Source organism: Cheilinus undulatus, linkage group 2, assembly GCF_018320785.1.
Source record: "Cheilinus undulatus linkage group 2, ASM1832078v1, whole genome shotgun sequence".
Classification (NCBI taxonomy): domain Eukaryota; kingdom Metazoa; phylum Chordata; class Actinopteri; order Labriformes; family Labridae; genus Cheilinus; species Cheilinus undulatus.
In genome coordinates, this window is record NC_054866.1 from 9,939,013 (window position 1) to 9,999,960 (window position 60,948).

At 40.0% G+C, this 60,948-nt stretch overlaps 5 protein-coding genes and 1 pseudogene across 5 annotated transcripts; all 6 read left to right on the forward strand.

Moving 5' to 3' along the window:
* The first annotated feature begins 380 nt into the window (after nucleotides 1–380).
* On the forward strand, nucleotides 381–1,606 carry LOC121523418 (apolipoprotein A-I-like). The gene is made up of 2 exons (XM_041808318.1): nucleotides 381–527; nucleotides 672–1,606. Exons 1-2 carry the CDS (start codon nucleotides 406–408, stop codon nucleotides 1,285–1,287), a joined length of 738 nt encoding a protein of 245 aa, XP_041664252.1. The 5' UTR covers nucleotides 381–405; the 3' UTR covers nucleotides 1,288–1,606.
* Nucleotides 1,607–3,802: 2,196 nt separating this feature from the next.
* Nucleotides 3,803–12,406, forward strand: LOC121522191 (apolipoprotein A-I-like). The gene is made up of 5 exons (XM_041806335.1): nucleotides 3,803–3,925; nucleotides 4,762–4,833; nucleotides 9,903–9,954; nucleotides 11,247–11,394; nucleotides 11,572–12,406. The coding sequence occupies exons 1-5, from the start codon at nucleotides 3,803–3,805 to the stop codon at nucleotides 12,182–12,184; spliced, it is 1,008 nt and encodes a 335-aa protein (XP_041662269.1). The 3' UTR covers nucleotides 12,185–12,406.
* Nucleotides 12,407–21,061: 8,655 nt separating this feature from the next.
* On the forward strand, nucleotides 21,062–25,473 carry LOC121515277 (annotated as a pseudogene).
* A 10,055-nt stretch (nucleotides 25,474–35,528) lies between these two features.
* Nucleotides 35,529–36,254, forward strand: LOC121526126 (apolipoprotein A-I-like). Its single transcript, XM_041812510.1, has one exon. The coding sequence runs from the start codon at nucleotides 35,529–35,531 to the stop codon at nucleotides 36,030–36,032; it is 504 nt and encodes a 167-aa protein (XP_041668444.1). The 3' UTR covers nucleotides 36,033–36,254.
* An 8,662-nt stretch (nucleotides 36,255–44,916) lies between these two features.
* Nucleotides 44,917–49,317, forward strand: LOC121516277 (apolipoprotein A-I-like). The gene is made up of 4 exons (XM_041797488.1): nucleotides 44,917–45,020; nucleotides 45,456–45,507; nucleotides 48,109–48,247; nucleotides 48,392–49,317. Exons 2-4 carry the CDS (start codon nucleotides 45,465–45,467, stop codon nucleotides 48,996–48,998), a joined length of 789 nt encoding a protein of 262 aa, XP_041653422.1. The 5' UTR covers nucleotides 44,917–45,020; nucleotides 45,456–45,464; the 3' UTR covers nucleotides 48,999–49,317.
* Nucleotides 49,318–59,375: 10,058 nt separating this feature from the next.
* LOC121525590 (apolipoprotein A-I-like) lies at nucleotides 59,376–60,049 on the forward strand. The gene has a single exon (XM_041811654.1). It carries the CDS (start codon nucleotides 59,393–59,395, stop codon nucleotides 59,876–59,878), a length of 486 nt encoding a protein of 161 aa, XP_041667588.1. The 5' UTR covers nucleotides 59,376–59,392; the 3' UTR covers nucleotides 59,879–60,049.
* The last annotated feature ends 899 nt before the right edge of the window (nucleotides 60,050–60,948 follow it).

Below are 60,948 nucleotides of genomic sequence, written 5' to 3' on the forward strand. Positions count from 1 at the left end.
AAATATTCCTTTAAAGAGAAAGTGGTTGACTTACTTCACATCACTGTGGCTGCAGTGGCTTAACCAAAGTGTGCTGAGGGAAAATAAAGAATGTGATGTATTGGGAATTTGAAAAATGAATGCATGAATTTTCAGTGGTGTAACAGTTCACAGAGGTCATGGTTTGGTTTGTACCATGGTTTTTCACCATTTGGTTTATCAGTAAAAGACAAAAAAAGTCCCAAATGTATGGGATTAATTTTAGGTTTCCCTTATTTAGTACTTTTATCTTGACAGTAGTGAAGTTTGCAGTTTGAGCCTTTTAGTATGAAAACTGCTTGTAATAGTTGGTACCAGCAGGGGTGAATTAAACATGAAGAAAGTATTAAACATGTTATTTCCTCTACAGGCTCCCGGGCTGCGCCCATGTCTTTTGATGATGCACCCTCAGCATTAAACCATGCTAGGAGTGTTATGAATATGTACCTGGACATTGTCAAAGACAGTACCCTCAGAGCTCTGGAACAGATTGACCATGCTGAAACCAGGTAATGCCATGTCTTTTATTCTCCAGTCCCGCTGTGGTTAACATCTCTTTGCATGATATCCCTTCATATAGTCCTGTAGACTTCTGTTGCTCATGGAGGATTTTTTTACAGTATGCTTAAATAGTGTGGCATTTCCTCTTTCAGGGACATGCTGAAAAATCATGTGCAGAACACATACCAGAGGATCAAGGACACTCAGGAAACCGTCCAGCCTATGACTGACGGTGCTCTTGCCACTGCGATCGAAGCCACAAGAGACATGCGTCAATCTATCGCGCAAGAAATCGAAAGCCTGAAAACTGATCTTGAGCCCAAACGTGAACACCTGCGCCAAGTTGTCCAGCAGCACATGGACCAGTACCGTGCCATGATCGAGCCCATTGCCCAGGAGTACCAGAAAAGGCACGAAGCTGAAATGGAAACCCTGAGGGCCAGGCTGGAGCCAGTCATGGGAGAGCTTAAAGAAAAAATAACAACCAACTGGGAGGAGACCAAGGGTGCCCTGATGCCCATCATCGAGTCTGTGAGGGCCAAGGGTCAAACATGGTTGCAGGCCGCAAAGGAGAGTGCTGGCCCTTACGTCCAAGAATACAAGGAGCAAATCAAGAACTACATGACAGGTGCAATGGAGCAGGCTCGTAACATCAACGCTGAAGACTTGGCTGCCCTGCGCGGGAAGGTTGCACCAAAGGCCCAGGAAGTAGCTGGAAAACTCAAGGAAATCATGGAAGACATTGTTGCTGCCATCAACAAGGCCTAAATCTTCTACCTTGGTTCCTTTTCCCCATCTGTCCAAAATCCATTCCACCTTCCTTTCCATTCCAGCTTCCCCGACAAAAGCCTCCCAAAATGAAGCTAACTCCTGTCTCATGAAGCACAACGGCGAGACTCTAATGCTTTCTCCCATGCAAACATCTTACTTTGTTTGACATGCAGGCATTAATACACTCACACACTCACATGCTTCACTATTCATGTCATGGCATATTGCTCTCATGTGTGTGAATTCACCATCAAGTGTCTGAACCTCTGTGTGATGATTGAAAAACAGATCAATAAACATCTGACTGTTTTTACAACTATGATCTCTGACTATGATTTGAACAGTTTATTACTTAGATGTAGAATAATTAACCTTGTTCTCCATTCATGTGTTATCTACACAGAAGCACAAGATGTCCTTCTGCATACCTGCATATCACTTTGTTTCAGTAAAATATCTCCCATGCAAGATTAACACTGAAAAACTACGAGTTATTCAAACTGTTGAAGGGCAGGATCAAATTTACCAAAATAAAACACAGGTAAAGCTAAGTCTTTATGGTTTAAGAATGCAGTTGTCAAAAAGCAGAAGTGGCTGTTACTTGTTGAAGCCAATATAAGATACTTATTTTCTATCAGTGATATGTGAGTGGACACCTTAAAAACAGCCTTACAACAGTGAAAGTTCCACATACTTCCTGTTATGCAATTCTTCCTTAAAGCCCCTTTAAAGTAAACTTCAGATGAAACACTGCCACATCTCTGCAGCCACAGTAATGTACAGTTTGACTTTAAATCATGAAAAAGAAGGAAAAGATACAGAATCAAACACAATGCAATACATGCAGACAATAATAATTTAAAAGTCAGATAATGAAGAAATGTGCAGGTTAAACCAAATAAACCCATATGGCAGGGGTTACCAGGTACATTTGCACAAGGGCCAGCTTTAGTCTGGACAGAAACTCTGGGGGCCGGACTTTCAAATACACCAAAATTAAATAAATATTTTGGTCTGAAAGAAATGTAATTGTAGTAGTATTAGATTTTCTTTCAAAACGCAGGGTGTTTTAGGAATTACTAGTGTGTTCTGTCCCCATTACTGTATCTATAATTCACCAGGCCACAAGGAGACAGGCTTGACAACAGAGTCGGCTGGGCCCCTGAAAATCCCAGAGAATGGGCCCTCCCCAATTGTGATTTAGTACTAGTATTAACTGATTTTTGAAACTTTTAACCCCTTTTTGATACTTATTGCCCCTTTTTGCCTCTTTAAACCAATTTTGCAAGATTTTAACACCTTTAAAACACTTTTCCTGCATGTTTTATCCCCTTTGTGCCACTCTTATCCATTTCCTCTTACTCCTCTTCATTACCTTTTCTGTCATTTGTAACCAATTGTTGATACTTTTTGCCCCTTTTTTTCTGTTTTACCAATTTTGCCACATTTTAACCTCTTTTCACAACTTTTTCTGCCAATTTTTGTCCTTTTTGCCACTCCATAACCCATTTTGCCACTTATCACCCATTTTTTCTACTCTCTAACCCCTTTTAGCCACTTTATCCAGTCATTTTTGCAGCACTTCTGCCAACCTTAACCCTTTTTTAAAATATCTACTAATCATTAAAGTAAATTTCAGTAAAAACAGATCAAATCCAAGTCTTTCTAAAACTATTTCAATATTATTTGTTTGTGGGATGGATTGAACAGCTGCAGACATTTAAAGCCAAAAGGATACTCTTAAAACCACATCTTCTTTTCTGAATTTAATGATCTTTCAGGGGCCAGACAGGAAGCTTTGGGGGGCCTGATATGGCTAAATCTAGTACCAAATCATGGTGCTGTGTTCTCTGGGGTCCCTGCTTTCTACAGCTGAGAGGCAGAATAGCTACAGATGCATTGTATTTAGACAGATTTACCCACAGTGGAGAAATATCATGGATTTTGAATGTCTGACAAAAACTAAATTACATTTTAGTCTAATTTTAGTCATCTTGATGAAAACTAAACTTACTTTTTGTCAGTTTTAGTCATCACAGATCTATTTTTTGTTAGTCTTAGTCTAGTTTTTGTCATGGAAAAAAAGGCTGTCGATTTAATAGTTTTAGTCGACGAAATTAACACTGGCTCAGCTTCTGTTCCCTTTGTGCTCCATATATGATCAGTCTTGCCTTAAGACTCCTCCGTGCCTCTTCAAAGACCAGCAGGTGTATGTCCCTGCTAACCTGACATGCAGGGGGCATCAAGGCATTTGGGAAAGACAGGGCTTTTAAAAATAATCTTGAAAGGTGATTGGATGAACGTTCTGTCTGTCACATTCATCAATCAAAGTTACAAAATGTAATGTAGCAGCACGCAGCTCTGCAACAAACCTACCAGTAAACACTACTGTAGTTTAGGAGCTGTGGATTATGATGTGTAACAAACAAAACAGCCTCTCTGCCAAGAGGAGCTTACAGTGTGGCTTTTTGCTCTTGTTTGAATAAATAAATGTGGTCCAGTTCTGATTAAAATGCCGATTTACCAATGCTACAGCCAAGCTAACCGCTCCACCAGCTCCCATTGTATACACAGACCCACACTACACCTCCTGCCCCTCTTCCCCTGTAACTCTTGCAAACTCATGCTAAAGCAGGTAAGCAGAAGAGCAGAAACATCTCTGTCATGAAAAGCTTCCAAAGCTGTTTGTTGCTCTTTTGTGTGTAAAGAAATGTGATAAAACTGCAGCTACTCCCAGAGCTAACACAGAGTCTGGCCAATCAGTCGGCGTTGCAAGGTCATGTCCCTGCATGAACCTGGGTAAATGAGGGGGAGGCACAGACAGTCCTTGTCGAGGTCCCCCCTGAACTCTGTCACCACTGCCCAATAAAAAATATTCACAATCATGGCCTGTATAGTTTCACAGTTTCAAGATCCCCTAAAACCAATTTTTTTTTTTTTTCAATTTAACCCACACTGGTAGATCTAAAATCTGTCTCAGTAGATATGGGTCAAATTTGACCTGAAAAGGCCTCAGTGGGCAAACATTTGTAGCACCTGTACAAAAGTGTTGAATTTTTCTGTATTTTATTTTTGCGTGTTCTGGATTATTTTTGGAAAAGTCATCAAATTTCAGGCTAAAAGAATGAGGTTTATGGTATTTTTACTTCTGTTAGATGTCAAAATGAGGCAAATTTGTCCCAAAACTTCAACCCCCTAATCAAAAGGAAAACTGGCCAATTTGTGGAGACACTTTGGAATAAATTGAAGGAAAACCACTTTTCTTTTTTTTCAGAAGAAGTGACAACATAAGACCAAACTTGGGCCTTCAAATACAATCCTGAGACAAAGTGGCAGTCAGTGCATTGGATAACACCATCGTCACCTAGGATGAAGAAAGCACCACAAAGCAAGTCCAAATTCAAGACGAGGTTTGCTGTTTTCTGTGTGATTAATAAGCCACTTTCTCTAAACTGCATGTGTTTTTGTTAGGTAACAGCAGAAACTCAGCCAAGAAGGAGTAAAGGCACATGGGGAGAGTCAAAAGCAGAGCCAGGTTCGGAGGTAGACAAAACACACCTGAGCCCACTTGTCAAATATTTGTATGTACTGATCATTTCTTGCCATCAAAATACACAAAACCTGGTGACAAAGCCCTCTGGTGATAGGCAAACATACAGCATCACACACTATTTTGTTTAAACTAGCCTATGGATCAACACACACTCACCAACCTTTGTTACTGGAAACTGCATCAAAACTCTGCCTTTTCAAGATAACTCTGTTTATTTGGTATAACGAGTAAAAATTTGGTGAATTCATAGCGCTAAATCACTGTCTTCTGTTTGTCCTATCAGAGCCGTCGCCAACGCTGCAAAACTTTAAACTGTGGCTTTGCTCTCCCACACACTGTTATAAATTGTAGCTGAAGAAAACTTCAGTACCCTGCCCTTCAAGAATTGCGTCATTGTCTAAAATTTCTTTACTGAATGACGGAAAACTGCTGTTGCCTGTGGGCACATCCAGTGCATTCAGACTTCCATTACTTTCTGTCAATTTTGCTATGATGCAGCTTGATGCCAATGTCAAAAAATGTTTTTATATCATTCTACATTCAGTACTGAATCATGATAAAGTGAAAACTGAATTTTAGAAATGTATTGTGACAAAAAAATGAAATTTCTAAATGACAAATATTTGGACCTTTGCAAAAACACTTGAAACCTAGTTCAGGTTCCTTTAATTTCTCTGGATCTTTTGTGAGATGTTTCTACACCATGACTGGAGTCTACCTATGGTAGATCAAATTGATTAGACATGATTTGGAAAGGCACGTTCCTATATATCAGAACAAAAACCAAGCCATGAGGTCAAAGGAACTGCCTGGAGAGCTCAGAGACAGGATTGTTGCACAGATCCAGGGAAGGCTACAAAAGAGAGTTTGTTGCCTTGAAGGTTCTCAGGGGCACAGTAGCCTCCATAATTCTCAAATGGAAGAAGTTTGGTACAACCAGGACTCTTCCAAGAGCCACCCAAACTGAACAATTAGGAGAAAGGGCCTTAATCAGAGAGGTGACCAAGAACCTGATGGTCCCTCTGAGAGTGCTTTCAGACAGACACGGATCTGGTTCTGGCTCTCGTTCTGTTCTGGAGTCTCAGAACCTTGGTTCTTTTTGGTGAACCAGACCGCATTCACACCATTTAAGCAGAAGTAAAGTGGGAGGACATGACAGACTTGTTTCACCACCTCCAGCTCCACTTTTGCCCAAGTCTTTCCTGCTGTCCTATTCCTTCTTCAGTTTCTTGAGTTAATTATTTGGTCTGGTGTTCAGGTGAATCCAACCTTCGCTATCTCTTCCACAAGTTCGGCATACAACTTGTCCCTCCTTGTACAACTCTCCAGCTCCACCTGGAATTCTGCCAATGCCCAGACTGCAAATTAAACATTTTTTCTACCCAGCAGACCACTTTTTCCCCATTTTCTGTTCAACTTCACAACCTAGAAAGTGACACGCCCACTGATGATGTCACCGTTCCCAAGAAAGAAACAGTTTTTTTTGGTTCCAGCTGAGAACAAACTTTTCAGGTTCAGAAACAATTTTTTCTTGGTTTGAACACGCCGGCCGGTTCAAAATTAGGTTCAGGAACTGGAACCGGCACATAGCCCTGCCAGTCTGAAATACCTATGACTGAGCTCCAGAGATCCTATGTGGAGATGGGACAAAGTTCCAAAAGGACAACCATCACTGCAGCCCTCTGCTGATCTGAGCTTATGGCAGAGCAGTTAGATAGAAGCCTCTCCTTAGTGCAAAACACATGACACCCTACTTGGAGTTTGCAAACACCCCCATGTGAAAGCCAAGCAGCCTTTTTTCCTTAGCCCCTGCTCCACACTTGTATCTAAGAAAAGCGAAAGCCCTCATAAAGATCCACTAGGGACTCTGGGAGGGTTTTTACCAGATGCCTTCCTGAAAAATAATATGATAAAATTATTTCAAATCATATATTTTACCAATTTTTAGAAGAATACATGCATGGACTTATATAAATGTAAAATAAGAACATGGTCACTTGGTGAAATTTATGCTAAAATCAGAATAATGTCCTGAAAATGTGGGTCTGTACCTAATTATTTTATTTAGTGATGTGTATTTACGGTCCAACAACGTGTCAAACATTTTCAGGAACAGTGTGGGTCCCTGTTCTCTGGCACCTTTTTTTGGGGATTGTGGGCTAAAAAGTTTGGGAAAAGAGTATACGCAAAGTTTTTTGTCGTATTGGCGTTTCATCCACATGGAAACAGTGTTTTGGGTGACTGTAAATGATACTTTTTGGAAATGGGTCCCAGAGCGCACAAATCCATAAATGACTTCCATTTTGTCTCTGTGGGGACAGCCAGCCGCATCTTTCTTGGAACAATTACGTCACACGTTGCGTAGCTCTCTTAAGACGCCTGTGGGGGTCTGGCCAAAACAACGATGGCAGGTAACACGGTTGTGTTTGTGCTGCAGAAGCTACTGAGCTTGTTATGGCTTTTACAGCAAAATCTGATGCTCCTTTATCACCACCGCAAAATGCACACACCATATGTTCTTAAATCCAACACGGGGAACAACCAGAAGGGCAACTAGAAGAAAGTTTGTGCCAGTTTTCTGTGATCTTCTTCTCTTTTGGTGCATTTCCGTGGCAGCAACACAGCGCCATGGACAGGCTTGGCATGTGCACTACAGCGCTTTCAGTTGTTTTCAGTGGTTCCGTGCTTTTCCGGATATTTCCTGAAACAATCCCATCTTTACAGAAAACTTTTTCAAAACGAAATGGCAATATATCGTTTTCGTCGCTGTGTGGACGGGGCCTGAACAACACAAGCTGATGACTTCAGCACTGCAGAACAGCAGCAGCTCATTGATGTCTCCTCAGATTCAACAATGCCATTGAGAGCCTTGGCCACTCTCTCTTCTTGTATCCTACACGTATGACGTTGTTTTTTTTTCTGCTGTTGCTGCAATTAAAACAAATCAAAGCTGGACATTGGAAATTGCCTGAGATTGTTAGTCTCACAGCTGCATTCAAGACTCAGGAGATCTGTAGCACCAAATAGCCCACAGTAGTCACTCAAACTATGGCAGGACTTACAAATCTTGTAAGTGTTTGTTAAGTTTGTATTTTCAGAGAACTGTTAATCTTCAGGGAGTTAGAATTTTAAAACTCAAAACCTCACTGAAACCTGTTGCTTTCATATTTTGTCTTTGCATACCTGCTAGATGGGGCAAATTTTTGCATTAACCCAGCGACAGAGGAGGAGGACTGGAGGGGTTTGTTGGTATGATTTTTGGCATAAGCAGAGGAAAATGACTGACTTACTTTAAGGGACCTGAGATGAAAATTAGAAAGGCCTTCTCCCCTCTAAAAAGTCGGCAAAAGCACTGCTGCTTAAACACTAATAATGAAGCAAAAAACCTTGGAGGTAATATTGGACAGAAATTTAAATTTCAAAAGCCACATCAATCAAATCACAAAATCTGCATTTTATCATCTTAAGAACATACCAAAAATTAGAGACTTTCTGTCAGCATCCGATGCAGAAAAAATAGTTCATGCATTTGTTTCAAGTAGACTGGACTACTGTAATAGTTTATTTACTGGCCTCCCAAAATCTTCTGTTCAATGGTTACAGCTTATTCAGAATACTGCTGCTAGAGTTCTGACCAGAACGAAAAAGTTTGAGCACATCAGTCCTGTCCTAAAATCCCTCCACAAAGCACTGAATGGCCTTGCTCCTTAGTACATCAGAGACATGCTGATAAGTTATACAACAGTTAGAAGTGGTCTGCAGGTAGCGGCCTTTTGACTGTTCCACATATAAGTTCCATGGCAGGAGAGGCTGCTTTCAGTTTTTATGCCCCTAGTAAATGGAACGCCCTGCCTGCAGACCTGAGAGGGGCTCCAACACTAAATACTTTAAAAAGCAGATTGAAAACGTTACTTTTTGCATCAATTTACAGTTAGATTTCACTGCCTGCTTTCAGTATGTGTGTTAGTGTGCATGTTGTGTAATCTAATCTGTGTGGATCATTTTGGTGTACATGTTGAGCTTTTACCTCTGCTCGGAATCTGTATATCTTGTTCCTAATTTGCAATACAATGATTGTTGCCATCACTTGTTTTTGACTGTGAAGCACATTGTGTAGCCCTGTGTATGAAATGTGCTATATAAATAAAGTTTGATTTGATTTGATGCTTCCATGACTGTTTTTACACATAACTAGCAGCATTTATGTCTACACGCAAGAGAAACTTTGGCATGGAGTCAAATGAAAAAGTTCTTTGACAGCACAAAACATGCCAAAGTCTTCAGGAGGTAGATTACTACAATTGCTTCATAACAAGGTCAAATTAAATCAAAGTCCTGATTCATGCACAGTCCTGATAAGAGTTATTGGTGTTGAAGGTAACCATTGACCTCCTAACCTGTTCTCCATGAGGGTGTCGCTTTGAGGCTAAGATCCACTGCCATGGATAGATGCTGCCTCCCCATACGTAGACCCATCCCTCCATCGGTCATTATAAAAACTCGGCTCGTGTTGGAGTTTTCCAGTCTCGTTATGAGCTCCACCAGGTAAGAAGAGCAGCTGCTGGATTTTTGAGGAGGAAGAGTTTCTTTTCCTTGTATCTTATATGTTTGATTGTTTATAGTTATAACTTTGGGATGATGATATTCCCCTTGTAGTCAGATTTTAACATTTATGAGTATTTGGATCATTCCTTCTTCCAGGTTGTCAGTAGAATCAGAGATACAGGTTGTTAGTTCTTTGACTGCGACTGACTTTACAGCCTGGATCAGGATTATGCAGCAGTTCAGAACAAATCTCCTTGAGCCCTCTTTCTTATTGTAACTAAGCCTAATCTGCACAGATTACAGGCTCTTTTAACAGGCAGCCATATGCTGAGTGAGATCTTACCTGGACAAATGCAAGGATAAGCGTACACGCTCAATAGCAGTGCACTTCAGCTACAAGATCTATTAGACGCACACTTCCATGATTTATCTGAGTTTGGTAAATTTCTTTGCATTGTAAAGACTTCTTTGAAATGTCATGTGTTATAACTGTTGCCCCCTTTCTCTGCTCCAGACCCCCATCATGAACTACCTGGCTCTCACTTTGGCCCTTCTGCTGGCCGTCGGTGAGTTCTGAATTCTTTGGTTCTGGAGAGTAAATGGGGCAGGGTGGTGTGGCGCTCTGCAGGAGTGCAGAAGGAGAGCAGAGTGGGCAGAGGAGGAAGATGCTGCGAGAGCACGGACAGCAGTTTGTTTGTCTGGGCTACTGTGCTAAAAGAAGCGGCCACCAGAGTACTGGGTGGAGTGGGGAAGGACAGGAGGCACGCACACTTTATCACAACTCTCTGCTGCAAAAATCAGGACATGGTGGGGGTGAAAAGGCTTCACCCCTCCCCCACTGCAGGCCTGACCAAACCGCTGGGCCATGGGACTAACATCAGGAGGCTACTGGACTGTTTACTGCTGACTGGACACAAGGCTGAGGCATTTTAGGGACCCCTACCAGTTTTTAGCTGTTTTCATTGCTCTAGCCTTTCTTTCTCCACACTTGTGTCATTATCCCTCATGTCAAACTTAAAACCAAAGGTGTTTGTGCCTTTGAGATTGTGGCAGTGATCTGTGGAGGCTTTTCAAAAGTGGCTCAAAACCATCTCTTTAAATTGGCCTCTGACCTCTTGATGTGATTTTGCACAGTCTGACTATTTCTGCTTTATCGTAGCTCTTTGTATGAATTTTTGTTGTCCTGCTCTTTAATGGCATTGTTGTGTAAAGAACTTTATGACTTGCTTTGTGAAAGGTGCAATATCAGACTAAATTAGGGTTGCCACCTTGGATTTGTTAAAAAAAGGGACACTTGACCAAATGTTTGGGATGGAGGGCTCGGGCATTATTACCAGTTCAGACTGACCAAATTAACATAAAATTTGGCTTGTTTTTTTCCGTGCTGGTGGCTTGCATGTATTTGCTCCATCTCCTTCCTCGTCAGTCGTCTCTCCTCCCATTTCAAATGAAGATGCTAAAACTTGGTGAAAAGAAGACCTCAGTGTGGACGTCTGCTAATTCAGCTTGCTGTCTCTCTTCGGTCAACTTTCCCTCCCTGCTTGCGTGAGCCGCTTTGAGCGCTGGGGCGCGTGCGTGTGACACACACATAGACGGGAAGAAAACAGAGACAATTTTAAATAGCCATAGAAGCACGGGGGACCTTTCTACACTACAGAACGAAGGAAATCAAATGAGGTTTTTGCATTTTCCCCAAAAAGCGGGACAAATTGTGTCCTGGGAGAGATTTTTTTTTTCCCGGGACAGCTGGTAAAGAAAGAGAACAATTCTGGGAAAAACGGGACAACTCTAGACTAAATACTTAATTTGTACCTGGCATCTTTTTAAGAGTTGACTGTTTTACCTTTTCCCTCCTCAGGCTCACAGGCTGCTCACATCCCTTCCATGACTGCTGAAGACATACCCGTATACATGCAACAGTTGAGGGAGGCTGTGGATCACCACTTGGCCCATGGTAAACAACGTATTGGCACAGCCCTGGAGGGGGTGATAAATCCTGAAATCAGGTAAAGTCAGGACAATTTTCCTGTGTAGTTTCACTTTCTATTATTCATACTTGCAGAAAAAAATTGTTTGCTGTATTGTTGTCATGAGGTGCCTTTTTAAAGCCTTTAGTTGCTCATTGTTGGTTTTATTTACAGTGTGCTTATATGGTGTTGCACCCCCTTTTGTTTTTCTCTCAGTGCTCAGGTCAAATCCCTTTTGCAAATGGTACAGGCAAACATCCAAGACAAGATCCAGGGAACTCAAGAAACTGTCCGAACCGTTTCTGATGCTGTCCGCACCACCGTAATGGAAGCCACAGCAGAAATGCGAGAATCCATTATGGCGGAAATTGATAACCTTAAATTACAGCTTGATCCCCACCGTGAAAAAGCACAAGAAGTTTTCAGCAGCCACCTGGAGCAGTACCAGACCATAGTTGGACCCATCGCTGAGGAATACCAAAGAAGGAGTGAAGCTGAAATGGCTGCCCTCAAGGCCAAGCTGGAGCCAATCGGGGAAAATCTGAGAGAACTAGTACCACGTAATGTGGAGGAAACCAAGAACGCCCTAATGCCTATTTTGGGATTTTTGAAGTCAAGGGGGGAAACATGGTTGCAGACAGCAAAGGAGCATGTTGGCCCCTACATCCAAGCATACAAGACTGAGATCAAGAACTTTGTAAGAAATACAAAGGAGAGGGCAGGACGGATCACAGATGAAGAGTGGACATCCCTGCGTGAGAAGGTCACAGCACACGGCCAAAAAATTGCTGAAAATCTCATGGAAATTAAGAGGGATATCTTTGGTTAGTCATCCCTAAATCCGCTCTACTCTGTTCTTTTAACCCCACCTTTCTATATCCAAAATCCATTCCACCTTCATCTCCATGACAACTTTCAACAAACCTTTGAATACACTCACACAACCACATGCTTCACTCTCTACATGTCAGGCCGAGCTTCTCTCATGTATGTGAATTTACCATCATGTGTCCGAATGATTCTATTGTGATGAGGAATAGATCAATAAACATCTGACTGTTATTACAACCATGATCTCTGGCTATGATTTGAATGGATGTATCACTTAGATCAGGGGTGTCAAACTCAATCACAGCAAGGGCCAGAGTCTGGATTCAGGACCACCCTTAGGGCCTAACAGGGTCACACTTTTAACCATAAACTGTCAACCTTGCTTCACCGGTAATAAAATATGAAAATCCCCCCAAAAAACAACTTAGTGCTGATGATAAATGATTTTGACATTTAAAAAGTTAAAAAGATAAGTTTAAAGGCTCCTACTCTGAGAAAAGAAAATGTATTAGTTCAAAAAGGTCAAAACATGAAATCAAAAAATTATGTTTTTTTTAATGGCAAATACTTTAGGAATAAGTCAATCATAAGCTTTAAAGGTCAAAATATGAAATAAAATCTGTAATCATTAAATTAAAAGTCAAAATATGATTCAAAATGTTAAATTGTGAGTCTAAAAGGCTTATGAAGTCAAAGTTTACTGTTGAAAATATGAGGTAAAATACAAAATAATTGTTTAAAAAGGTCAAAATATACTTCAAAAAGAACCCTGCATGATCAGACAAGTTTGTCTTGTTGGATAGATATTTGTATGTCTCAGATGTTTATTTAACTAAAATCCTCACTAAAAATCCCACATATCTACATCTTGAGTTCATATCAGCTCATAAACTCACCAGGAGACCGCCATGTTTTGATCCACATCACATTAGTGTGACATTACGGTTCCGCAGCGCTCCTCTCCTCGCTAAGCAGTGACTGTTTTTCAGACGGTTTTGTTGCTTGCAGCTGTTGCTGCCATGAGTTTGCTGCGCGTTGGTTTTGTCTCCTGCTGTCAAAGCTCTGTCATTCTTCTAAGTTTTACCTCAATAAAACTCCCTACAAGTGAGGAATTCACTATATAGTGGAGGTGTGCTTGGAGATTTTCAAAATAAAAGTATTATGTACATACGAACGAAGCTTCTCCAAAGAAATGCTGAAGTGGACTTTTAATTTGAAAGGCGCAATCAGGAAGTCCTTTCAGTTATCTTTACCTGAACCGTGTGGAAACAGAAAGCTTCATAAAGTAGTGATGTGCGATACCACTGATTTCCTTTCCGATCCGATACCAAGTAAAATTCAGGCTGGTATCGTCGATACTGATCCGATACCAATACTTTCCGTGAATTCTTAATCTTATTTTGATTCAGCCATGTGTGTAGACTCTTAAAACAGCCTACACTAAAACTAAAGAATTAATAGTTTTCATACACTTGCCATTATATATGAAAAGTTATGTGACTCATTGAAATTGCAAGTAAAATACATAATTTAATGAAAATAAAATAAATGTCATAATAACTGCGTAAGTTTGTCAATACCTGCATTTTAAAATATTCCATTAACCATCAGTCAAAAGAAATCAGACTGAAAATAGCACAAGTATTTTATAGATACAAAGTTATTATCAGTCTTATTTATAAAATGTTTTTCAATGTTACAATGTTACAATGTCATTTAGCAGACGCTTTTCTCCAAAGCGACGTACATTTGAGAGCGAGCAGTTGTATCTTTGTTTTTTAAAGCCCACAATGGCTGTTTTATTGCAAGAATTATGCATATTTTAGTAAGACCTAGCCTATGTCATGTGTTATAACAATAGTGTAATGTTTTTAGTATCTGTATCCCCTTTTGGTTATTTAAGGTAATTGAATTTCTGTAGTGTAGTTTGCCATCAGATCTGATTGGTTCATTTGGTCACATGACTTAGCTGAGTCACAGTAGGAGCTGTGGTTGGGAGACATTGCCATGCGGTCAGCCTGCTTCATCAGCTGCCTTTCTTTCCTTCCCCGTTCCTGAAAGCATCGCTTGTAAGTTTGTTTTTCACTTGTGGCTTATTATATTGATTCATCTCTGTTGTTTATGTTTCATATTGCCATAAATCAAAATTTAGAAGTGAGCTAATGATGCTGAGAGATAGCCGTACATGATGCTAGTTTTTTCCTATGCTAGTTTTGATAGCTTTAATTTGCATGTAGCACGGCTACTGATTTATGTTGAATTTATGACTGTTTGTAGTGTTTCAGTTATATATGAACCTAATTTCTGATTGATATTCTTGTACAGTAGATTTATGCAGCAGCTGTTTTGTATGCATGTATGATGTGTATTTAATTGCATCATATAACTGATACAGAATTATTTGTATTTTTCAGTTTTACAAAATGTAAACGAAAGAGAATGACAGCAACAGTAAAGACCTTGCAACTTTACTCCAGCTTCTGACGTCTCTTCAGTCTGTTAGCTATCTGTCGATTTGTGTACGGACAATCACACACATTGAGGACAGAATAGCCTATGTAATCCCCTTTAAATGTTTTACTTTACAGGTAACCTTACCTGACTAAATTTAGGCCTACTGAATGGATGTGAGGTGATCTCAGGGACAAAGATTTTACTCCAAGCTGAACTCATGCAGTTGTTTATTGTGGCATTTCTTAATTTCATTACTGATTTAATGACCATATTTATTAATGAACATTTGAATAGAATGGGATTCCGTAGCTTTAAGAATGCAGGGAACTCATGTTGTTTGACCATTAAAACAAAACCCAAGTCTAGTAGTCAGACGTATATATCACTTTCCCAAAATTCAGGGGCAGTGCTACACATCTCCAACAGCTCCTTATATATTATTATTTTATCCTATATATTATATCCTTATATTATTATTATATATTATTCTCTCTGTCTGCACCTGGATAGTGTCTGCCCGCAGCACTAAAGGACTCGAGTGACGTCTGTCTCGCCCTGGCAGCACCTGTCTCTCTCCTCTCCTGCTCTCTGGATCGCCTCATCATATTCTGTTTTATGATTCTCAGGTGTTTAACGGGGTTTGTGGTGTTGCCACAATACTTAACTGTCTTCTTACACACATCACGTGCCATATCGTTGCTGTTTGTGGTTCTGAAATGTCCACGTGCGACTGCGTTTTTAGCTAGCAGCATTGCGCTGTGAATCTGTGACGCTCTTACAGAGCCGTATACGCATGTGACTGACAGGCGAAAGAAGAAGTGGTTCCTACCAACTGGGAATGATACAACAAGTTCGTGATAGTTTTACTTTCCATTGTGTTCCTGATAATGGTAAACTATATATTTGTTCACAGTTGTTAAAATATCGATATTTTCACATGAGAATCGATTCTAGAACATAAATCTCTGGTATTGGAAGGATCGATATTTCAGTATCGATCCGCACATCACTTTCATAAAGAAGAGAAGTTCGGGGAACAACTTTATTAAACAGACGCATTTTAGCTCGTGGCCTTCATCTGGTTCATCACAAAAACAGATTTCAAACATTTTCTACCCATGTGGACATAAATACTTGCTACAACAAGGTAAATATGGCTCTGTATTTATCATTTTCCTGTCGAGATGGACAGATAACCGCTCATGGTGCAAATATAAAATAGAAGAGACCTCTAATTTTAGGGTCCTCCATGTGTGAGACGTGCTGCGTTTCTGAGATGTAGCCCTAACACTGGCTACCGCTCTGAAACAGGTTACTGCACAGGAGCAGTGAGGATCACACCACTGAACTGTGACGTCACCGTGCCAGCGCAGACCAAAACATGGCGGTCTCCTGGTTAATTTACAAAGTCAAATGACTCAAAATGCAGATATCTTGTGAGTTTTTTAGTTCAATAACTATATGAGAGATACAAATATCTATCCAACAAGATGAACTTGTCTGATCATGCAGAGTTCTTTGTAAAAATTAGAATTCTGAATCTTAAAGCACAAAGTTTTATACCAGAAGTCAAAATTAGGAGTTAAAATGCTCAAAGTAAGACATTTTTGTGACTTAATAAGAATATCTTAAATTCTCAAGGATAAGTTCACATTTTATACTTCTGCAGACCTCATAGTGATGGGCCAGTTAGCACAGTAACATGAGATCATGTTGCGGGTGGGATTTTACCGTTCCACGGGCTGGATTTGGACCCCGGGCCTTGAGTTTGACATCTGTGACTTGGATGTAGAGTAGTTTACCTTTTTACCCATTCATTAGTTTTCTACGCTGAAGCCCACCTAAGCCCGATGATGGCTTTTTAACCTTTATGCTGTCCTCGAGTTTGGCTCGTTTTCAAGCGTTTTTACTGAATAAATTTGGGATTCATTGATGTAGTTGCCTAAGAATAACATGGATGTTTCCTACAACACATAGTCCAAAAAGGTTCATTATGTCTGTGCTTAATGATATACTTTTACTTTCGTCTATAACAGACAAAAAAAGTTTTGAGTTCATACCTTTACACGTTCGACCTTTCCGTTTCCATCAGAAGTGTCACCTGATGGTAGTGTGACGTGTCCTTATCAGCTGAGGGTGTGAACTAAAAGCTTTTTTGTCTGTTATAGATGAAAGTATAAGTATTTCCTACAACACACTTTGAAAACACCCTGGATCAGCTTTTCATAAACTTCAGTATTCTATGACAACAACACTGAGACAACAGATTACTTTGACTTTCAAAGGTTTATTTGCTGTTGTGCATTTATGTAAACAATAAAATAAATACTTTAAAAATGAGCAGTTATCACATACAGAGCAGAGCAGAGTCGAGTGGTGCTTCTGACATGCACCATGAACGGATCACAGTACAATCTGAGGAAAGCAGAGCATTGACTAAAGAGTTCAAGAGTAGAGTTGGACTGCAAAGACGTGGAAACTGCAGGTAAGAAAAAGAGAAAGTGTTGTGAAGTTTTTGTAACGTGTCATTGATTTAATACGTGGGTTCATCTGCAACTCTGTTACTACCAACAATAATCAGTCCTGGCTTTTGTAAAGTAGTTGCTGTTTGCACCGATGCCTATTTGCATGTGAGGAGAACATTACATTTACATTTACATTACATACATTTTTTTTTACATGCTCACAAATAGGATACAAACACCCAGGGTGCTATTGCTTTGCAAATCAATCTGCTTGATTTACCCTGTGCACATGTGCCATGGATTAGCTATCTTTTCCTGTCATTTGCACAGGTTTAGGGAGTGCAAAAAGCAGTGCAATTCTTTTGTGTTTTTGACTCTATATATTTATCTTTTTTTCTTAGGCTTGGCTCTTTTGCTCTTCCATTGTTTACTTAACTTCAATATATGACTATATGAGCAGAAATGACAGAAAAATAAAAAATCGACGTTTTCTTAATCATATTTTTGTTTCATAAACATGGAATTTCAGTGCAAATGCTTTCAGATAAATTAACATGCACTGAAAGTGTTTGTGGGGTCACAAAGTACAGTTAATGAGCTGCTGTCATTTATTTATATCAATCAGGTATCTGCAAAATCACTCACATTTTTGGGTTCCCTGTCTGCTCTGACACTAACGGCTCCACTAAAAGGTCAGTTCTAAAGGGGGCTTATAACTCTGACCTGGTAGTTTTTGGTTTCAGTGAAATAATTTTGTTTCTGTGTGTAAATTAAAATAATATAAGCATCCAATATAAAACTAGGATGTTTGGAAAAGCTGTGTTAAAAACTCTCCACTCTGTTTAACAGCGCTTGGGAAATACTCAAGATAAAGTAGGGAGGCTAATAATTATGTCCTTATGTGTGTTGTCATTTTTGGAAGTGTTATATTTTTCCAATATGACAGAGCTCCAGTTACTCTTGAAGATCTATGAAGAATATACACTATACATCCTTAAGGAACACCTAAAGTTACAGGTGGACACTCTAACTCAGTGGATAACTTCCCTCATGGTGTAAATGTGTCTAACAAAAAAACAACAATCCATTGGAAACATAATCAAAAGAGCCCCAACAGGGATCACTGTACAACAGGCCATATGCAAACACATCTAAACACTTTTCCCAGGGGCATGATGGGGAACTTCCCCCTAACATCCACCCAGATTTTAAAATGCAGTTTAAAATTACACTTAAGGGGTTCAAATCAGCTCAGAAATGTTAAACCCTGAGATATCAACACTCCAGTTTTGCTGTTTGTGGATCTGATGAGGAATCACTTCGTGCTTCTGTGCAGTCAACAGAGGTGGAAAAAGTACAACAGTATTGTTCTCAAGTAAAAAGTACAGTTATTCTGGTTAAAACTTAAGTTAAAGTAAAAGTACCGATTTAAAAATGTACTCCAAAAGGTACAAGTACCCCCCAAAACATACCGAGTTACAATATTTTTTTTCGGAGGAGTCTTATTTTTTCAAGTAAGAATTAACAGAGTTACAAGTCATCTCAAAAGAGCCACATGTGAATGCTGATTTACGTAAGTATGTCCAGAATGCTGCTGCTAGCGCTAAAAAGTGTAGCACATCCATTTTAAAAGTCCTAAAATTTTAAAACTTGTTTTTAAAATACTCCATCGCTTGCTTACTACTCGCTTCCTATTTATCTGAACTTTTAATCCTCTACAATCCAACACTCTCATCACTCTCATCACCCTTTTTCAGTTTGTAGTGGACATTCTGAGCAGTAATAATCACATTCAAGATGACGGAATCAGTTGCCCCCTCACATTAGATCTGCCAACTCACCAGGTTTGTTTGAATCAGTTTAAAGTGCTATTTTTCTTTCCTTGACCTATGACTCAAATTAGACTGTTCTCTTATACCTCTTTCTATTAACACAACATTCCCAGTGTTAACATCTTCTCACAGTCTCTGTTTATTGAGCTGTTTTGTATGTACATGTTTATTTGTATCGAGCCTTTCTCTATAAAGCACTTTGGTTGGCTCATGCTGTTTTTAAATGTGCTATATAACAAATTTGATTCTGACTGGTTCTGTATATTCATAGGAAGAAAGAAAATGTTGCCTTCTCTGTATCAGGTTAATGATTGTCATTAATACGTGGAAATCACTTGATGCCAAGTGGTTTGTGTTCCTTGCGTAACATTTGTTCCAGCCGCCCACATACAAACTCATGTCATCAATGTGTAACAAAAGCTGGAAAAACATCGAAAGCGTCAATAGAAATGCTTCCTAAAAGCACTGTTGATTTCTGTAAAAATAGGTGTCATTAAAAAATATCTCAACAGAATCCTTTTATAACATTGCACCACCTCAGCCTGTACACAGTTAACAGTCGAAAAAACACAGTGTTTCACAGATAGAAATGACGAGTTGAGGGGGGTTTCTTTTCATCTACCAAGGAGGAGGATGGATAGTTTTAAGTTAGGGGTGTCAAACTCAAGGCCCATGGGCAAAATCAAGCCTGTGGACACTTATACCGGGCCAGCAAAATTATGTCATATTATCATTAAAAAAGATATATTTATAGGTCATTATTTTGAATTTTATCTCAGGTTTTAACCTTTTTAACTCCTAACTTTGACTTGCAATCCCGTATTTTGACCTTTTAGTCATCTTGCTCTCTGTCCCTGCTCTTCACCTCCATCATCCTCACCTTGCTCTGTATCCCTGCTTTCTTCACCTCTCTTATCCTCACCTTGACCTCCATCCCTGCCTCGTTCACCTCCATCATACTCACTTTTTCTATGTCCCTGCTTTCTTTACCTCCATCATTCTCTTCTTGCTCTTTGTCCTTGCCATCTTCTCCTCTATCTTCTCTTCCTGCTCTCTGTCCCTGCTTTCTTCACCTCCATTGTTCTCTTTTTTCTTTGTATTGCTGCTTTCTTCTCCTCCATCATCCTCTTCTGCTTTCTTCACCTCCATCACCCTCATTTTGCTCTCTGTCCCTGTTTTCCTCACCGCCATCATCCTCATCTTGTTCTTTGTCCTTTTCATTTTTCTCCTCCATCATCCTCTTCTTGCTCTCTGTCCTGGCTTTCTTCACATCCATCATCCTCAACTTGCTTTCCATTGCCGCTTTCTTCTCCTCCGTTGTCTTCTTCTGGCTCACTGCTTTCTTCTCCTCCATCATCCTCTCCTTGCTTTCTGTCCACTGTCAATATATATTCAGAAAAGTCTACAGTACTATAAATGTATTTCTTTACTTCTGTATTTGATGCAAACTTCAGTCTGTTGACCATGTCATGTAGTCACTTTTGATTCAATAGTGATCCTTATTATTAAAAAAGTCAAATTTATAGAACACACAGGCTTCTCAAGCACCCTCCCACCATCACCTACATGGGCCCGGATCTCCTTTTTGCTCCTTGTGCTACACCTACACTTCTACCTACTCCTCTTCAGACACACTCAATTTTGTTTATTTTTGTATGTTGTTTTAGATTTTTATATTGTTCAAAATACGGTTATTCATTCAAATAAACTACAAGTTAAAAATAGTTACATAAGTTTTAATCAGGCGCTTGTTGTCTCAGGCCACTTTGTAATCTAAAGTCGGTTTCATTGTCATTTTATCAGCCTGTGACACAACTATAATGGTTTAGATTATTGCAGAAAAATCATTGTCAGAAGTATGTCCAAAACAAAATGAGACAAGTTAGAAATTTCTTTAAAAGCACAAAAAATGTTCAAACCTTCTTGATACGTATTACTCATAGATAGAGGCAGATTGAACCACCGATTTTAATACATAAACCTCTACTAAAGTCCTGATTCATGTTTGGTGCTGATAAGGACTGTTGGTGTTTGTGCTCTGGTTGATTGTTTGCCCTGTAGGTGACCATTGAACTCCCAACCCACTCTCCATGAGGGTGAGGGTTTGAGGCTGAGGTCCACTGCCATGGGGACACGCTGTCTCCACATCCGTAGACCCATCCCTCCATCGGTCACCATAAAAACTCTGCTGATGCTGAAGTTCTCCAGTCCTGTCACAAGCTCCACCAGGTAAGAAGAGCAGCTGTTGTTACTGTTACTGTGTTTTTGAGGAGGAAGGAAAAATACTTCAGAACAGCTTTATTTCTGTCTCTCCATTAGCTTGTGAAATATTAACCCCTGTGTCACTGATGGATTTGATTGTATGTAGCTGTAACTTTGATAATGTTCATCTTGCAGTTGAATTTTAGCACTATTTCAATGATTCCTGCTTCCAGATGATGAGTAGGATCAGAGATACAGGCTGTTAATTATTTGACTGTGATTGAACTTTACAGCCTGGATCAGGATGAAGCATTTTGAGCTCTGTCTCTCATTGTAACCGGGCCTTTTAGACACACACACTTCCATTATTTATCTGAGTGTTGCTCATTTCTTTGCATTGTAAAAACTTCTTTGTGTTTGCTGAATTTTACAATAACCATTTTCCCTTTTTCTCCTCTCCAGACCGCCATCATGAAGTACCTGTCTCTTGCTCTCGCCCTCCTGCTGGCTGTCGGTGAGTTCTGAATTCTTTGGTTCTGGAGCGTAAACAAAGAGTCTTTACCTGTATGAACATCTTAGTTCATCATAACATGATAGTTCAAATAATTCTACCTGGAACCTTCTTTACAGAAGAGGATAAGTTAAACCCGTGAAGGAAAAAACATTAAAGGGCAAATCAAGAATAAAATAAAAATTTCTAGACTAAAGTTGAAATGCAATTTCAAGAAAAAAGTCGAAACTTGCTAGTACAAACAGTGGATTAGTGAGTGTATAAGAGCTAAATAGACAGAATGTCTATGTTATATCCAATTGTGAACTATAGCTTCACATGTTAATCAATATAAGGCATTTTTTAGAGAAAATTATAATTCTCTGCTGCTGTCTTAAACACTTGAACATTAACAGGAGATAACCTGTAGTGATGCAGGGGTGACAGACTGAACCTCAACACCTAATTGGAGAGCAAAAGAAGATTGATCACTAGTTTATTGATCATGGACAGTACGTGTGGTTCTTTGGAAACTCTAGTTAAAAGTATGCGTACATGAAGCCATAGAGCACTATGTTACATTTTTGTATGGAATTTAGAAAATAAACATGTTTTTATTGCTGCTGTCATGCAGCAGCTTCATGCCTACCTTCAGAAATGTCTGCATTTGTTTAAACTGATTTTGCTTATCCTGTGTGATTGCATCACATTACTATATTTTATAAACTACAACAAACAGCCGATCTTAGACACTGTGTTTCTGAGCTAACAGAGGAAGAATCACTGTTGTTAAATCCAGTTCTGAAGTAAAGGGCATTCAGAGCAGTGTTGTAGTCAGGCCACCAAACCTCGAGTCCCGAGTCCTGAGTGTTCAAGTCTGATGCACCAAAGAAAAATCAGAGGTTAGTCCAAGTTGAGTCCCCACTACATATGTTCAAGTCCTAGACGACACCCTAGTACCTAAAACCCAATAAAAATTAAATTATTAATCATTTTAAGCCAATCCAGCATCCAAGGTGGGCTACATTGATGTGTTAATTAATTTATGATTGTCTTCAACTTTTAATTTTAAAGGACTAGTGGAGCTGTTTACAACAACTGTGCACGAATAAAACCAAACATCTAAAGATCAGTGGTTGAGTGGCCTTAGAGACAGAGTTCATTTTGGCAACTGTTTTTGTTCTGGTCTTTGGACAAAAATATGTTAAGTTTTAGTCACATTTTAGTCATTTCTGTCCTTTTTAGTTTTAGTCTAGTTTTAGTCGACAAAAACTCCAAAACATTTTAGTCTAGTTTTAGTCCATATAAAGTCCTCACATTTTAGTCTGAACTTTTAGTACAAGCATTTATTTTCTTGCCTAAATCTGGTACCAAATCATGGTAGTGTGTTCTCTGCACTCTGCCAAACCTGGGGTCCCTGCTTTCTACAGCTGAGAGGAAGAATAGATACAGATGCATTTGCATTTTGACAGATTTACCCGCAGTGGAGAAATATCACAGATCAGCGAAAGTCTAACAAAAACTAAATTACATTTTAGTTTAGTTTTGGTCAGTTTTAGTCATCACAGATCTATTTTCGTTAGCTTCAGTCTAGTTTTGTCATGGAAAAAAGGCTGCCAATGAATAGTTTTAGTCGTAGTTTTAGTCAACGAAATTAGCACTGGCCAGGATGCTAGGATATACAGCATAACAGATTGGAACAGTTTCTCTGTGGAGTTTAGGGAGTCTTTGGTAAAAATGGGCCAAAAGATGTTGCCTCAAACCAATGCACAATTGAAAACTTTAGAATCATTTTATTTTTTACCTAGAAAACCTCTTCTTTCTTGGTCACTATTTTCCCATGGCTTTGGCTACTAGTTTTGCTCTCTTTCATTGCATAGTCACAAAACAACACAGGCTTTCAGGGTATGAAATAAAATGCTTTTTAAATTTTTGGGAGTAAAAATGTTTGAGCCAACGTTGCTTTGTGGTCCATTTTTACAAAAAGAACGCACTAAATTCTAGGGAGAAACTGTACCCACCTGTTACAGTGTACAGCCTAGCTTCCTGGCCGGCACCACAGACAATTATATACGTAGACACCTCACTGACTGTGTTTGCCCACTGCAGCTATACGTCAGCATGTCCGCCATATTTCCAGAGGCAAGACCGTTCCATAAACAAATTCAAGTATATAGGGGATGAAGGGTTTTGTTATTGTTTGAAATGTTATTCCATGCCATCTTGTCAGCCCCATGCAGCACAGGAGTGAGGCATCTTGCCCAGGAATGCCTCTGGCAAAATGACGGCGGCGTTGACGTACGGCCCACTGGCCAATGGGGTGTCTACGTATATAATGTCTATGGCCGACACAACCAGCAAGTCCATCTTAAAGAGGCATTGCTCACTGAAATCACAGGATGCTACGTATCTCATTTGATTGAACGTCTTGACATTTTTGTTGGGGGGCTAAGCGCACAATCACAAATGCCATCACAGCCATGCTAATAATGGATCTGAGTTTATCCCTGTTAGTAAGATTAATCTTGACAGCCCTAATATCTTCTTAAGTGCAATTTATTTTCCTGCCATCTTCTTAGAGTCTTTGTTTTTTTTTTTTCTCTATATCTTTTGTTTTATTTCCTCTACAGGCTCCCGGGCTGCGCCCATGTCTTTTGATGATGCACCCTCAGCATTAAACCATGCTAGGAGTGTTATGAATATGTACCTGGACATTGTCAAAGACAGTACCCTCAGAGCTCTGGAACAGATTGACCATGCTGAAACCAGGTAATGCCATGTCTTTTATTCTCCAGTCCCACTGTGGTTAACATCTCTTTGCATGATATCCCTTCATATAGTCCTGTAGACTTCTGTTACTCATGGAGGATTTTTTTACAGTATGCTTAAATAGTGTGGCATTTCCTCTTTCAGGGACATGCTGAAAAATCATGTGCAGAACACATACCAGAGGATCAAGGACACTCAGGAAACCACGTCCAGCCTATGATGACTGGCGGTGCTCTTGCCACTGCGATCGAAGCCACAAGAGACATGCGTCAATCTATCGCGCAAGAAATCGAAAGCCTGAAAACTGATCTTGAGCCCAAACGTGAACACCTGCGCCAAGTTGTCCAGCAGCACATGGACCAGTACCGTGCCATGATCGAGCCCATTGCCCAGGAGTACCAGAAAAGGCACGAAGCTGAAATGGAACCCGTGAGGGCCAGGCTGGAGCCAGTCATGGGAGAGCTTAAAGAAAAAATAACAACCAACTGGGAGGAGACCAAGGGTGCCCTGATGCCCATCATCGAGTCTGTGAGGGCCAAGGGTCAAACATGGTTGCAGGCCGCAAAGGAGAGTGCTGGCCCTTACGTCCAAGAATACAAGGAGCAAATCAAGAACTACATGACAGGTGCAATGGAGCAGGCTCGTAACATCAACGCTGAAGACTTGCGCGGGAAGGTTGCACCAAAGGCCCAGGTAGTAGCTGGAAAACTCAAGGAAATCATGGAAGACATTGTTGCTGCCATCAACAAGGCCTAAATCTTCTACCTTGGTTCCTTTTCCCCATCTGTCCAAAATCCATTCCACCTTCCTTTCCATTCCAGCTTCCCCGACAAAAGCCTCCCAAAATGAAGCTAACTCCTGTCTCATGAAGCACAACGGCGAGACTCTAATGCTTTCTCCCATGCAAACATCTTACTTTGTTTGACATGCAGGCATTAATACACTCACACACTCACATGCTTCACTATTCATGTCATGGCATATTGCTCTCATGTGTGTGAATTCACCATCAAGTGTCTGAACCTCTGTGTGATGATTGAAAAACAGATCAATAAACATCTGACTGTTTTTACAACTATGATCTCTGACTATGATTTGAACAGTTTATTACTTAGATGTAGAATAATTAACCTTGTTCTCCATTCATGTATTATCTACACAGAAGCACAAGATGTCCTTCTGCATACCTGCATAATCACTTTGTTTCAGTAAAATATCTCCCATGCAAGATTAACACTGAAAAACTACGAGTTATTCAAACTGTTGAAGGGCAGGATCAAATTTACCAAAATAAAACACAGGTAAAGCTAAGTCTTTATGGTTTAAGAATGCAGTTGTCAAAAAGCAGAAGTGGCTGTTACTTGTTGAAGCCAATATAAGATACTTATTTTCTATCAGTGATATGTGAGTGGACACCTTAAAAACAGCCTTACAACAGTGAAAGTTCCACATACTTCCTGTTATGCAATTCTTCCTTAAAGCCCCTTTAAAGTAAACTTCAGATGAAACACTGCCACATCTCTGCAGCCACAGTAATGTACAGTTTGACTTTAAATCATGAAAAAGAAGGAAAAGATACAGAATCAAACACAATGCAATACATGCAGACAATAATAATTTAAAAGTCAGATAATGAAGAAATGTGCAGGTTAAACCAAATAAACCCATATGGCAGGGGTTACCAGGTACATTTGCACAAGGGCCAGCTTTAGTCTGGACAGAAACTCTGGGGGCCGGACTTTCAAATACACCAAAATTAAATAAATATTTTGGTCTGAAAGAAATGTAATTGTAGTAGTATTAGATTTTCTTTCAAAACGCAGGGTGTTTTAGGAATTACTAGTGTGTTCTGTCCCATTACTGTATCTATAATTCACCAGGCCACAAGGAGACAGGCTTGACAACAGAGTCGGCTGGGCCCCTGAAAATCCCAGAGAATGGGCCCTCCCCAATTGTGATTTAGTACTAGTATTAACTGATTTTTGAAACTTTTAACCCCTTTTTGATACTTATTGCCCCTTTTTGCCTCTTTAAACCAATTTTGCAAGATTTTAACACCTTTAAAACACTTTTCCTGCATGTTTTATCCCCTTTGTGCCACTCTTATCCATTTCCTCTTACTCCTCTTCATTACCTTTTCTGTCATTTGTAACCAATTGTTGATACTTTTGCCTTTTTCTGTTTTACCAATTTTGCCACATTTTAACCTCTTTTCACAACTTTTTCTGCCAATTTTTGTCCTTTTTGCCACTCCATAACCCATTTTGCCACTTATCACCCATTTTTTCTACTCTCTAACCCCTTTTAGCCACTTTATCCAGTCATTTTTGCAGCACTTCTGCCAACCTTAACCCTTTTAAAATATCTACTAATCATTAAAGTAAATTTCAGTAAAACAGATCAAATCCAAGTCTTTCTAAAACTATTTCAATATTATTTGTTTGTGGGATGGATTGAACAGCTGCAGACATTTAAAGCCAAAGGATACTCTTAAAACCACATCTTCTTTTCTGAATTTAATGATCTTTCAGGGGCCAGACAGGAAGCTTTGGGGGCCTGATATGGCTAAATCTAGTACCAAATCATGGTGCTGTGTTCTCTGGGGTCCTGCTTTCTACAGCTGAGAGGCAGAATAGCTACAGATGCATTGTATTTAGACAGATTTACCCACAGTGGAGAAATATCATGGATTTTGAATGTCTGACAAAACTAAATTACATTTTAGTCTAATTTTAGTCATCTTGATGAAAACTAAACTTACTTTTTGTCAGTTTTAGTCATCACAGATCTATTTTTTGTTAGTCTTAGTCTAGTTTTTGTCATGGAAAAAAAGGCTGTCGACGAATAGTTTTAGTCGACGAAATTAACACTGGCTCAGCTTCTGTTCCCTTTGTGCTCCATATATGATCAGTCTTGCCTTAAGACTCCTCCGTGCCTCTTCAAAGACCAGCAGGTGTATGTCCCTGCTAACCTGACATGCAGGGGGCATCAAGGCATTTGGGAAAGACAGGGCTTTTAAAAATAATCTTGAAAGGTGATTGGATGAACGTTCTGTCTGTCACATTCATCAATCAAAGTTACAAAATGTAATGTAGCAGCACGCAGCTCTGCAACAAACCTACCAGTAAACACTACTGTAGTTTAGGAGCTGTGGATTATGATGTGTAACAAACAAAACAGCCTCTCTGCCAAGAGGAGCTTACAGTGTGGCTTTTTGCTCTTGTTTGAATAAATAAATGTGGTCCAGTTCTGATTAAAATGCCGATTTACCAATGCTACAGCCAAGCTAACCGCTCCACCAGCTCCCATTGTATACACAGACCCACACTACACCTCCTGCCCCTCTTCCCCTGTAACTCTTGCAAACTCATGCTAAAGCAGGTAAGCAGAAGAGCAGAAACATCTCTGTCATGAAAAGCTTCCAAAGCTGTTTGTTGCTCTTTTGTGTGTAAAGAAATGTGATAAAACTGCAGCTACTCCCAGAGCTAACACAGAGTCTGGCCAATCAGTCGGCGTTGCAAGGTCATGTCCCTGCATGAACCTGGGTAAATGAGGGGGAGGCACAGACAGTCCTTGTCGAGGTCCCCCCTGAACTCTGTCACCACTGCCCAATAAAAAATATTCACAATCATGGCCTGTATAGTTTCACAGTTTCAAGATCCCCTAAAACCAATTTTTTTTTTTTTTCAATTTAACCCACACTGGTAGATCTAAAATCTGTCTCAGTAGATATGGGTCAAATTTGACCTGAAAAGGCCTCAGTGGGCAAACATTTGTAGCACCTGTACAAAAGTGTTGAATTTTTCTGTATTTTATTTTTGCGTGTTCTGGATTATTTTTGGAAAAGTCATCAAATTTCAGGCTAAAAGAATGAGGTTTAGGGTATTTTTACTTCTGTTAGATGTCAAAATGAGGCAAATTTGTCCCAAAACTTCAACCCCCTAATCAAAAGGAAAACTGGCCAATTTGTGGAGACACTTTGGAATAAATTGAAGGAAAACCACTTTTCTTTTTTTTCAGAAGAAGTGACAACATAAGACCAAACTTGGGCCTTCAAATACAATCCTGAGACAAAGTGGCAGTCAGTGCATTGGATAACACCATCGTCACCTAGGATGAAGAAAGCACCACAAAGCAAGTCCAAATTCAAGACGAGGTTTGCTGTTTTCTGTGTGATTAATAAGCCACTTTCTCTAAACTGCATGTGTTTTTGTTAGGTAACAGCAGAAACTCAGCCAAGAAGGAGTAAAGGCACATGGGGAGAGTCAAAAGCAGAGCCAGGTTCGGAGGTAGACAAAACACACCTGAGCCCACTTGTCAAATATTTGTATGTACTGATCATTTCTTGCCATCAAAATACACAAAACCTGGTGACAAAGCCCTCTGGTGATAGGCAAACATACAGCATCACACACTATTTTGTTTAAACTAGCCTATGGATCAACACACACTCACCAACCTTTGTTACTGGAAACTGCATCAAAACTCTGCCTTTTCAAGATAACTCTGTTTATTTGGTATAACGAGTAAAAATTTGGTGAATTCATAGCGCTAAATCACTGTCTTCTGTTTGTCCTATCAGAGCCGTTCGCCAACGCTGCAAAACTTTAAACTGTGGCTTTGCTCTCCCACACACTGTTATAAATTGTAGCTGAAGAAAACTTCAGTACCCTGCCCTTCAAGAATTGCGTCATTGTCTAAAATTTCTTTACTGAATGACGGAAAACTGCTGTTGCCTGTGGGCACATCCAGTGCATTCAGACTTCCATTACTTTCTGTCAATTTTGCTATGATGCAGCTTGATGCCAATGTCAAAAAATGTTTTTATATCATTCTACATTCAGTACTGAATCATGATAAAGTGAAAACTGAATTTTAGAAATGTATTGTGACAAAAAAATGAAATTTCTAAATGACAAATATTTGGACCTTTGCAAAAACACTTGAAACCTAGTTCAGGTTCCTTTAATTTCTCTGGATCTTTTGTGAGATGTTTCTACACCATGACTGGAGTCTACCTATGGTAGATCAAATTGATTAGACATGATTTGGAAAGGCACGTTCCTATATATCAGAACAAAAACCAAGCCATGAGGTCAAAGGAACTGCCTGGAGAGCTCAGAGACAGGATTGTTGCACAGATCCAGGGAAGGCTACAAAAGAGAGTTTGTTGCCTTGAAGGTTCTCAGGGGCACAGTAGCCTCCATAATTCTCAAATGGAAGAAGTTTGGTACAACCAGGACTCTTCCAAGAGCCACCCAAACTGAACAATTAGGAGAAAGGGCCTTAATCAGAGAGGTGACCAAGAACCTGATGGTCCCTCTGAGAGTGCTTTCAGACAGACACGGATCTGGTTCTGGCTCTCGTTCTGTTCTGGAGTCTCAGAACCTTGGTTCTTTTTGGTGAACCAGACCGCATTCACACCATTTAAGCAGAAGTAAAGTGGGAGGACATGACAGACTTGTTTCACCACCTCCAGCTCCACTTTTGCCCAAGTCTTTCCTGCTGTCCTATTCCTTCTTCAGTTTCTTGAGTTAATTATTTGGTCTGGTGTTCAGGTGAATCCAACCTTCGCTATCTCTTCCACAAGTTCGGCATACAACTTGTCCCTCCTTGTACAACTCTCCAGCTCCACCTGGAATTCTGCCAATGCCCAGACTGCAAATTAAACATTTTTTCTACCCAGCAGACCACTTTTTCCCCATTTTCTGTTCAACTTCACAACCTAGAAAGTGACACGCCCACTGATGATGTCACCGTTCCCAAGAAAGAAACAGTTTTTTTTGGTTCCAGCTGAGAACAAACTTTTCAGGTTCAGAAACAATTTTTTCTTGGTTTGAACACGCCGGCCGGTTCAAAATTAGGTTCAGGAACTGGAACCGGCACATAGCCCTGCCAGTCTGAAATACCTATGACTGAGCTCCAGAGATCCTATGTGGAGATGGGACAAAGTTCCAAAAGGACAACCATCACTGCAGCCCTCTGCTGATCTGAGCTTATGGCAGAGCAGTTAGATAGAAGCCTCTCCTTAGTGCAAAACACATGACACCCTACTTGGAGTTTGCAAACACCCCATGTGAAAGCCAAGCAGCCTTTTTTCCTTAGCCCCTGCTCCACACTTGTATCTAAGAAAAGCGAAAGCCCTCATAAAGATCCACTAGGGACTCTGGGAGGGTTTTTACCAGATGCCTTCCTGAAAAATAATATGATAAAATTATTTCAAATCATATATTTTACCAATTTTTAGAAGAATACATGCATGGACTTATATAAATGTAAAATAAGAACATGGTCACTTGGTGAAATTTATGCTAAAATCAGAATAATGTCCTGAAAATGTGGGTCTGTACCTAATTATTTTATTTAGTGATGTGTATTTACGGTCCAACAACGTGTCAAACATTTTCAGGAACAGTGTGGGTCCCTGTTCTCTGGCACCTTTTTTTGGGGATTGTGGGCTAAAAAGTTTGGGAAAAGAGTATACGCAAAGTTTTTTGTCGTATTGGCGTTTCATCCACATGGAAACAGTGTTTTGGGTGACTGTAAATGATACTTTTTGGAAATGGGTCCCAGAGCGCACAAATCCATAAATGACTTCCATTTTGTCTCTGTGGGGACAGCCAGCCGCATCTTTCTTGGAACAATTACGTCACACGTTGCGTAGCTCTCTTAAGACGCCTGTGGGGGTCTGGCCAAAACAACGATGGCAGGTAACACGGTTGTGTTTGTGCTGCAGAAGCTACTGAGCTTGTTATGGCTTTTACAGCAAAATCTGATGCTCCTTTATCACCACCGCAAAATGCACACACCATATGTTCTTAAATCCAACACGGGGAACAACCAGAAGGGCAACTAGAAGAAAGTTTGTGCCAGTTTTCTGTGATCTTCTTCTCTTTTGGTGCATTTCCGTGGCAGCAACACAGCGCCATGGACAGGCTTGGCATGTGCACTACAGCGCTTTCAGTTGTTTTCAGTGGTTCCGTGCTTTTCCGGATATTTCCTGAAACAATCCCATCTTTACAGAAAACTTTTTCAAAACGAAATGGCAATATATCGTTTTCGTCGCTGTGTGGACGGGGCCTGAACAACACAAGCTGATGACTTCAGCACTGCAGAACAGCAGCAGCTCATTGATGTCTCCTCAGATTCAACAATGCCATTGAGAGCCTTGGCCACTCTCTCTTCTTGTATCCTACACGTATGACGTTGTTTTTTTTTCTGCTGTTGCTGCAATTAAAACAAATCAAAGCTGGACATTGGAAATTGCCTGAGATTGTTAGTCTCACAGCTGCATTCAAGACTCAGGAGATCTGTAGCACCAAATAGCCCACAGTAGTCACTCAAACTATGGCAGGACTTACAAATCTTGTAAGTGTTTGTTAAGGTTGTATTTTCAGAGAACTGTTAATCTTCAGGGAGTTAGAATTTTAAAACTCAAAACCTCACTGAAACCTGTTGCTTTCATATTTTGTCTTTGCATACCTGCTAGATGGGGCAAATTTTTGCATTAACCCAGCGACAGAGGAGGAGGACTGGAGGGGTTTGTTGGTATGATTTTTGGCATAAGCAGAGGAAAATGACTGACTTACTTTAAGGGACCTGAGATGAAAATTAGAAAGGCCTTCTCCCCTCTAAAAAGTCGGCAAAAGCACTGCTGCTTAAACACTAATAATGAAGCAAAAAACCTTGGAGGTAATATTGGACAGAAATTTAAATTTCAAAAGCCACATCAATCAAATCACAAAATCTGCATTTTATCATCTTAAGAACATACCAAAAATTAGAGACTTTCTGTCAGCATCCGATGCAGAAAAAATAGTTCATGCATTTGTTTCAAGTAGACTGGACTACTGTAATAGTTTATTTACTGGCCTCCCAAAATCTTCTGTTCAATGGTTACAGCTTATTCAGAATACTGCTGCTAGAGTTCTGACCAGAACGAAAAAGTTTGAGCACATCAGTCCTGTCCTAAAATCCCTCCACAAAGCACTGAATGGCCTTGCTCCTTAGTACATCAGAGACATGCTGATAAGTTATACAACAGTTAGAAGTGGTCTGCAGGTAGCGGCCTTTTGACTGTTCCACATATAAGTTCCATGGCAGGAGAGGCTGCTTTCAGTTTTTATGCCCCTAGTAAATGGAACGCCCTGCCTGCAGACCTGAGAGGGGCTCCAACACTAAATACTTTAAAAAGCAGATTGAAAACGTTACTTTTTGCATCAATTTACAGTTAGATTTCACTGCCTGCTTTCAGTATGTGTGTTAGTGTGCATGTTGTGTAATCTAATCTGTGTGGATCATTTTGGTGTACATGTTGAGCTTTTACCTCTGCTCGGAATCTGTATATCTTGTTCCTAATTTGCAATACAATGATTGTTGCCATCACTTGTTTTTGACTGTGAAGCACATTGTGTAGCCCTGTGTATGAAATGTGCTATATAAATAAAGTTTGATTTGATTTGATGCTTCCATGACTGTTTTTACACATAACTAGCAGCATTTATGTCTACACGCAAGAGAAACTTTGGCATGGAGTCAAATGAAAAAGTTCTTTGACAGCACAAAACATGCCAAAGTCTTCAGGAGGTAGATTACTACAATTGCTTCATAACAAGGTCAAATTAAATCAAAGTCCTGATTCATGCACAGTCCTGATAAGAGTTATTGGTGTTGAAGGTAACCATTGACCTCCTAACCTGTTCTCCATGAGGGTGTCGCTTTGAGGCTAAGATCCACTGCCATGGATAGATGCTGCCTCCCCATACGTAGACCCATCCCTCCATCGGTCATTATAAAAACTCGGCTCGTGTTGGAGTTTTCCAGTCTCGTTATGAGCTCCACCAGGTAAGAAGAGCAGCTGCTGGATTTTTGAGGAGGAAGAGTTTCTTTTCCTTGTATCTTATATGTTTGATTGTTTATAGTTATAACTTTGGGATGATGATATTCCCCTTGTAGTCAGATTTTAACATTTATGAGTATTTGGATCATTCCTTCTTCCAGGTTGTCAGTAGAATCAGAGATACAGGTTGTTAGTTCTTTGACTGCGACTGACTTTACAGCCTGGATCAGGATTATGCAGCAGTTCAGAACAAATCTCCTTGAGCCCTCTTTCTTATTGTAACTAAGCCTAATCTGCACAGATTACAGGCTCTTTTAACAGGCAGCCATATGCTGAGTGAGATCTTACCTGGACAAATGCAAGGATAAGCGTACACGCTCAATAGCAGTGCACTTCAGCTACAAGATCTATTAGACGCACACTTCCATGATTTATCTGAGTTTGGTAAATTTCTTTGCATTGTAAAGACTTCTTTGAAATGTCATGTGTTATAACTGTTGCCCCCTTTCTCTGCTCCAGACCCCCATCATGAACTACCTGGCTCTCACTTTGGCCCTTCTGCTGGCCGTCGGTGAGTTCTGAATTCTTTGGTTCTGGAGAGTAAATGGGGCAGGGTGGTGTGGCGCGCTCTGCAGGAGTGCAGAAGGAGAGCAGAGTGGGCAGAGGAGGAAGATGCTGCGAGAGAGCACGGACAGCAGTTTGTTTGTCTGGGCTACTGTGCTAAAAGAAGCGGCCACCAGAGTACTGGGTGGAGTGGGGAAGGACAGGAGGCACGCACACTTTATCACAACTCTCTGCTGCAAAAATCAGGACATGGTGGGGGTGAAAAGGCTTCACCCCTCCCCCACTGCAGGCCTGACCAAACCGCTGGGCCATGGGACTAACATCAGGAGGCTACTGGACTGTTTACTGCTGACTGGACACAAGGCTGAGGCATTTTAGGGACCCCTACCAGTTTTTAGCTGTTTTCATTGCTCTAGCCTTTCTTTCTCCACACTTGTGTCATTATCCCTCATGTCAAACTTAAAACCAAAGGTGTTTGTGCCTTTGAGATTGTGGCAGTGATCTGTGGAGGCTTTTCAAAAGTGGCTCAAAACCATCTCTTTAAATTGGCCTCTGACCTCTTGATGTGATTTTGCACAGTCTGACTATTTCTGCTTTATCGTAGCTCTTTGTATGAATTTTTGTTGTCCTGCTCTTTAATGGCATTGTTGTGTAAAGAACTTTATGACTTGCTTTGTGAAAGGTGCAATATCAGACTAAATTAGGGTTGCCACCTTGGATTTGTTAAAAAAAGGGACACTTGACCAAATGTTTGGGATGGAGGGCTCGGGCATTATTACCAGTTCAGACTGACCAAATTAACATAAAATTTGGCTTGTTTTTTTCCGTGCTGGTGGCTTGCATGTATTTGCTCCATCTCCTTCCTCGTCAGTCGTCTCTCCTCCCATTTCAAATGAAGATGCTAAAACTTGGTGAAAAGAAGACCTCAGTGTGGACGTCTGCTAATTCAGCTTGCTGTCTCTCTTCGGTCAACTTTCCCTCCCTGCTTGCGTGAGCCGCTTTGAGCGCTGGCGTGCGTGTGACACACACATAGACGGGAAGAAAACAGAGACAATTTTAAATAGCCATAGAAGCACGGGGGACCTTTCTAGACTACAGAACGAAGGAAATCAAATGAGGTTTTTGCATTTTCCCCAAAAAGCGGGACAAATTGTGTCCTGGGAGAGATTTTTTTTTTCCCGGGACAGCTGGTAAAGAAAGAGAACAATTCTGGGAAAAACGGGACAACTCTAGACTAAATACTTAATTTGTACCTGGCATCTTTTTAAGAGTTGACTGTTTTACCTTTTCCCTCCTCAGGCTCACAGGCTGCTCACATCCCTTCCATGACTGCTGAAGACATACCCGTATACATGCAACAGTTGAGGAGGCTGTGGATCACCACTTGGCCCATGGTAAACAACGTATTGGCACAGCCCTGGAGGGTGATAAATCCTGAAATCAGGTAAAGTCAGGACAATTTTCCTGTGTAGTTTCACTTTCTATTATTCATACTTGCAGAAAAAATTGTTTGCTGTATTGTTGTCATGAGGTGCCTTTTTAAAGCCTTTAGTTGCTCATTGTTGGTTTTATTTACAGTGTGCTTATATGGTGTTGCACCCCCTTTTGTTTTTCTCTCAGTGCTCAGGTCAAATCCCTTTTGCAAATGGTACAGGCAAACATCCAAGACAAGATCCAGGGAACTCAAGAAACTGTCCGAACCGTTTCTGATGCTGTCCACCACCGTAATGGAAGCCACAGCAGAAATGCGAGAATCCATTATGGCGGAAATTGATAACCTTAAATTACAGCTTGATCCCCACCGTGAAAAAGCACAAGAAGTTTTCAGCAGCCACCTGGAGCAGTACCAGACCATAGTTGGACCCATCGCTGAGGAATACCAAAGAAGGAGTGAAGCTGAAATGGCTGCCCTCAAGGCCAAGCTGGAGCCAATCGGGGAAAATCTGAGAGAACTAGTACCACGTAATGTGGAGGAAACCAAGAACGCCCTAATGCCTATTTTGGGATTTTTGAAGTCAAGGGGGGAAACATGGTTGCAGACAGCAAAGGAGCATGTTGGCCCCTACATCCAAGCATACAAGACTGAGATCAAGAACTTTGTAAGAAATACAAAGGAGAGGGCAGGACGGATCACAGATGAAGAGTGGACATCCCTGCGTGAGAAGGTCACAGCACACGGCCAAAAAATTGCTGAAAATCTCATGGAAATTAAGAGGGATATCTTTGGTTAGTCATCCCTAAATCCGCTCTACTCTGTTCTTTTAACCCCACCTTTCTATATCCAAAATCCATTCCACCTTCATCTCCATGACAACTTTCAACAAACCTTTGAATACACTCACACAACCACATGCTTCACTCTCTACATGTCAGGCCGAGCTTCTCTCATGTATGTGAATTTACCATCATGTGTCCGAATGATTCTATTGTGATGAGGAATAGATCAATAAACATCTGACTGTTATTACAACCATGATCTCTGGCTATGATTTGAATGGATGTATCACTTAGATCAGGGGTGTCAAACTCAATCACAGCAAGGGCCAGAGTCTGGATTCAGGACCACCCTTAGGGCCTAACAGGGTCACACTTTTAACCATAAACTGTCAACCTTGCTTCACCGGTAATAAAATATGAAAATCCCCCCAAAAAACAACTTAGTGCTGATGATAAATGATTTTGACATTTAAAAAGTTAAAAAGATAAGTTTAAAGGCTCCTACTCTGAGAAAAGAAAATGTATTAGTTCAAAAAGGTCAAAACATGAAATCAAAAAATTATGTTTTTTTTAATGGCAAATACTTTAGGAATAAGTCAATCATAAGCTTTAAAGGTCAAAATATGAAATAAAATCTGTAATCATTAAATTAAAAGTCAAAATATGATTCAAAATGTTAAATTGTGAGTCTAAAAGGCTTATGAAGTCAAAGTTTACTGTTGAAAATATGAGGTAAAATACAAAATAATTGTTTAAAAAGGTCAAAATATACTTCAAAAAGAACCCTGCATGATCAGACAAGTTTGTCTTGTTGGATAGATATTTGTATGTCTCAGATGTTTATTTAACTAAAATCCTCACTAAAAATCCCACATATCTACATCTTGAGTTCATATCAGCTCATAAACTCACCAGGAGACCGCCATGTTTTGATCCACATCACATTAGTGTGACATTACGGTTCCGCAGCGCTCCTCTCCTCGCTAAGCAGTGACTGTTTTTCAGACGGTTTTGTTGCTTGCAGCTGTTGCTGCCATGAGTTTGCTGCGCGTTGGTTTTGTCTCCCTGCTGTCAAAGCTCTGTCATTCTTCTAAGTTTTACCTCAATAAAACTCCCTACAAGTGAGGAATTCACTATATAGTGGAGGTGTGCTTGGAGATTTTCAAAATAAAAGTATTATGTACATACGAACGAAGCTTCTCCAAAGAAATGCTGAAGTGGACTTTTAATTTGAAAGGCGCAATCAGGAAGTCCTTTCAGTTATCTTTACCTGAACCGTGTGGAAACAGAAAGCTTCATAAAGTAGTGATGTGCGATACCACTGATTTCCTTTCCGATCCGATACCAAGTAAAATTCAGGCTGGTATCGTCGATACTGATCCGATACCAATACTTTCCGTGAATTCTTAATCTTATTTTGATTCAGCCATGTGTGTAGACTCTTAAAACAGCCTACACTAAAACTAAAGAATTAATAGTTTTCATACACTTGCCATTATATATGAAAAGTTATGTGACTCATTGAAATTGCAAGTAAAATACATAATTTAATGAAAATAAAATAAATGTCATAATAACTGCGTAAGTTTGTCAATACCTGCATTTTAAAATATTCCATTAACCATCAGTCAAAAGAAATCAGACTGAAAATAGCACAAGTATTTTATAGATACAAAGTTATTATCAGTCTTATTTATAAAATGTTTTTCAATGTTACAATGTTACAATGTCATTTAGCAGACGCTTTTCTCCAAAGCGACGTACATTTGAGAGCGAGCAGTTGTATCTTTGTTTTTTAAAGCCCACAATGGCTGTTTTATTGCAAGAATTATGCATATTTTAGTAAGACCTAGCCTATGTCATGTGTTATAACAATAGTGTAATGTTTTTAGTATCTGTCTCCCCCTTTTGGTTATTTAAGGTAATTGAATTTCTGTAGTGTAGTTTGCCATCAGATCTGATTGGTTCATTTGGTCACATGACTTAGCTGAGTCACAGTAGGAGCTGTGGTTGGGAGACATTGCCATGCGGTCAGCCTGCTTCATCAGCTGCCTTTCTTTCCTTCCCCGTTCCTGAAAGCATCGCTTGTAAGTTTGTTTTTCACTTGTGGCTTATTATATTGATTCATCTCTGTTGTTTATGTTTCATATTGCCATAAATCAAAATTTAGAAGTGAGCTAATGATGCTGAGAGATAGCCGTACATGATGCTAGTTTTTTCCTATGCTAGTTTTGATAGCTTTAATTTGCATGTAGCACGGCTACTGATTTATGTTGAATTTATGACTGTTTGTAGTGTTTCAGTTATATATGAACCTAATTTCTGATTGATATTCTTGTACAGTAGATTTATGCAGCAGCTGTTTTGTATGCATGTATGATGTGTATTTAATTGCATCATATAACTGATACAGAATTATTTGTATATTTCAGTTATACAAAAATAAAACGAAAGAGAATGACAGCAACAGTAAAGACCTTGCAACTTTACTCCAGCTTCTGACGTCTCTTCAGTCTGTTAGCTATCTGTCGATTTGTGTACGGACAATCACACACATTGAGGACAGAATAGCCTATGTAATCCCCTTTAAATGTTTTACTTTACAGGTAACCTTACCTGACTAAATTTAGGCCTACTGAATGGATGTGAGGTGATCTCAGGGACAAAGATTTTACTCCAAGCTGAACTCATGCAGTTGTTTATTGTGGCATTTCTTAATTTCATTACTGATTTAATGACCATATTTATTAATGAACATTTGAATAGAATGGGATTCCGTAGCTTTAAGAATGCAGGGAACTCATGTTGTTTGACCATTAAAACAAAACCCAAGTCTAGTAGTCAGACGTATATATCACTTTCCCAAAATTCAGGGGCAGTGCTACACATCTCCAACAGCTCCTTATATATTATTATTTTATCCTATATATTATATCCTTATATTATTATTATATATTATTCTCTCTGTCTGCACCTGGATAGTGTCTGCCCGCAGCACTAAAAGGACTCTCGAGTGACGTCTGTCTCGCCCTGGCAGCACCTGTCTCTCTCCTCTCCTGCTCTCTGGATCGCCTCATCATATTCTGTTTTATGATTCTCAGGTGTTTAACGGGGTTTGTGGTGTTGCCACAATACTTAACTGTCTTCTTACACACATCACGTGCCATATCGTTGCTGTTTGTGGTTCTGAAATGTCCACGTGCGATCATGCGTTTTAGCTAGCAGCATTGCGCTGTGAATCTGTGACGCTCTTACAGAGCCGTATTACGCATGTGACTGACAGGCGAAAGAAGAAGTGGTTCCTACCAACTGGGAATGATACAACAAGTTCGTGATAGTTTTACTTTCCATTGTGTTCCTGATAATGGTAAACTATATATTTGTTCACAGTTGTTAAAATATCGATATTTTCACATGAGAATCGATTCTAGAACATAAATCTCTGGTATTGGAAGGATCGATATTTCAGTATCGATCCGCACATCACTTTCATAAAGAAGAGAAGTTCGGGGAACAACTTTATTAAACAGACGCATTTTAGCTCGTGGCCTTCATCTGGTTCATCACAAAAACAGATTTCAAACATTTTCTACCCATGTGGACATAAATACTTGCTACAACAAGGTAAATATGGCTCTGTATTTATCATTTTCCTGTCGAGATGGACAGATAACCGCTCATGGTGCAAATATAAAATAGAAGAGACCTCTAATTTTAGGGTCCTCCATGTGTGAGACGTGCTGCGTTTCTGAGATGTAGCCCTAACACTGGCTACCGCTCTGAAACAGGTTACTGCACAGGAGCAGTGAGGATCACACCACTGAACTGTGACGTCACCGTGCCAGCGCAGACCAAAACATGGCGGTCTCCTGGTTAATTTACAAAGTCAAATGACTCAAAATGCAGATATCTTGTGAGTTTTTTAGTTCAATAACTATATGAGAGATACAAATATCTATCCAACAAGATGAACTTGTCTGATCATGCAGAGTTCTTTGTAAAAATTAGAATTCTGAATCTTAAAGCACAAAGTTTTATACCAGAAGTCAAAATTAGGAGTTAAAATGCTCAAAGTAAGACATTTTTGTGACTTAATAAGAATATCTTAAATTCTCAAGGATAAGTTCACATTTTATACTTCTGCAGACCTCATAGTGATGGGCCAGTTAGCACAGTAACATGAGATCATGTTGCGGGTGGGATTTTACCGTTCCACGGGCTGGATTTGGACCCCGGGCCTTGAGTTTGACATCTGTGACTTGGATGTAGAGTAGTTTACCTTTTTACCCATTCATTAGTTTTCTACGCTGAAGCCCACCTAAGCCCGATGATGGCTTTTTAACCTTTATGCTGTCCTCGAGTTTGGCTCGTTTTCAAGCGTTTTTACTGAATAAATTTGGGATTCATTGATGTAGTTGCCTAAGAATAACATGGATGTTTCCTACAACACATAGTCCAAAAAGGTTCATTATGTCTGTGCTTAATGATATACTTTTACTTTCGTCTATAACAGACAAAAAAAGTTTTGAGTTCATACCTTTACACGTTTCGACCTTTCCGTTTTCATCAGAAGTGTCACCTGATGGTAGTGTGACGTGTCCTTATCAGCTGAGGGTGTGAACTAAAAGCTTTTTTGTCTGTTATAGATGAAAGTATAAGTATTTCCTACAACACACTTTGAAAACACCCTGGATCAGCTTTTCATAAACTTCAGTATTCTATGACAACAACACTGAGACAACAGATTACTTTGACTTTCAAAGGTTTATTTGCTGTTGTGCATTTATGTAAACAATAAAATAAATACTTTAAAAATGAGCAGTTATCACATACAGAGCAGAGCAGAGTCGAGTGGTGCTTCTGACATGCACCATGAACGGATCACAGTACAATCTGAGGAAAGCAGAGCATTGACTAAAGAGTTCAAGAGTAGAGTTGGACTGCAAAGACGTGGAAACTGCAGGTAAGAAAAAGAGAAAGTGTTGTGAAGTTTTTGTAACGTGTCATTGATTTAATACGTGGGTTCATCTGCAACTCTGTTACTACCAACAATAATCAGTCCTGGCTTTTGTAAAGTAGTTGCTGTTTGCACCGATGCCTATTTGCATGTGAGGAGAACATTACATTTACATTTACATTACATACATTTTTTTTTACATGCTCACAAATAGGATACAAACACCCAGGGTGCTATTGCTTTGCAAATCAATCTGCTTGATTTACCCTGTGCACATGTGCCATGGATTAGCTATCTTTTCCTGTCATTTGCACAGGTTTAGGAGTGCAAAAGCAGTGCAATTCTTTTGTGTTTTTGACTCTATATATTTATCTTTTTTTCTTAGGCTTGGCTCTTTTGCTCTTCCATTGTTTACTTAACTTCAATATATGACTATATGAGCAGAAATGACAGAAAAATAAAAAATCGACGTTTTCTTAATCATATTTTTGTTTCATAAACATGGAATTTCAGTGCAAATGCTTTCAGATAAATTAACATGCACTGAAAGTGTTTGTGGGGTCACAAAGTACAGTTAATGAGCTGCTGTCATTTATTTATATCAATCAGGTATCTGCAAAATCACTCACATTTTTGGGTTCCCTGTCTGCTCTGACACTAACGGCTCCACTAAAAGGTCAGTTCTAAAGGGGGCTTATAACTCTGACCTGGTAGTTTTTGGTTTCAGTGAAATAATTTTGTTTCTGTGTGTAAATTAAAATAATATAAGCATCCAATATAAAACTAGGATGTTTGGAAAAGCTGTGTTAAAAACTCTCCACTCTGTTTAACAGCGCTTGGGAAATACTCAAGATAAAGTAGGGAGGCTAATAATTATGTCCTTATGTGTGTTGTCATTTTTGGAAGTGTTATATTTTTCCAATATGACAGAGCTCCAGTTACTCTTGAAGATCTATGAAGAATATACACTATACATCCTTAAGGAACACCTAAAGTTACAGGTGGACACTCTAACTCAGTGGATAACTTCCCTCATGGTGTAAATGTGTCTAACAAAAAAACAACAATCCATTGGAAACATAATCAAAAGAGCCCCAACAGGGATCACTGTACAACAGGCCATATGCAAACACATCTAAACACTTTTCCCAGGGGCATGATGGGGAACTTCCCCCTAACATCCACCCAGATTTTAAAATGCAGTTTAAAATTACACTTAAGGGGTTCAAATCAGCTCAGAAATGTTAAACCCTGAGATATCAACACTCCAGTTTTGCTGTTTGTGGATCTGATGAGGAATCACTTCGTGCTTCTGTGCAGTCAACAGAGGTGGAAAAAGTACAACAGTATTGTTCTCAAGTAAAAAGTACAGTTATTCTGGTTAAAACTTAAGTTAAAGTAAAAGTACCGATTTAAAAATGTACTCCAAAAGGTACAAGTACCCCCCAAAACATACCGAGTTACAATATTTTTTTTCGGAGGAGTCTTATTTTTTCAAGTAAGAATTAACAGAGTTACAAGTCATCTCAAAAGAGCCACATGTGAATGCTGATTTACGTAAGTATGTCCAGAATGCTGCTGCTAGCGCTAAAAAGTGTAGCACATCCATTTTAAAAGTCCTAAAATTTTAAAACTTGTTTTTAAAATACTCCATCGCTTGCTTACTTCCTATTTATCTGAACTTTTAATCCTCTACAATCCAACACTCTCATCACTCTCATCACCCTTTTTCAGTTTGTAGTGGACATTCTGAGCAGTAATAATCACATTCAAGATGACGGAATCAGTTGCCCCCTCACATTAGATCTGCCAACTCACCAGGTTTGTTTGAATCAGTTTAAAGTGCTATTTTTCTTTCCTTGACCTATGACTCAAATTAGACTGTTCTCTTATACCTCTTTCTATTAACACAACATTCCCAGTGTTAACATCTTCTCACAGTCTCTGTTTATTGAGCTGTTTTGTATGTACATGTTTATTTGTATCGAGCCTTTCTCTATAAAGCACTTTGGTTGGCTCATGCTGTTTTTAAATGTGCTATATAACAAATTTGATTCTGACTGGTTCTGTATATTCATAGGAAGAAAGAAAATGTTGCCTTCTCTGTATCAGGTTAATGATTGTCATTAATAATACGTGGAAATCACTTGATGCCAAGTGGTTTGTGTTCCTTGCGTAACATTTGTTCCAGCCGCCCACATACAAACTCATGTCATCAATGTGTAACAAAAAGCTGGAAAAACATCGAAAGCGTCAATAGAAATGCTTCCTAAAAGCACTGTTGATTTCTGTAAAAATAGGTGTCATTAAAAAATATCTCAACAGAATCCTTTTATAACATTGCACCACCTCAGCCTGTACACAGTTAACAGTCGAAAAAACACAGTGTTTCACAGATAGAAATGACGAGTTGAGGGGGGTTTCTTTTCATCTACCAAGGAGGAGGATGGATAGTTTTAAGTTAGGGGTGTCAAACTCAAGGCCCATGGGCAAAATCAAGCCTGTGGACACTTATACCGGGCCAGCAAAATTATGTCATATTATCATTAAAAAAGATATATTTATAGGTCATTATTTTGAATTTTATCTCAGGTTTTAACCTTTTTAACTCCTAACTTTGACTTGCAATCCCGTATTTTGACCTTTTAGTCATCTTGCTCTCTGTCCCTGCTCTCTTCACCTCCATCATCCTCACCTTGCTCTGTATCCCTGCTTTCTTCACCTCTCTTATCCTCACCTTGACCTCCATCCCTGCCTCGTTCACCTCCATCATACTCACTTTTTCTATGTCCCTGCTTTCTTTACCTCCATCATTCTCTTCTTGCTCTTTGTCCTTGCCATCTTCTCCTCTATCTTCTCTTCCTGCTCTCTGTCCCTGCTTTCTTCACCTCCATTGTTCTCTTTTTTCTTTGTATTGCTGCTTTCTTCTCCTCCATCATCCTCTTCTGCTTTCTTCACCTCCATCACCCTCATTTTGCTCTCTGTCCCTGTTTTCCTCACCGCCATCATCCTCATCTTGTTCTTTGTCCTTTTCATTTTTCTCCTCCATCATCCTCTTCTTGCTCTCTGTCCTGGCTTTCTTCACATCCATCATCCTCAACTTGCTTTCCATTGCCGCTTTCTTCTCCTCCGTTGTCTTCTTCTGGCTCACTGCTTTCTTCTCCTCCATCATCCTCTCCTTGCTTTCTGTCCACTGTCAATATATATTCAGAAAAGTCTACAGTACTATAAATGTATTTCTTTACTTCTGTATTTGATGCAAACTTCAGTCTGTTGACCATGTCATGTAGTCACTTTTGATTCAATAGTGATCCTTATTATTAAAAAAGTCAAATTTATAGAACACACAGGCTTCTCAAGCACCCTCCCACCATCACCTACATGGGCCCGGATCTCCTTTTTGCTCCTTGTGCTACACCTACACTTCTACCTACTCCTCTTCAGACACACTCAATTTTGTTTATTTTTGTATGTTGTTTTAGATTTTTATATTGTTCAAAATACGGTTATTCATTCAAATAAACTACAAGTTAAAAAATAGTTACATAAGTTTTAATCAGGCGCTTGTTGTCTCAGGCCACTTTGTAATCTAAAGTCGGTTTCATTGTCATTTTATCAGCCTGTGACACAACTATAATGGTTTAGATTATTGCAGAAAAATCATTGTCAGAAGTATGTCCAAAACAAAATGAGACAAGTTAGAAATTTCTTTAAAAGCACAAAAAATGTTCAAACCTTCTTGATACGTATTACTCATAGATAGAGGCAGATTGAACCACCGATTTTAATACATAAACCTCTACTAAAGTCCTGATTCATGTTTGGTGCTGATAAGGACTGTTGGTGTTTGTGCTCTGGTTGATTGTTTGCCCTGTAGGTGACCATTGAACTCCCAACCCACTCTCCATGAGGGTGAGGGTTTGAGGCTGAGGTCCACTGCCATGGGGACACGCTGTCTCCACATCCGTAGACCCATCCCTCCATCGGTCACCATAAAAACTCTGCTGATGCTGAAGTTCTCCAGTCCTGTCACAAGCTCCACCAGGTAAGAAGAGCAGCTGTTGTTACTGTTACTGTGTTTTTGAGGAGGAAGGAAAAATACTTCAGAACAGCTTTATTTCTGTCTCTCCATTAGCTTGTGAAATATTAACCCCTGTGTCACTGATGGATTTGATTGTATGAAGCTGTAACTTTGATAATGTTCATCTTGCAGTTGAATTTTAGCACTATTTCAATGATTCCTGCTTCCAGATGATGAGTAGGATCAGAGATACAGGCTGTTAATTATTTGACTGTGATTGAACTTTACAGCCTGGATCAGGATGAAGCATTTTGAGCTCTGTCTCTCATTGTAACCGGGCCTTTTAGACACACACACTTCCATTATTTATCTGAGTGTTGCTCATTTCTTTGCATTGTAAAAACTTCTTTGTGTTTGCTGAATTTTACAATAACCATTTTCCCTTTTTCTCCTCTCCAGACCGCCATCATGAAGTACCTGTCTCTTGCTCTCGCCCTCCTGCTGGCTGTCGGTGAGTTCTGAATTCTTTGGTTCTGGAGCGTAAACAAAGAGTCTTTACCTGTATGAACATCTTAGTTCATCATAACATGATAGTTCAAATAATTCTACCTGGAACCTTCTTTACAGAAGAGGATAAGTTAAACCTGTGAAGGAAAAACATTAAAGGGCAAATCAAGAATAAAATAAAAATTTCTAGACTAAAGTTGAAATGCAATTTCAAGAAAAAAGTCGAAACTTGCTAGTACAAACAGTGGATTAGTGAGTGTATAAGAGCTAAATAGACAGAATGTCTATGTTATATCCAATTGTGAACTATAGCTTCACATGTTAATCAATATAAGGCATTTTTTAGAGAAAATTATAATTCTCTGCTGCTGTCTTAAACACTTGAACATTAACAGGAGATAACCTGTAGTGATGCAGGGGTGACAGACTGAACCTCAACACCTAATTGGAGAGCAAAAGAAGATTGATCACTAGTTTATTGATCATGGACAGTACGTGTGGTTCTTTGGAAACTCTAGTTAAAAGTATGCGTACATGAAGCCATAGAGCACTATGTTACATTTTTGTATGGAATTTAGAAAATAAACATGTTTTTATTGCTGTCATGCAGCAGCTTCATGCCTTACCTTCAGAAATGTCTGCATTTGTTTAAACTGATTTTGCTTATCCTGTGTGATTGCATCACATTACTATATTTTATAAACTACAACAAACAGCCGATCTTAGACACTGTGTTTCTGAGCTAACAGAGGAAGAATCACTGTTGTTAAATCCAGTTCTGAAGGATAGGGCATTCAGAGCAGTGTTGTAGTCAGGCCACCAAACCTCGAGTCCCGAGTCCTGAGTGTTCAAGTCTGAGTGCACCAAAGAAAAATCAGAGGTTAGTCAAGTTGAGTCCCCACTACATATGTTCAAGTCCTAGACGACACCCTAGTACCTAAAACCCAATAAAAATTAAATTATTAATCATTTTAAGCCAATCCAGCATCCAAGGTGGGCTACATTGATGTGTTAATTAATTTATGATTGTCTTCAACTTTTAATTTTAAAGGACTAGTGGAGCTGTTTACAACAACTGTGCACGAATAAAACCAAACATCTAAAGATCAGTGGTTGAGTGGCCTTAGAGACAGAGTTCATTTTGGCAACTGTTTTTGTTCTGGTCTTTGGACAAAAATATGTTAAGTTTTAGTCACATTTTAGTCATTTCTGTCCTTTTTAGTTTTAGTCTAGTTTTAGTCGACAAAAACTCCAAAACATTTTAGTCTAGTTTTAGTCCATATAAAGTCCTCACATTTTAGTCTGAACTTTTAGTACAAGCATTTATTTTCTTGCCTAAATCTGGTACCAAATCATGGTAGTGTGTTCTCTGCACTCTGCCAAACCTGGGGTCCCTGCTTTCTACAGCTGAGAGGAAGAATAGATACAGATGCATTTGCATTTTGACAGATTTACCCGCAGTGGAGAAATATCACAGATCAGCGAAAGTCTAACAAAAACTAAATTACATTTTAGTTTAGTTTTGGTCAGTTTTAGTCATCACAGATCTATTTTCGTTAGCTTCAGTCTAGTTTTGTCATGGAAAAAAGGCTGCCAATGAATAGTTTTAGTCGTAGTTTTAGTCAACGAAATTAGCACTGGCCAGGATGCTAGGATATACAGCATAACAGATTGGAACAGTTTCTCTGTGGAGTTTAGGGAGTCTTTGGTAAAAATGGGCCAAAAGATGTTGCCTCAAACCAATGCACAATTGAAAACTTTAGAATCATTTTATTTTTTACCTAGAAAACCTCTTCTTTCTTGGTCACTATTTTCCCATGGCTTTGGCTACTAGTTTTGCTCTCTTTCATTGCATAGTCACAAAACAACACAGGCTTTCAGGGTATGAAATAAAATGCTTTTTAAATTTTTGGGAGTAAAAATGTTTGAGCCAACGTTGCTTTGTGGTCCATTTTACAAAAAGAACGCACTAAATTCTAGGGAGAAACTGTACCCACCTGTTACAGTGTACAGCCTAGCTTCCTGGCCGGCACCACAGACAATTATATACGTAGACACCTCACTGACTGTGTTTGCCCACTGCAGCTATACGTCAGCATGTCCGCCATATTTCCAGAGGCAAGACCGTTCCATAAACAAATTCAAGTATATAGGGGATGAAGGGTTTTGTTATTGTTTGAAATGTTATTCCATGCCATCTTGTCAGCCCCATGCAGCACAGGAGTGAGGCATCTTGCCCAGGAATGCCTCTGGCAAAATGACGGCGGCGTTGACGTACGGCCCACTGGCCAATGGGGTGTCTACGTATATAATGTCTATGGCCGACACAACCAGCAAGTCCATCTTAAAGAGGCATTGCTCACTGAAATCACAGGATGCTACGTATCTCATTTGATTGAACGTCTTGACATTTTGTTGGGGGGCTAAGCGCACAATCACAAATGCCATCACAGCCATGCTAATAATGGATCTGAGTTTATCCCTGTTAGTAAGATTAATCTTGACAGCCCTAATATCTTCTTAAGTGCAATTTATTTTCCTGCCATCTTCTTAGAGTCTTTGTTTTTTTTTTTTCTCTATATCTTTTGTTTTATTTCCTCTACAGGCTCCCGGGCTGCGCCCATGTCTTTTGATGATGCACCCTCAGCATTAAACCATGCTAGGAGTGTTATGAATATGTACCTGGACATTGTCAAAGACAGTACCCTCAGAGCTCTGGAACAGATTGACCATGCTGAAACCAGGTAATGCCATGTCTTTTATTCTCCAGTCCCACTGTGGTTAACATCTCTTTGCATGATATCCCTTCATATAGTCCTGTAGACTTCTGTTACTCATGGAGGATTTTTTTACAGTATGCTTAAATAGTGTGGCATTTCCTCTTTCAGGGACATGCTGAAAAATCATGTGCAGAACACATACCAGAGGATCAAGGACACTCAGGAAACCGTCCAGCCTATGACTGACGGTGCTCTTGCCACTGCGATCGAAGCCACAAGAGACATGCGTCAATCTATCGCGCAAGAAATCGAAAGCCTGAAAACTGATCTTGAGCCCAAACGTGAACACCTGCGCCAAGTTGTCCAGCAGCACATGGACCAGTACCGTGCCATGATCGAGCCCATTGCCCAGGAGTACCAGAAAAGGCACGAAGCTGAAATGGAACCCGTGAGGGCCAGGCTGGAGCCAGTCATGGGAGAGCTTAAAGAAAAAATAACAACCAACTGGGAGGAGACCAAGGGTGCCCTGATGCCCATCATCGAGTCTGTGAGGGCCAAGGGTCAAACATGGTTGCAGGCCGCAAAGGAGAGTGCTGGCCCTTACGTCCAAGAATACAAGGAGCAAATCAAGAACTACATGACAGGTGCAATGGAGCAGGCTCGTAACATCAACGCTGAAGACTTGCGCGGGAAGGTTGCACCAAAGGCCCAGGTAGTAGCTGGAAAACTCAAGGAAATCATGGAAGACATTGTTGCTGCCATCAACAAGGCCTAAATCTTCTACCTTGGTTCCTTTTCCCCATCTGTCCAAAATCCATTCCACCTTCCTTTCCATTCCAGCTTCCCCGACAAAAGCCTCCCAAAATGAAGCTAACTCCTGTCTCATGAAGCACAACGGCGAGACTCTAATGCTTTCTCCCATGCAAACATCTTACTTTGTTTGACATGCAGGCATTAATACACTCACACACTCACATGCTTCACTATTCATGTCATGGCATATTGCTCTCATGTGTGTGAATTCACCATCAAGTGTCTGAACCTCTGTGTGATGATTGAAAAACAGATCAATAAACATCTGACTGTTTTTACAACTATGATCTCTGACTATGATTTGAACAGTTTATTACTTAGATGTAGAATAATTAACCTTGTTCTCCATTCATGTGTTATCTACACAGAAGCACAAGATGTCCTTCTGCATACCTGCATATCACTTTGTTTCAGTAAAATATCTCCCATGCAAGATTAACACTGAAAAACTACGAGAGTTATTCAAACTGTTGAAGGGCAGGATCAAATTTACCAAAATAAAACACAGGTAAAGCTAAGTCTTTATGGTTTAAGAATGCAGTTGTCAAAAAGCAGAAGTGGCTGTTACTTGTTGAAGCCAATATAAGATACTTATTTTCTATCAGTGATATGTGAGTGGACACCTTAAAAACAGCCTTACAACAGTGAAAGTTCCACATACTTCCTGTTATGCAATTCTTCCTTAAAGCCCCTTTAAAGTAAACTTCAGATGAAACACTGCCACATCTCTGCAGCCACAGTAATGTACAGTTTGACTTTAAATCATGAAAAAGAAGGAAAAGATACAGAATCAAACACAATGCAATACATGCAGACAATAATAATTTAAAAGTCAGATAATGAAGAAATGTGCAGGTTAAACCAAATAAACCCATATGGCAGGGGTTACCAGGTACATTTGCACAAGGGCCAGCTTTAGTCTGGACAGAAACTCTGGGGGCCGGACTTTCAAATACACCAAAATTAAATAAATATTTTGGTCTGAAAGAAATGTAATTGTAGTAGTATTAGATTTTCTTTCAAAACGCAGGGTGTTTTAGGAATTACTAGTGTGTTCTGTCCCCATTACTGTATCTATAATTCACCAGGCCACAAGGAGACAGGCTTGACAACAGAGTCGGCTGGGCCCCTGAAAATCCCAGAGAATGGGCCCTCCCCAATTGTGATTTAGTACTAGTATTAACTGATTTTTGAAACTTTTAACCCCTTTTTGATACTTATTGCCCCTTTTTGCCTCTTTAAACCAATTTTGCAAGATTTTAACACCTTTAAAACACTTTTCCTGCATGTTTTATCCCCTTTGTGCCACTCTTATCCATTTCCTCTTACTCCTCTTCATTACCTTTTCTGTCATTTGTAACCAATTGTTGATACTTTTTGCCCCTTTTTTCTGTTTTACCAATTTTGCCACATTTTAACCTCTTTTCACAACTTTTTCTGCCAATTTTGTCCTTTTTGCCACTCCATAACCCATTTTGCCACTTATCACCCATTTTTTCTACTCTCTAACCCCTTTTAGCCACTTTATCCAGTCATTTTTGCAGCACTTCTGCCAACCTTAACCCTTTTTTAAAATATCTACTAATCATTAAAGTAAATTTCAGTAAAAACAGATCAAATCCAAGTCTTTCTAAAACTATTTCAATATTATTTGTTTGTGGGATGGATTGAACAGCTGCAGACATTTAAAGCCAAAAGGATACTCTTAAAACCACATCTTCTTTTCTGAATTTAATGATCTTTCAGGGGCCAGACAGGAAGCTTTGGGGGGCCTGATATGGCTAAATCTAGTACCAAATCATGGTGCTGTGTTCTCTGGGGTCCCTGCTTTCTACAGCTGAGAGGCAGAATAGCTACAGATGCATTGTATTTAGACAGATTTACCCACAGTGGAGAAATATCATGGATTTTGAATGTCTGACAAAAACTAAATTACATTTTAGTCTAATTTTAGTCATCTTGATGAAAACTAAACTTACTTTTTGTCAGTTTTAGTCATCACAGATCTATTTTTTGTTAGTCTTAGTCTAGTTTTTGTCATGGAAAAAAAGGCTGTCGACGAATAGTTTTAGTCGACGAAATTAACACTGGCTCAGCTTCTGTTCCCTTTGTGCTCCATATATGATCAGTCTTGCCTTAAGACTCCTCCGTGCCTCTTCAAAGACCAGCAGGTGTATGTCCCTGCTAACCTGACATGCAGGGGGCATCAAGGCATTTGGGAAAGACAGGGCTTTTAAAAATAATCTTGAAAGGTGATTGGATGAACGTTCTGTCTGTCACATTCATCAATCAAAGTTACAAAATGTAATGTAGCAGCACGCAGCTCTGCAACAAACCTACCAGTAAACACTACTGTAGTTTAGGAGCTGTGGATTATGATGTGTAACAAACAAAACAGCCTCTCTGCCAAGAGGAGCTTACAGTGTGGCTTTTGCTCTTGTTTGAATAAATAAATGTGGTCCAGTTCTGATTAAAATGCCGATTTACCAATGCTACAGCCAAGCTAACCGCTCCACCAGCTCCCATTGTATACACAGACCCACACTACACCTCCTGCCCCTCTTCCTGTAACTCTTGCAAACTCATGCTAAAGCAGGTAAGCAGAAGAGCAGAAACATCTCTGTCATGAAAAGCTTCCAAAGCTGTTTGTTGCTCTTTTGTGTGTAAAGAAATGTGATAAAACTGCAGCTACTCCCAGAGCTAACACAGAGTCTGGCCAATCAGTCGGCGTTGCAAGGTCATGTCCCTGCATGAACCTGGGTAAATGAGGGGGAGGCACAGACAGTCCTTGTCGAGGTCCCCCCTGAACTCTGTCACCACTGCCCAATAAAAAATATTCACAATCATGGCCTGTATAGTTTCACAGTTTCAAGATCCCCTAAAACCAATTTTTTTTTTTCAATTTAACCCACACTGGTAGATCTAAAATCTGTCTCAGTAGATATGGGTCAAATTTGACCTGAAAAGGCCTCAGTGGGCAAACATTTGTAGCACCTGTACAAAAGTGTTGAATTTTTCTGTATTTTATTTTTGCGTGTTCTGGATTATTTTTGGAAAAGTCATCAAATTTCAGGCTAAAAGAATGAGGTTTAGGGTATTTTTACTTCTGTTAGATGTCAAAATGAGGCAAATTTGTCCCAAAACTTCAACCCCCTAATCAAAAGGAAAACTGGCCAATTTGTGGAGACACTTTGGAATAAATTGAAGGAAAACCACTTTTCTTTTTTTTCAGAAGAAGTGACAACATAAGACCAAACTTGGGCCTTCAAATACAATCCTGAGACAAAGTGGCAGTCAGTGCATTGGATAACACCATCGTCACCTAGGATGAAGAAAGCACCACAAAGCAAGTCCAAATTCAAGACGAGGTTTGCTGTTTTCTGTGTGATTAATAAGCCACTTTCTCTAAACTGCATGTGTTTTTGTTAGGTAACAGCAGAAACTCAGCCAAGAAGGAGTAAAGGCACATGGGGAGAGTCAAAAGCAGAGCCAGGTTCGGAGGTAGACAAAACACACCTGAGCCCACTTGTCAAATATTTGTATGTACTGATCATTTCTTGCCATCAAAATACACAAAACCTGGTGACAAAGCCCTCTGGTGATAGGCAAACATACAGCATCACACACTATTTTGTTTAAACTAGCCTATGGATCAACACACACTCACCAACCTTTGTTACTGGAAACTGCATCAAAACTCTGCCTTTTCAAGATAACTCTGTTTATTTGGTATAACGAGTAAAAATTTGGTGAATTCATAGCGCTAAATCACTGTCTTCTGTTTGTCCTATCAGAGCCGTTCGCCAACGCTGCAAAACTTTAAACTGTGGCTTTGCTCTCCCACACACTGTTATAAATTGTAGCTGAAGAAAACTTCAGTACCCTGCCCTTCAAGAATTGCGTCATTGTCTAAAATTTCTTTACTGAATGACGGAAAACTGCTGTTGCCTGTGGGCACATCCAGTGCATTCAGACTTCCATTACTTTCTGTCAATTTTGCTATGATGCAGCTTGATGCCAATGTCAAAAAATGTTTTTATATCATTCTACATTCAGTACTGAATCATGATAAAGTGAAAACTGAATTTTAGAAATGTATTGTGACAAAAAAATGAAATTTCTAAATGACAAATATTTGGACCTTTGCAAAAACACTTGAAACCTAGTTCAGGTTCCTTTAATTTCTCTGGATCTTTTGTGAGATGTTTCTACACCATGACTGGAGTCTACCTATGGTAGATCAAATTGATTAGACATGATTTGGAAAGGCACGTTCCTATATATCAGAACAAAACCAAGCCATGAGGTCAAAGGAACTGCCTGGAGAGCTCAGAGACAGGATTGTTGCACAGATCCAGGAAGGCTACAAACGAGAGTTTGTTGCCTTGAAGGGTCTCAGGGGCACAGTAGCCTCCATAATTCTCAAATGGAAGAAGTTTGGTACAACCAGGACTCTTCCAAGAGCCACCCAAACTGAACAATTAGGAGAAAGGGCCTTAATCAGAGAGGTGACCAAGAACCTGATGGTCCCTCTGAGAGTGCTTTCAGACAGACACGGATCTGGTTCTGGCTCGTTCTGTTCTGGAGTCTCAGAACCTTGGTTCTTTTTGGTGAACCAGACCGCATTCACACCATTTAAGCAGAAGTAAAGTGGGAGGACATGACAGACTTGTTTCACCACCTCCAGCTCCACTTTTGCCCAAGTCTTTCCTGCTGTCCTATTCCTTCTTCAGTTTCTTGAGTTAATTATTTGGTCTGGTGTTCAGGTGAATCCAACCTTCGCTATCTCTTCCACAAGTTCGGCATACAACTTGTCCCTCCTTGTACAACTCTCCAGCTCCACCTGGAATTCTGCCAATGCCCAGACTGCAAATTAAACATTTTTCTACCCAGCAGACCACTTTTTCCCCATTTTCTGTTCAACTTCACAACCTAGAAAGTGACACGCCCACTGATGATGTCACCGTTCCCAAGAAAGAAACAGTTTTTTTTGGTTCCAGCTGAGAACAAACTTTTCAGGTTCAGAAACAATTTTTTCTTGGTTTGAACACGCCGGCCGGTTCAAAATTAGGTTCAGGAACTGGAACCGGCACATAGCCCTGCCAGTCTGAAATACCTATGACTGAGCTCCAGAGATCCTATGTGGAGATGGGACAAAGTTCCAAAAGGACAACCATCACTGCAGCCCTCTGCTGATCTGAGCTTATGGCAGAGCAGTTAGATAGAAGCCTCTCCTTAGTGCAAAACACATGACACCCTACTTGGAGTTTGCAAACACCCCATGTGAAAGCCAAGCAGCCTTTTTTCCTTAGCCCCTGCTCCACACTTGTATCTAAGAAAAGCGAAAGCCCTCATAAAGATCCACTAGGGACTCTGGGAGGGTTTTTACCAGATGCCTTCCTGAAAAATAATATGATAAAATTATTTCAAATCATATATTTTACCAATTTTTAGAAGAATACATGCATGGACTTATATAAATGTAAAATAAGAACATGGTCACTTGGTGAAATTTATGCTAAAATCAGAATAATGTCCTGAAAATGTGGGTCTGTACCTAATTATTTTATTTAGTGATGTGTATTTACGGTCCAACAACGTGTCAAACATTTTCAGGAACAGTGTGGGTCCCTGTTCTCTGGCACCTTTTTTGGGGATTGTGGGCTAAAAAGTTTGGGAAAAGAGTATACGCAAAGTTTTTTGTCGTATTGGCGTTTCATCCACATGGAAACAGTGTTTTGGGTGACTGTAAATGATACTTTTTGGAAATGGGTCCCAGAGCGCACAAATCCATAAATGACTTCCATTTTGTCTCTGTGGGGACAGCCAGCCGCATCTTTCTTGGAACAATTACGTCACACGTTGCGTAGCTCTCTTAAGACGCCTGTGGGGGTCTGGCCAAAACAACGATGGCAGGTAACACGGTTGTGTTTGTGCTGCAGAAGCTACTGAGCTTGTTATGGCTTTTACAGCAAAATCTGATGCTCCTTTATCACCACCGCAAAATGCACACACCATATGTTCTTAAATCCAACACGGGGAACAACCAGAAGGGCAACTAGAAGAAAGTTTGTGCCAGTTTTCTGTGATCTTCTTCTCTTTTGGTGCATTTCCGTGGCAGCAACACAGCGCCATGGACAGGCTTGGCATGTGCACTACAGCGCTTTCAGTTGTTTTCAGTGGTTCCGTGCTTTTCCGGATATTTCCTGAAACAATCCCATCTTTACAGAAAACTTTTTCAAAACGAAATGGCAATATATCGTTTTCGTCGCTGTGTGGACGGGGCCTGAACAACACAAGCTGATGACTTCAGCACTGCAGAACAGCAGCAGCTCATTGATGTCTCCTCAGATTCAACAATGCCATTGAGAGCCTTGGCCACTCTCTCTTCTTGTATCCTACACGTATGACGTTGTTTTTTTTTCTGCTGTTGCTGCAATTAAAACAAATCAAAGCTGGACATTGGAAATTGCCTGAGATTGTTAGTCTCACAGCTGCATTCAAGACTCAGGAGATCTGTAGCACCAAATAGCCCACAGTAGTCACTCAAACTATGGCAGGACTTACAAATCTTGTAAGTGTTTGTTAAGGTTGTATTTTCAGAGAACTGTTAATCTTCAGGGAGTTAGAATTTTAAAACTCAAAACCTCACTGAAACCTGTTGCTTTCATATTTTGTCTTTGCATACCTGCTAGATGGGGCAAATTTTTGCATTAACCCAGCGACAGAGGAGGAGGACTGGAGGGGTTTGTTGGTATGATTTTTGGCATAAGCAGAGGAAAATGACTGACTTACTTTAAGGGACCTGAGATGAAAATTAGAAAGGCCTTCTCCCCTCTAAAAAGTCGGCAAAAGCACTGCTGCTTAAACACTAATAATGAAGCAAAAAACCTTGGAGGTAATATTGGACAGAAATTTAAATTTCAAAAGCCACATCAATCAAATCACAAAATCTGCATTTTATCATCTTAAGAACATACCAAAAATTAGAGACTTTCTGTCAGCATCCGATGCAGAAAAAATAGTTCATGCATTTGTTTCAAGTAGACTGGACTACTGTAATAGTTTATTTACTGGCCTCCCAAAATCTTCTGTTCAATGGTTACAGCTTATTCAGAATACTGCTGCTAGAGTTCTGACCAGAACGAAAAAGTTTGAGCACATCAGTCCTGTCCTAAAATCCCTCCACAAAGCACTGAATGGCCTTGCTCCTTAGTACATCAGAGACATGCTGATAAGTTATACAACAGTTAGAAGTGGTCTGCAGGTAGCGGCCTTTTGACTGTTCCACATATAAGTTCCATGGCAGGAGGCTGCTTTCAGTTTTTATGCCCTAGTAAATGGAACGCCCTGCCTGCAGACCTGAGAGGGGCTCCAACACTAAATACTTTAAAAAGCAGATTGAAAACGTTACTTTTTGCATCAATTTACAGTTAGATTTCACTGCCTGCTTTCAGTATGTGTGTTAGTGTGCATGTTGTGTAATCTAATCTGTGTGGATCATTTTGGTGTACATGTTGAGCTTTTACCTCTGCTCGGAATCTGTATATCTTGTTCCTAATTTGCAATACAATGATTGTTGCCATCACTTGTTTTTGACTGTGAAGCACATTGTGTAGCCCTGTGTATGAAATGTGCTATATAAATAAAGTTTGATTTGATTTGATGCTTCCATGACTGTTTTTACACATAACTAGCAGCATTTATGTCTACACGAAGAGAAACTTTGGCATGGAGTCAAATGAAAAGTTCTTTGACAGCACAAAACATGCCAAAGTCTTCAGGAGGTAGATTACTACAATTGCTTCATAACAAGGTCAAATTAAATCAAAGTCCTGATTCATGCACAGTCCTGATAAGAGTTATTGGTGTTGAAGGTAACCATTGACCTCCTAACCTGTTCTCCATGAGGGTGTCGCTTTGAGGCTAAGATCCACTGCCATGGATAGATGCTGACTCCCCATCGTAGACCCATCCCTCCATCGGTCATTATAAAAACTCGGCTCGTGTTGGAGTTTTCCAGTCTCGTTATGAGCTCCACCAGGTAAGAAGAGCAGCTGCTGGATTTTTGAGGAGGAAGAGTTTCTTTTCCTTGTATCTTATATGTTTGATTGTTTATAGTTATAACTTTGGGATGATGATATTCCCCTTGTAGTCAGATTTTAACATTTATGAGTATTTGGATCATTCCTTCTTCCAGGTTGTCAGTAGAATCAGAGATACAGGTTGTTAGTTCTTTGACTGCGACTGACTTTACAGCCTGGATCAGGATTATGCAGCAGTTCAGAACAAATCTCCTTGAGCCCTCTTTCTTATTGTAACTAAGCCTAATCTGCACAGATTACAGGCTCTTTTAACAGGCAGCCATATGCTGAGTGAGATCTTACCTGGACAAATGCAAGGATAAGCGTACACGCTCAATAGCAGTGCACTTCAGCTACAAGATCTATTAGACGCACACTTCCATGATTTATCTGAGTTTGGTAAATTTCTTTGCATTGTAAAGACTTCTTTGAAATGTCATGTGTTATAACTGTTGCCCCCTTTCTCTGCTCCAGACCCCCATCATGAACTACCTGGCTCTCACTTTGGCCCTTCTGCTGGCCGTCGGTGAGTTCTGAATTCTTTGGTTCTGGAGAGTAAATGGGGCAGGGTGGTGTGGCGCGCTCTGCAGGAGTGCAGAAGGAGAGCAGAGTGGGCAGAGGAGGAAGATGCTGCGAGAGAGCACGGACAGCAGTTTGTTTGTCTGGGCTACTGTGCTAAAAGAAGCGGCCACCAGAGTACTGGGTGGAGTGGGGAAGGACAGGAGGCACGCACACTTTATCACAACTCTCTGCTGCAAAAATCAGGACATGGTGGGGGTGAAAAGGCTTCACCCCTCCCCCACTGCAGGCCTGACCAAACCGCTGGGCCATGGGACTAACATCAGGAGGCTACTGGACTGTTTACTGCTGACTGGACACAAGGCTGAGGCATTTTAGGGACCCCTACCAGTTTTTAGCTGTTTTCATTGCTCTAGCCTTTCTTTCTCCACACTTGTGTCATTATCCCTCATGTCAAACTTAAAACCAAAGGTGTTTGTGCCTTTGAGATTGTGGCAGCGATCTGTGGAGCCTTTTCAAAAGTGGCTCAAAACCATCTCTTTAAATTGGCCTCTGACCTCTTGATGTGATTTTGCACAGTCTGACTATTTCTGCTTTATCGTAGCTCTTTGTATGAATTTTTGTTGTCCTGCTCTTTAATGGCATTGTTGTGTAAAGAACTTTATGACTTGCTTTGTGAAAGGTGCAATATCAGACTAAATTAGGGTTGCCACCTTGGATTTGTTAAAAAAAGGGACACTTGACCAAATGTTTGGGATGGAGGGCTCGGGCATTATTACCAGTTCAGACTGACCAAATTAACATAAAATTTGGCTTGTTTTTTTCCGTGCTGGTGGCTTGCATGTATTTGCTCCATCTCCTTCCTCGTCAGTCGTCTCTCCTCCCATTTCAAATGAAGATGCTAAAACTTGGTGAAAAGAAGACCTCAGTGTGGACGTCTGCTAATTCAGCTTGCTGTCTCTCTTCGGTCAACTTTCCCTCCCTGCTTGCGTGAGCCGCTTTGAGCGCTGGGGCGCGTGCGTGTGACACACACATAGACGGGAAGAAAACAGAGACAATTTTAAATAGCCATAGAAGCACGGGGGACCTTTCTAGACTACAGAACGAAGGAAATCAAATGAGGTTTTTGCATTTTCCCCAAAAAGCGGGACAAATTGTGTCCTGGGAGAGATTTTTTTTTTCCCGGGACAGCTGGTAAAGAAAGAGAACAATTCTGGGAAAAACGGGACAACTCTAGACTAAATACTTAATTTGTACCTGGCATCTTTTTAAGAGTTGACTGTTTTACCTTTTCCCTCCTCAGGCTCACAGGCTGCTCACATCCCTTCCATGACTGCTGAAGACATACCCGTATACATGCAACAGTTGAGGGAGGCTGTGGATCACCACTTGGCCCATGGTAAACAACGTATTGGCACAGCCCTGGAGGGGGTGATAAATCCTGAAATCAGGTAAAGTCAGGACAATTTTCCTGTGTAGTTTCACTTTCTATTATTCATACTTGCAGAAAAAAATTGTTTGCTGTATTGTTGTCATGAGGTGCCTTTTTAAAGCCTTTAGTTGCTCATTGTTGGTTTTATTTACAGTGTGCTTATATGGTGTTGCACCCCCTTTTGTTTTTCTCTCAGTGCTCAGGTCAAATCCCTTTTGCAAATGGTACAGGCAAACATCCAAGACAAGATCCAGGGAACTCAAGAAACTGTCCGAACCGTTTCTGATGCTGTCCACCACCGTAATGGAAGCCACAGCAGAAATGCGAGAATCCATTATGGCGGAAATTGATAACCTTAAATTACAGCTTGATCCCCACCGTGAAAAAGCACAAGAAGTTTTCAGCAGCCACCTGGAGCAGTACCAGACCATAGTTGGACCCATCGCTGAGGAATACCAAAGAAGGAGTGAAGCTGAAATGGCTGCCCTCAAGGCCAAGCTGGAGCCAATCGGGGAAAATCTGAGAGAACTAGTACCACGTAATGTGGAGGAAACCAAGAACGCCCTAATGCCTATTTTGGGATTTTTGAAGTCAAGGGGGGAAACATGGTTGCAGACAGCAAAGGAGCATGTTGGCCCCTACATCCAAGCATACAAGACTGAGATCAAGAACTTTGTAAGAAATACAAAGGAGAGGGCAGGACGGATCACAGATGAAGAGTGGACATCCCTGCGTGAGAAGGTCACAGCACACGGCCAAAAAATTGCTGAAAATCTCATGGAAATTAAGAGGGATATCTTTGGTTAGTCATCCCTAAATCCGCTCTACTCTGTTCTTTTAACCCCACCTTTCTATATCCAAAATCCATTCCACCTTCATCTCCATGACAACTTTCAACAAACCTTTGAATACACTCACACAACCACATGCTTCACTCTCTACATGTCAGGCCGAGCTTCTCTCATGTATGTGAATTTACCATCATGTGTCGAATGATTCTATTGTGATGAGGAATAGATCAATAAACATCTGACTGTTATTACAACCATGATCTCTGGCTATGATTTGAATGGATGTATCACTTAGATCAGGGGTGTCAAACTCAATCACAGCAAGGGCCAGAGTCTGGATTCAGGACCACCCTTAGGGCCTAACAGGGTCACACTTTTAACCATAAACTGTCAACCTTGCTTCACCGGTAATAAAATATGAAAATCCCCCCAAAAAACAACTTAGTGCTGATGATAAATGATTTTGACATTTAAAAAGTTAAAAAGATAAGTTTAAAGGCTCCTACTCTGAGAAAAGAAAATGTATTAGTTCAAAAAGGTCAAAACATGAAATCAAAAAATTATGTTTTTTTTAATGGCAAATACTTTAGGAATAAGTCAATCATAAGCTTTAAAGGTCAAAATATGAAATAAAATCTGTAATCATTAAATTAAAAGTCAAAATATGATTCAAAATGTTAAATTGTGAGTCTAAAAGGCTTATGAAGTCAAAGTTTACTGTTGAAAATATGAGGTAAAATACAAAATAATTGTTTAAAAAGGTCAAAATATACTTCAAAAAGAACCCTGCATGATCAGACAAGTTTGTCTTGTTGGATAGATATTTGTATGTCTCAGATGTTTATTTAACTAAAATCCTCACTAAAAATCCCACATATCTACATCTTGAGTTCATATCAGCTCATAAACTCACCAGGAGACCGCCATGTTTTGATCCACATCACATTAGTGTGACATTACGGTTCCGCAGCGCTCCTCTCCTCGCTAAGCAGTGACTGTTTTTCAGACGGTTTTGTTGCTTGCAGCTGTTGCTGCCATGAGTTTGCTGCGCGTTGGTTTTGTCTCCCTGCTGTCAAAGCTCTGTCA

What these genes read in the sequence shown, in the direction of transcription:
- LOC121525590 (XM_041811654.1), top strand. Translation starts at nt 59,393, where the DNA reads ATGCGAGAATCCATTATGGCGGAAATTGATAACCTTAAATTACAGCTT.
- LOC121526126 (XM_041812510.1), top strand. Translation starts at nt 35,529, where the DNA reads ATGGAAGCCACAGCAGAAATGCGAGAATCCATTATGGCGGAAATTGAT.
- LOC121522191 (XM_041806335.1), top strand. Translation starts at nt 3,803, where the DNA reads ATGCCGATTTACCAATGCTACAGCCAAGCTAACCGCTCCACCAGCTCC. An exon ending in GCAAACTCATGCTAAAGCAG is followed by an intron (nt 3,926 to 4,761) that starts GTAAGCAGAAGA and finishes TGTTTTTGTTAG; the next exon opens with GTAACAGCAGAAACTCAGCC. An exon ending in GTGATAAATCCTGAAATCAG is followed by an intron (nt 11,395 to 11,571) that starts GTAAAGTCAGGA and finishes TTTTTCTCTCAG; the next exon opens with TGCTCAGGTCAAATCCCTTT.
- LOC121516277 (XM_041797488.1), top strand. Translation starts at nt 45,465, where the DNA reads ATGAAGTACCTGTCTCTTGCTCTCGCCCTCCTGCTGGCTGTCG. An exon ending in CGCCCTCCTGCTGGCTGTCG is followed by an intron (nt 45,508 to 48,108) that starts GTGAGTTCTGAA and finishes TTTCCTCTACAG; the next exon opens with GCTCCCGGGCTGCGCCCATG. An exon ending in ATTGACCATGCTGAAACCAG is followed by an intron (nt 48,248 to 48,391) that starts GTAATGCCATGT and finishes TTCCTCTTTCAG; the next exon opens with GGACATGCTGAAAAATCATG.
- LOC121523418 (XM_041808318.1), top strand. Translation starts at nt 406, where the DNA reads ATGTCTTTTGATGATGCACCCTCAGCATTAAACCATGCTAGGAGTGTT. An exon ending in ATTGACCATGCTGAAACCAG is followed by an intron (nt 528 to 671) that starts GTAATGCCATGT and finishes TTCCTCTTTCAG; the next exon opens with GGACATGCTGAAAAATCATG.